The 61,536-nt window shown below is 39.0% G+C and overlaps 3 protein-coding genes and 2 long non-coding RNA genes across 6 annotated transcripts; 2 read left to right on the forward strand and 3 right to left on the reverse strand.

The window, feature by feature from the left end:
- Nucleotides 1–20,099: 20,099 nt before the first annotated feature.
- Nucleotides 20,100–25,924, reverse strand: LOC102080794 (uncharacterized). Its single transcript, XR_269408.2, has 5 exons — nt 25,843–25,924; nt 25,595–25,739; nt 25,141–25,174; nt 24,874–24,989; nt 20,100–24,284 (listed from the first exon to the last, which is right to left on the reverse strand). It is a non-coding gene; the product is annotated as an uncharacterized LOC102080794 (long non-coding RNA).
- A 1,132-nt stretch (nt 25,925–27,056) lies between these two features.
- LOC112847286 (uncharacterized) lies at nt 27,057–30,987 on the forward strand. Its single transcript, XR_003220740.1, has 2 exons — nt 27,057–27,378; nt 30,110–30,987. It is a non-coding gene; the product is annotated as an uncharacterized LOC112847286 (long non-coding RNA).
- Nucleotides 30,988–38,283: 7,296 nt separating this feature from the next.
- lepa (leptin a) lies at nt 38,284–40,224 on the forward strand. 2 transcript variants are annotated; one of them, XM_003440570.5, is made up of 3 exons: nt 38,284–38,374; nt 38,942–39,142; nt 39,238–40,224. In XM_003440570.5, exons 2-3 carry the CDS (start codon nt 38,993–38,995, stop codon nt 39,571–39,573), a joined length of 486 nt encoding a protein of 161 aa, XP_003440618.1. In that variant the 5' UTR covers nt 38,284–38,374; nt 38,942–38,992; the 3' UTR covers nt 39,574–40,224. The 2 variants fall into 2 exon arrangements, with proteins under 2 accessions (XP_003440618.1, NP_001287979.1); NM_001301050.1 differs by lacking the exon at nt 38,284–38,374 and having other exon boundaries at nt 38,993–39,142; nt 39,238–39,573.
- A 280-nt stretch (nt 40,225–40,504) lies between these two features.
- Nucleotides 40,505–49,755, reverse strand: rbm28 (RNA binding motif protein 28). The gene is made up of 20 exons (XM_005470846.4): nt 49,423–49,755; nt 49,136–49,282; nt 48,955–49,055; nt 48,795–48,870; nt 48,591–48,683; nt 48,418–48,489; nt 48,233–48,326; nt 47,876–48,135; nt 47,711–47,777; nt 47,455–47,564; nt 47,281–47,354; nt 46,690–46,825; nt 45,307–45,371; nt 45,016–45,174; nt 44,720–44,869; nt 44,459–44,533; nt 44,221–44,350; nt 43,866–44,004; nt 43,559–43,676; nt 40,505–40,965 (listed from the first exon to the last, which is right to left on the reverse strand). Exons 1-20 carry the CDS (start codon nt 49,538–49,540, stop codon nt 40,831–40,833), a joined length of 2,319 nt encoding a protein of 772 aa, XP_005470903.2. The 5' UTR covers nt 49,541–49,755; the 3' UTR covers nt 40,505–40,830.
- A 2,178-nt stretch (nt 49,756–51,933) lies between these two features.
- On the reverse strand, nt 51,934–60,624 carry si:dkey-5i3.5 (uncharacterized). Its single transcript, XM_003440568.5, has 4 exons — nt 60,279–60,624; nt 56,835–57,131; nt 53,941–54,187; nt 51,934–53,854 (listed from the first exon to the last, which is right to left on the reverse strand). Exons 2-4 carry the CDS (start codon nt 57,069–57,071, stop codon nt 53,493–53,495), a joined length of 846 nt encoding a protein of 281 aa, XP_003440616.1. The 5' UTR covers nt 57,072–57,131; nt 60,279–60,624; the 3' UTR covers nt 51,934–53,492.
- Nucleotides 60,625–61,536: the final 912 nt, after the last annotated feature.

A 61,536-nucleotide genomic window follows, 5' to 3' on the forward strand; every position in this document is an offset into this window, starting at 1 on the left:
AAAGGTTCAGCACTATCTCACCCTTGCCCTTGCTCTGATTAACCACGAGAGGTACGTTTTCTTTTATAACTAAAGTTTTATGTTATGTGAAAGTCCAGTTTAACTGATTTTACAGTTGCATTAAGCTCTTCCTTTTTTGAAGAGCTTCTGATCCTTTGATGGGGGGTATGTCCGAAGAAGACAGTCAACACTAACACCTCCACTGAATGATGAAAGCATTTGTAATTGTTGAGAAGCGTCTTTGAATATGCCTCCAAAAACATTGGCTAGAAAACACAGCTATCTTAAGTTACGCATCAATTTCATTTGTGAAATGGCATCTAGAAGGTTTCCAGTGGTGCCTCCTTTAAGATGCTGACACAACCAAGCTCAGCACCCAGCTTAGACACACAAGTTGCAACTAACCCCCTTCTCTGTAATGCAGTTTTCAAAACTTTGACTTTTTTTGTTAGATGCAACTCTGAACTCAGTTCTGCATTTATCAGCTGTTTTTGAGGTGGTGGTTACGTCTTATTCACACTCATTCATATGTTGCATATTTGCTCTACAGGTTCTGTTATTACATGAATTGATTCATCAGTTGCATGTAAAATTTATACATAATTAACATCTTTGTCGTAATTTTGTTTTGTCTGTTTCACTAACAACTCAATCTCTAACTTATCAAATGCCTTTTTACCTGAACTGAACTAGTCATTAAGTTGACTTTCTCTCTTAGACTGTATCTGAGGAGAGTGGTTTTGCAGGGTATACTTAATAGTCTGATTAGTGCTCATACAGTTCTATAATCAAGCCAGTTTCTCAACATATAATACATATTATTTTTGGTGGTGGTGGCGCTTATAATTATAATTAACATCATATTCAGCACCACCACACTGCCTACAGAAGTTTTAATGGTTTCAGAAAAGTATCTGATGGCACAGACTGACTGTACTCAGTAAATCCAGCACTTAGCATTAACATTTTTTGTTAGCTTGATAATCCAAATTGAGCTTACAGATATCAACAGATTCATTTTAATGAGTCAGTATGTTTGTTCACAAAATAAAAGGTATGAGACAACTCTCATTGTTACACTTACATATAAGTGTAATGCACAGTGCACAATATTGCACATGTATGGCTTCCAAGTAACTACTGACACAGCAAATATAACCTGTCCGTGTCCTTCCCATGTACCAAAATTGTGAGTTCCTGCAGATTCTACATATTCATGTTATACACAATAGCACCAAATAATGCCATCATTGCCTTGCTCATACGATGTAATTATTATTTCTGTGCATGGCAATGAGCTTTTATGACTGACACCTAATGGTTCAGATTTTTATTAATGAATAAATTTGGAAACCAACTGGATTTTTTAGTGGTAATTGAATCAAAGCATAGTTGGAATTCTGCTAGAGACACTAAAGCAGACAGGGCACTGGCAGTTTTTCATTTTATGGAGTGGGAGAATAAGTGTGCTGGCACCAGATTGGGTGCAGTGACAGGCAACCCCCAGAACCAAGCTCAGAGGGGGAGCCCATCTCTCACTGCTGCCCTGTGGGGGGTTGATGTACTTTCTTCTCTTCTCCTGCTTTCTCTCTGTCTCTCAGAGACTTGCTATATTGTTTTCAGAAAAATGTGTTATGCTGTCATTTGACACATGGCATGAGACATCAAAGTAAAAGAGAAGACAAAGGGTGAAAAGAGGTTAGTGAGAGGAAAGACGTTATATCTCTACTATTAACCAGATTGATCCATATGAGCTATAAGAAGAAAAGGTGACAAACAGGGGGGACAAGACAGAAGAGAAGTGTGACAGAAATGTAGAATGAAAAATGATATTGTGAGACAGAAATTGTACAAGGGCATTATAACTTGGATGACGAGGAAAAAAATATACTGACAAATTAGGAATGAGGGCGGAGCGGATTCTGTAGAGAAGAAGAGATGGTGGGTGATTAGTATGCTGGTAAACCACTACATTTCTTGGAGCTCCTTTGCACAGTCATTCACTACTGCTGATTTACTCTCATGTAAACCATCCAGTCTGAGGGTAGGAAACACATAAAACATCCCAATCAAGTCTGAATCGTGAAATAACAAGCTGTTCCTATGAAACTGAACAGAAATGCAAATATGGAAATAGATGTTATGGCTTTTGTATACTTGAGAGAGGTGAGAATAGGATGACCTAGTTAGAAAAGAGTGACAGATAAGGGGAAGGAAAGGAGGGAAAATGGATGACAAACAAAACAAAAAACAAGCAAGCGACTGAGGAACTGATTATGTTTACATGAAACTATTGTCCTGATTATGCATTGCACATGGAAGCTAGATGGGATGCATGTTATACAGATGTTATTTGTTGGCAAAGAAAAACTCCAAATGAAATGAATTGGTGAGGAACATTCAAAATAGCATCAAATCTAGAAATAGCTTAAATCTGGGATGTGCTCAAGTGGTTTTATGATATGGTCCCTGTGTGTTTGGGGTGATTTGTAGCCTAATGATGTTGCTTTTGTAGGTTTCCAAGCTTGTACCTGGATGCATTAAGATGACTGGATAATGTGTTGTTATTATTAGACTTGGACAAAAACCTAGTGCAAGTCAGTTGATTTGAATGAGAAGTTCATGAAAGCTAAATGAGAAACACATATAAACAAAAACAAGGAGGAAAAGAAAGTAAACTTTAAGTTTAAACAAGTCAGATGAAGACAAAGTGTGTCCTTTTGCCTCTGACAGGGTGTAACCGAATTTCTTTTCGTGACAACTCTGTCATCCCTGGCCTGCCTGACACTGACTCTAAAAGACAGCCTAACTCGAGAGACTTGGCTGGATAGCATGCTGTGTTGCATAGAGAAGTGAGCATATGTGATAGTGCTGTGATTTTATTTTTTTACATATTTGTCATTTCATCTATTTCGGCTTGAACACACTGTCTGGAAAAAGCAAGTGTTCCACAGGCTGCGCAGAACTCATACATATAAAAAGTAGGCAATCACATTCAGTTTTAAAGCAGCACTTCAAACACCGCACACAGTATTTCTCTGTTCTATCTTAGGAGATAAGCACTGAAGCTCCTTTGTTTGAGCAATTCTAATGCATGCAAATACCGAGAGCCTTGTGAGCATGGGTTCATCGGGAGAGAAGGAAAAACTATATTTTATTACACACACAAACAAACATGCACAAAAATGCACTTAGATTCACACTACACGTGGGAGGCTTATATTTGAGATGAGAATTGCAATTAGGCAAAGCTTTGTAATATCCTATATTTGGCTGTGCATCTCCCCAGAAAGGTAAGAGCCCACATTGCACTCTGTTTCTCCTGCGTTCCCTGCTGTGCATAGATGAGTGAAGCTGTCTTATGCTAGATACTTTCCCCTTAAGGCTGTTTCTATTTGGGGTGCTGAGGATAATGTTACACACTCCATTATTTTTATAGGCCTTAGGCATCTCCTTCAAATTCATTCACGAATATATTGACTTTCACTTTGCTGCATGATTGAGGCTTGTTTGCCTCACCGCCGGCAGATGACTCTGGACAAGCAGACTGTAAAAGAGTGAGATACGGACCAGCATACTCCAGCATGTACAGAGGTACTTCCTGAGCAATGCAGCTATTAACCTGCTGTGATTCTCCCTTTCCCATTATTATTATCTCGGAATATTTTTGGCATTAGTCACTGTCTGTTTCTTTCTCTCTCACTGTACAGACTTATGTAGATTAAAATGGAGAGAACAACAAGTTTTTTTGTTGTAGCATAGAACCAAAAAGAGTAGAGAGCAAAATATTGTTAACGGTATCCAATTTTATCTCTTAAATATGAGACCAATAATACCCAAAATGTGTCACAGTTCTTCCTAAAATTCAGTTTGCTTTCTAACTCTGGTCTCCTGCAATATTACATCATTTCTCCATCTCTACATGGGTTCTGTGTATGTGAAGATATGTGGGGGCAGAAGGAAGAGTTTCTTTAATGTGAATTGCCACTCAGTTTGTACTTTCCGAGCAGTCCTCCAACCACCTCTAAAATGCCAGAGAGAGACAGATCACCCACATACCCAAAGCAGCCTTCTACATTTTGCTGCCTACATGTATTTGGGTAGCAATGGCAAGGAGAGAAAAAAAACTGACACATCTTCCAGCTCTTTTGAGGAAATCCCAAGCTATTCAGGACAGATGGGAAATGTAAGCCGCCTAGCATGCTCTGTCTGTCCAGGGTTTTCTCTTAACTGCGTGTGCCCAGAATAGTATAAAAAAGAGGCAGATTGGATGTTGATCAAAATTTAACAAACTGCTTTTGATGCAAAAGAAGAGCATCTTAAGCACACTTTCTTTCGGAAGAGACACAATATGAATTAAACTTATTTCGGTTTCTTGTAGATGTCAACCATGGCGTTTCTCATAATCTCTGCAACCCAAATAGACTCAAAAAGGCCAAATAAAAAATGACTCGATGCTTAAGACAGCAAAGGATTTTGCCTGTGTTAGTATATGCTGCATTATTATGTATTCATTAAAGCACATGTTCTTAATTACAGGGATGTTAACAAACATGTTGTATCTGCTAGTGAATGAATTGTCCCTGGACACTCATTTCCTTATGGAGAGGCGAATGCAAATATGTCTGTGCTCGTGCACTGTGACACTGTCATCATTAGTCACATTTATTCATTGTGACACTGAAACCTCTGTTACATCAAGTACTGTGGCCCTTATACCCTTGGGTAATGAGTAATTCTGCTAATGATGAGTGAAATGCACAGATACAGTTAAGTTAATGTGTGTAAGAGTGACGTGTTGAATGCAAACGGAGCAGCTGAGAGGTAAAGGGACCTCTGCTGTCACTAGATGTAGAGTCTGTGTATACATGCATAATATATGGTTCCCATTAGCAAAATCAGCTCAGTTTCCTGCTGCAGACTGTCGTCAACTCATTGATATTGATTCAATGAACAATAACAAACAGAAGCCAATAACTCAAAATTATGGCCTTAGAATAATCCACAGTTAAGGATTTGTCTCTCTGTTAAAGTCTGACTGAATGCCTTGTAAAATGAAGATTATGCATGAGTTCACATCTGCTGCCTTCCTCGGTGTTAAACTATTCCTGCTGCTATATCCTTTTCATCACTTCCACAAGCCAACACTGATCTTCTTGGCCGTCTTCTGTCAGCCAATCAGTCTCTGATCCCCATTGTTGAAGCGCTATTGTTGTTTTGTCATTCTTCCTTCCAGACTGTCTTTTGTGCAGCCCTCATCATCCCCATGTCCACCCTCATCCTGGATGTTCAGGGAGTCGCATTCAAAATCTTCATCAGCCGTCTGCTAACTCTGGTCTGCCACCACCAGCAGCGGCATCTAGACTTCAGGGTCCTAACCTACTTCACAATAATTGCCATAATACTAGTCAAACTCTATACTTAGTTACTCAAACTCAGTGAGTGAGTGATAGTCTTCTTCTTGCAGATGGTTTCTTATTATTTAACTATAGTTCAGTGGATGGTTAGGTGTATTAAGAGAATTCATTAAATAAGAAAATTATTATTTTTGTCTTCTTACTTGTGATTCAACCAAAGATTTATTTTTACTTTTCTGTCTGCTTATTCTTGTTTTCTTCTCTGCACTCCCACTTGTTATCACTGTTATGTAACAGCTGGCATAGCTGATGATGGGAATGCATTAACACTGTGACACAGTTCTGCAGCAAATATGAAAGAGAAATGTATAGTATCAGAGCCAATTCTTATGGCGGGTTAATTTGCTTGATTGACATGATCTCGTTCAACCATCTCTGAAGGCTCCAGCTGCCTGTGATATCCAGGGTTATGTTCTTGAGCAAGACAGCAGATCTCCACCAGCTTTAAGGGTGCTGCTCTCAGGGTGCTTACGGAAAGCAGGCTTTCACTGTAAGCTGTCCCTGTCTTATATGCTTACAAACTCCATTTCATCTTTTTTTTCAGAGGGAAGGTTGAAGGAAAGCTGAATTTACTATTTTTCCAAGACACGGTTGTCATGGGGGACAGGTGTCTTAGGCAGTGGTAACCTAAGCAATACTGTAATATTTGATGCATGTCCAGGAAATTAAAGGAGGATATATACAAGGAGTAGGTGACAAGATTAACAGCATTGCTTTTCACGAGAATCTTGCCAGTAATTTGGAGTAGATGTACTGATGCAGAGCGTTGGTTTCCACCTGATAGTTGACAGATTGATGCACTTTTCTTTGGATATTACATGAAAGTTCATACCAGAAGCCACTGCTCACTCCTTATCCTTTCAGACTGTTTTTTTTCTCCATGTTATGTTTTTGCCAGTGTCCTTGTCACTACCCGCAGAGTATTTAAAATTGCACGGGTAGTCCAGCTCCTCCTTGGTGGTGCATCCATACACACTGTTGCAAAAAGGTTTGCTGTGTCTCCCAGCACAGTCTCAAGAGTATGGAGGAGATAACCAGAAGACTATATGAGGAGAGCTGGACAGAGTCGGAGAAGGGCATCAACCCAACAGCAGGAACACTATCGACTCCTTTTTGCCAGGAGGAAAGGAGGGATACTGCCAAAGCCCTACAAAATGCCCTCCAGCCGGCTACTCATGCACATATTTCTTGACCAAACTGTCACAAACGAACTCCTTGAGGGTGCCATGAGGGCGATATGATGGCCAGTAATCCTTTAGTGTTTTCACACATGAGGTTCATACTCCACACATGTGACAGGCCTGAAAAAGTTTGGAAAAACGTTGCAAACTTCAAGTTGCCTGCAACATCATCCAGCATTACCGAGCTAGCAGCCGATGGTCTGGGGAGGCACGTCCTTACAGGCCTCCAGAACCCTGTCTGCTGTTAGGCAAGGTGATGTAATCCTCAGACCCAGTGTCAGACCTTGGGCTGGTGCAGTAGGCCCTGGGTTTCTCCAGGTGCAGGACAAGGACAGGTCTCATGTGACAAGAGTGTGTAGGCAGTTCCTGGATAATGAAAGAATCAGTGGCAGTGGCAGGCCCTCACTTTCCCCAGACCTGGATCTGATTGAGAACCTTGGGAACATTATGTATGGGTGCATCTAATGCAGTCAAAAAGTGCTGCATACTGTCCACTGATGCACTGATCTTGAATCTGGAGGGAGATTCAGCTACTCTGTAATGCAAGTTTGATCAACCTCTAAGTAAATTTTTAACTTTTTTGCGTGTGATTTTGAATACAGCCTTCAAATAGTTAGTTATGATTTCCACTGACCATCGTTATATCCATTTGTTCTCACTGAAATACACAATGTAAATAGTACAGATTTTCAATCTGAATATTTTGTTGGTGACTATTCAGCATGTCATTTAAGTGTTCCCTTGTTTTTTTAATACTGTAGTTAGATGTGTGTAACTGTAATCTAATACAGCCTGCCTTCATACTGCAGGACCTCTTATTCAGAGCAGTAGTCTCCTGAGAATAACTGGCAAACGGAGCATGAAGGGAAGGCGAGGTCTGGACCAGGGGAAGATAGCATGACTGTATGACAGGATGTGCTTAGTTACACACTCTCTGTTCCTACAGGCCACACAGCCCACCAAGGCCACACATGGGAGAAAAGAGGATGGAAGAGGCTAGAGGAGGTGTGAGTTTGTGTGTGTCTGACGCAAGAAGAGATATATGGTCCCCTTCTTTTGCCTGGAGAGATTCTGGTACGTATCCAAGATGCCAGCAGCAGTGACAGCATCATCAACAAAATGGAGCTGTGGCACGCACACACACGCACACACACATATTGCTGCTAAGCCACTTGAGGAAAACATTCCAAATGTGTTTAGGAAACTGCTCTGCCCCAGGAGAGAAAATCACTTTTTCCCCTTTTGTCACAAACAAACAAACAAACAGCTCCACACTTTCCATCCTCACTCTATAATGTCAAGATTCCCTCTTGGTAGAGCAGCAGGTCCAGCATGAAAAAGTCTAATTTTAGGAGGAAAGTTTTCCTGCCCTCTGTATCTGTGGGCTATTAAGCCAATTACAGCCAAATGAAACTAAGTGGGCCAGGCTTAACAGAGTGTCAGATTGCTCCTGAAGGTCACGCAACACTTTGAATGAGTGGCCTCTGTATATAAATCCCTCAGGACTGATATGTTGCTTCCTGGGATTCTAGATCAGCACACCTGTTTATTTGATGAAGCTATTTCCCTATAAAGGAAGGCTTTAAATGTCTGGACATTTGCCCAGTTTACATTTATGGGCTATCTCTCACTCCCATCTCTCTTTCTCTCTCATCTCTTCTTCATTTCCCAAGTGGGTGATTCAGGACTGTGAGCACTGTGACATTTTTCACTCTTGAAACCACCTGAAAATAACAACCCAGTGTGAATAAGGCCCAAATAAGAAGAAGACCAAAAATGTGGGAACAAGAAGAGACGGTGGTAAGAAATGATGACAGATGAATACAAATCTAATGTTTGTTTGATTCTGCTGCTAATAATACCCACCCAGACTCTAATAAGTTTATTTGCTTTAGGATTTTCAGGATTTTGAAAAATAAAGCACAATCAATTATAAATACATAAAACGCTATGCATCTTGCATGGAGATAAAACAATCAGTAGAATATATTAGAATTCATGCAGGCATAGACTGTGTATGCTATGGAAGGGGCGGTATCGCTGAATAGGCCAAAAGCTTAATGGTGCAAAAGAGATCTCAGGGGTATACTGCCACTCATGTAAACAAAACAATTTCTTCGAGTAAGAGGCATAGAGCTGTTTGAGTTAAGGTACTATTTTTTTTTTTGGTCTTCAGAATAAATGAATGAGTGAATAAATGAATGAATGATACGGAGTCTGAATGAGTATGGAAGGAACTTTGACACCATGAGTGGGAGGAATAGTAAGAGGAGCTGCCGAAGCAGAAAAAGAGACAGTGAACCAGAGATGAGAGCAACATATGCTGATGATGAGGACTCCCCAGGAAGGATTTCAATATTTCATGTGTCCTAGATTCCACCCCGTCCCTCTCACCACCACCCTCCCTCGCTAGCCCCCCCAACTCTGTCACCCCCACCCCCCTAGGGACCAAAAATGGCTGAGGAGCCAGGAATAGAGGGTAAGAGAGAAAGAACAAGTGAGCAATTTAAAAAATGGGAACATCAACACACACTTGATGTGAGTTAGACCATGTACCCTCAGAGGATCAAAGTAATACTGCACCAGGTCATTTGTTCTGTAACACCGATGGGAACGTACTGTATGCGCCACTAAACACTGAGCCGAAATGCAAACACTGTGTGAAGACACTGAAGTCAGGTTTTATTGTCATGGTTGCAGTTTCTGTTACACATTCAAGATATATGCTGTATAATATTTCTGCATTTGACATAACACACGGATCAGGTGCTGCACTTTTTCGATCGTGGCTCAAGAGTTGGGAGTTCGCCTTGTAATCGGAAGGTTGCCGGTTCGAGCCCCGGCTTGGACAGTCTCGGTCGTTGTGTCCTTGGGCAAGACACTTCACCCGTTGCCTACTGGTGGTGGTCAGAGGGCCCGGTGGTGCCAGTGTTCGGCAGCCTCGCCTCTGTCAGTGCGCCCCAGGGTGGCTGTGGCTACAATGTAGCTTGCCATCACCAGTGTGTGAATGTGTGTGTGAATGGGTGGATGACTGGATATGTAAAGCGCTTTGGGGTCCTTAGGGACTGTTAAAGCGCTATATAAATACAGGCCATTTACCATTTCTGTGAATGGGCTGAAAAGGTTGAGTCTACTCGGGTGTCTGTATAGGGAACAGGAATCAACAATTAACCTTGCATAGGGATTGGAAACAAAGTTAAACAGCATTTAACCTTGCATGATTCTGCTCACTGTAAAAAGCAGCCATCTCCTACCTCCTATGAAGGTCCTTAATAAATTATACTTAATGAGTTTAATCCAAGGCTCTAGCCACAGTGTAAGTATTTGGTCTAAATCTTGGATTTATTGTACCTTTTACCATCACTATTTACCCCTTTTCTCAGCTCCATAACTATTTTCCCTACCTGATCAACTGTCAAGCTCTTATTTCCCATCTCATCACTTGACCCTGAATGCACCACAGTGAACATGAAAGAAATATAACAAGTAAACAAGCAGTGCTTCCAGACATGATGACTGTAAATGAATTACTATTTCTGATCTCATTGGCAGTGATAATTATATCAAAAAGCAGTGGCTCATCTCTCCACATATACTTCTATCATCTGACTGGTACTCATTTTCTCACCGCTCTTAAATTACTTTTCTGTTTTTTGAGGATACTGAAAAATATGGACTATCACACTGCCACCCTTTTTTAAGCTCATAATGGCAATAATTGTGAATGAAAGTTCAGTGACATTACAGTATTTGGGTACTGATTTTAACTAACCACAAAGGGGTATATTGTCTAGGGTAGATCAAAAGATTTGAAGGACATTTGGAGTGTATTTTAAATTGATTATGTAATTGATTGCATCTTTTGGTTTGATCATTGTGCAAAAAATGATAAAAAAAAAAAATCCTTAATGAAATCTCATGGAGTGTTGGAGTGACATATATGCAGTGTTGTCAATAGAATAGAATAGAAATTCTCTTGTTGTCTGACTTTGACTTTGTTGTTCAAAGTAGTTTAAACTACACAGAGTTTTTTTTTGTTTTGTTTTTTTTTAAAAAAGGATCAGCATTTCTCCGGAACACAAACCTCATTAGTTTAAAGCAGTATTATTCTCTCTACAGTGCACTGTGTATTATGATTCATTGCTGAAGAGCCACCAGTATTTGGCCACCTATATTTGTCTCTGTCACTTGATCAGACAGCTAATTAGCATGAAAAGTAATGTTTCTGCCACTCTCGCATTATATTTATGCATCTGTCAGCCTGTCTGTCCACACCCTTTTCCGTGTGTGTGTTCCTGTCTCTATTTGTCTGTCTCTGTTTACAATTGTGGCGGTGCATTTGTGTGGGTGTGTGTCTGCAGTCTGCATCATGCTGTTCGACTGCTTTGCTCACAGTGTCTAGTTCAGTAGAGCAGGTGTGCCTGAAGCGTCTGACCCCGCTAATCAGCTCAAACCACAATAACCTTCCGAGTGGCATCTCAATTAATCACATCACATTGGTGGGATGTTGCCTTGCATCTTGACGTTCTGCATTACAAAAACAAGGACATATTAAGATAACTATAATTGCTTCTGCTCTGTGTGACATTAGATGTCAGTTGTTTTCTTGCTAGCTTGAGTCTGTGGACTCATCCCCACCTTATCATGGGCAACAATTGTTTTAAAAATTATTAAAAGTTTATGAGAAACCTTTAGGCTGGCTGTGTTATCTTTAGGGCTGTCCTACATCTCCATGATAATAATTAGACCCAGTAGCACATTTACACATGAGGACAGTCGCACAGTAAGATGCAGCCATTTACATTCAAAGCCTAGCTTTGCTGTAACTGGAATACTGACGGAAAATGTTTTAACTCATGATTGCAAGTGACAAAAAGCATCTCGTCGTCATGTGAACAGCTATCCGCTGTCACTGTTTTTCCAAATGTCAAACACAAATGTCCACACACATTTTTGACTTTACTGTAGATTATGTTTATCACAGAAAGCTTGGCACAAACCACTAAAGAATTATCATTCCCCTCATGTGCCTCTGTCTGCAAAATCTGCAAGTATTACATTGTGCTGTCATCCCTTTATGGGACAGCATAATGATGAAGATAGCATTTAGATTTCCTTTATTATCTCCCAAGTTCAGCTTGCAGACAAGTTAAGGCTTCCCATGCTAACCAGAAAACTGGAAATATCTGTGGGTGCTTTCTCTCTTTCTATTACTGGACAATTATAATATTTATGAGAGAAGCCTCATAGTGGAAAAACACAGTTTTATTCTCTAGCTATTTCTTTTACCCCCTTGTACTGACTTTTTTTTTTTTTAATGAAACACCGCCAAGAAAATCACTCAAGCATTTGTCAGTGTAATTGTACAACACAATGCCATGAATGGATATGAGCCTGCTGTTTCAAACTGCTGACAGGCACAGAATAAAACACCTCACACTGAACAGGGGATTAGTGCAGGGAAATAGAGTGAATTAGAAAGTAGAAAGACAGCCTAAAAGAGATGATGAGCTCGTGTGTGTGCGTGTGTGTATCTCTCTGTGCATGTGTTATTCCTATTATTTCTGTCAAGCCTTTAGAAAAAACAATTTGTTTTAATTGAGCGGAAATAAAATGCTGATTACTCTGACCTATTACACACATCAGGAAAGCATTTAAAAGAATAGAAACTGTTTTGATGGGGCTCATTTGCTGTATGTTTGCTGCTCTGTAACAGGCATTCACTCTGAAGCCTCAACGTACAAGCTTAGTGAAAGTAATTGTGTTCATTTATTTATGTATTTGATTTGGGGTATCATAAAGGCTTTGATAATAATAGTGTTTTATCTGGTGATAGCTGTACGTTGCCTGATGTTTTACACTGCAGATACCTGCTATCTCTACATCAATAACTATCTTGAATTTCTTTGACCATTATAGCACTAGGACCTAAAGAGATTGCTTTGGTGGGTATATATCAATCCATAGTTGCAAGTCTATGGCAGAGGGCAACCTTTTGGAGTTCTCCCCAGAGAATGAGCAAGTCACCTCTATTCGACCGTGACAGGAAGGTTCTGACTGCTGAGTCTACCGGAGCAGCTGGACACCTATGAAAATTTACACGTCTCTTGGGAGATTTCTGAACTGACATCGACTATGAGGAAGGGATGTGCAGATTGATCTGAACCAGAGTAGTGCTGTAATACTGTTATGGCAATGGATTAGCTATAACAAACACCATGTTCAAGAATAGGGTTGTTCAATACTCAAGGGCAAGAAACACAGAGCTGTGAACTGTTCTCCATCTGCTGATGAGTCTGATCAGATGGCCAGGATATGTGGTAAACCCAAAAGTGTAGTGATGATAAACTGGGACGCCTGACTGCCAGCAGACAGACCAAAGCGCTGCAGCTGCAGCTGTGGTGGTCATGGACCCAGGTGTTGGAGCAGTTTAGAAAGGCTATGGATAAAGATTGGTTGGCTCAACAAAGTTATGGCAAACCATCAGATAAGTCAAAAAGGAAAAGGAGGAGGAAGCAAGGAGGAGGTCTGCTGACCTGAATGAAGAATATCATCTGGAAATGAGGAACTGTTGGACCTGACCAACATATAGTCAGCCAAACAGCTGAGATTATATTCCTTCATAAGTAAAAGCTGGGATCCTTCACATTAAATGTAGCCATATGAGGTGGTTCAGCCACCTCATCAGAATGCAGATTGGGTGACTTCCTCTAGTTTGAGGACTTCCGGGCATCCAGGTGAACTTAGAAATGACTAGAGAAGACATATTTCACCTGGCTTGGGAATGCCTTGGGGTTCCTAGGAGGAAATAGAAAACATTGCTGGGAAGAGAGACATTCAGTTTAATTTGGTTTGCCTGCTGCCACCATGGCTGACTCCAGATAAGTGGTAGAAAATTAATGGATAGACAGTAGTACTTAATTTAAAGAAAAACATCTTTACCAGTGCTGAATATTTTTTAACACAAATAATTGGATATACAGTTTTCTCAGTCATCATTACTGTGTGTATTTTTCCTCTCTCCTTGTCTATCAAAGAAGAATTAGCCATTCCCTGGGAAATTATGCATGTTTCATATGACTGTCCACACTGACAGATGTTCTGGCCCCCCAGGGGCATGGGATGCTCAAGAGCCAGAGGCCATTTATGGGAAACCAGAACACAGAGTGACTGTAAATCAGAACTAAAATAGCAGCTTCCCAACAATGCCAGTATTACTGAAACCTCGTCTTTTTAACTCCACACAAATCTTGCACTTATTTTGCATTTTCTTACATATTGTTCCTCTGGTTTCATCTTTTGACAGGCAAAAGAGCAGACTTATTGTGTAATGGGTGTGTTTAGTCTATTTCACTCTACATCCGGAGCCTTATGGGCAAAGACAGAAAATTCAGCTTCCCCTTCTCAGGAGCTTATTGCTCTTGATTCATATTTGCATTGGAAAATGTGAGGGATCACAACACATTAGTAGACAGTGAAATAGGAAAGCATCCTCAGAGAGAGTTTTATATGTGCAGGGTAACTGAATATGTATGTGCAATTTTTATGAAAGCATGCTTCAAAGCCAGACGGGGGATTGAATTTGATCAAGTGAGACTTCTTCCTTTGCTCTGCTTGACAACACTGGGATTGAATAAATTGTAACCTGTACTACATGCTACACATGGCATGTCCATATTCTGTTCTACCCCGACCCAGCAAGCACTTGGTATAAGTTGTGTTGAGCTTTAAGCCAATGTACACTTGAATATTAGCCATTTACTTTGTGTAAATGGATGTGTCGCATTGAATTAAGCACCTTCTTTAATTTCATCCCATTCCCATCAGGGTTCCCAAAGCACACTGCAATTTTCTTTTGATCACTTGTCTGTGACGCTGCACATCAGTGTGTGCACGTGTGTGCGTGCACACTTGCATTTTGCTTGCTATGCATGTGTATGCTTGCATGAATTCCCTCCATCATTATCCCATAAATACAAAAGCACATCACACACAAATCACATGCACCCATCCAAACCTGAGTGAATGATGGATTGCACCAGTGTTTAAAGTCACTGATATAATGCTCCTTTTGACCTCTCTTACCTCTTGTTGTACGAGCACAACCACCACTTATCTCAACCTGCCATCCAGAAAATCTAATTCTGTATCTGTCAACAGCCCCAATCCCACCCACACCCCCAAAGCACACAGATTTATTGCGCTAGATGCATCATAGTTTAATATATACATAAATATTTCAGGGATAGATCCTTGAATGACTTTTGAATCACTCTGTAAATAAATTATCCATTCGCTTTTCTCCTCAAGATCCCAGCCTCTCACCAGACTTTTCTACTTTTCTTGTAAATATGTTCTACTTTGTTTTGTTGCTTGCTTTGAAATAAAATGTTAAAGTCAGTGGCTGTATACATCCTCCCCATAGTTTTAGTGAGGCAAGGGCTGAAGCAGGCACTATGTTCCATTTTTTTAACCTTGAAATCAATCATCCATCCATAAAGAAGTCATCCTTAGCTATACTTTTTATGACATAAGATACATTTTATTAGCCTCGCAAAGCCAGACCACTTGTTTCAATCACTGTGGTCTGGCAACACTCAGTATGCATTCGCTATGCACAGACAACTGACAGAGAGAGAAAGAATCACAATATTGCAAGTTCAGATGTCTGGAAGGATAGCTTTAGCCATATACTGCCTAACAGCAGTTTTTCAAAGTGTGCAAGGTAAACTTTATATGTATTATTGAAAACAAGCCTGGCTTTTTTCTCATTTTAGTCTAAAAAAGCTCATAAGAATAAGGCTGACTTTTCAGCTGCAACAGTAGAGATAATTGTCATTTCCCTTTTCTTTAAACAAGCTTTAAACCCCTGTTGGTACTTTTTGGAATGGGCACTTCCATCATAAATTTTAAACTAGAAAAACACAACAGCTGTTTCACATTATCCAAATTTCAGTCGGGTAGTGTTCAATAAGTTGTTTTTTTTACTTGTTGCTGGTTAAGCTATGTTGGAATTATCCAAATAAAAGAATGATTGCTACAAAGTCAGCCTTAATATTGAAATATATATATATCAAGGTAATAGCAGGCAAAGCAAATAATTGTACCCACCAAAATCACACACACACAAACAAAACCATCTTTGTGCTACCTGCACTCCTTCGTGGCTCTGAAGAATTTTAAAATATTATTAGTGCTATAGTTAAATAAATAGCTGCTATATTGCCACCAATTATTTATTATTTGCTGACAATAACAAGCGGTGGAGGAGTTGTTCAATTCCTTTAGGAAAAGAAACTATAAAACACTATGAAAAGAACTCAGTATACATCAAATTGTATTACTGGAAAATTTTGCATATAGTCTCAAAAGTAAAACTAATTATTCTGTGCAAAAGATGTTCCCCATCAGCATTAATTTGATTAACATTATTACTGCATATCTTTAAGGTTGAGCTACATTCTATTAAATGTCCAGCATAATAGCCTATAAATCATATGTCTGGCTATCCTGTGAGCACCATGTATCTCTGAAAAAAAGTATTTTAACTAAATGAAAGAATCGGCTGAATTAAAAAGCTTGAGCAGTGTGTGACATGATTGACTGTCAATATTCACACGTGAGGATTAAAGATATTCTAAGGTGGAGTGTTGCCAAAACAAGTGGTTAAACTTATTCACCAAGTGATTTCACTGTTAACAGGAGATGGACATGCCCATAAAATAGAAACCGCTACAGTTTCCTATGAAACAAACAGCGTTTAGCAATAATGGCAGTTATGTAAAGGATGGATGCAAACAGGTGAGTACTGTCTGAGGTGAAAAGAGAGAGGTCGCTTTAATTTGGTACTTTTAATTTACTTTTATTTAGATTTGACCAATCAATCGCTGCTTTGTCAAATCTTACCTTTACTGAGTGGTGTGAATGTTTCTTACAGACAAAAAACAGCCTAATCTCCACACATAGATCATGACAGCAAATGTCAAACTACATGTGTGTCCCAAATTGCATTTGCAGTGGAAATTAAAATGCCTGGGTGAATTAATAATTTATTTTAAGAACTTGGACATCCATTCTGCATTTGACATTTGACACATCCTTCTTTAATCACAGCTCTTATCTCCAGCTTGGCAAAAGTAGGAATCATGTTAATTATATTTGATGAAGATGCTATCCCTTTGGAGTGTTCTCAGTAATCCTTCACAGATAAGACTCTTGCTGTCTTCTATAAAGGGGTGCCATCTTGAATCCCAAGGCTCTAAGCACAAGTTAGACTGCTGATGACAGAGACTGGGTTTTCATGGGATTTTAAGGGGGAAGCTGGTAAGCCACTTACATCCCACAAGTCTGAACATGAGGAGGGCTGCCAATTGCTCACCATTTAGATTTCCAAGAGCTGATTGCTGAGCTTCTGTGAAGTGTTGTGTCACAGATTTTAGTTTAAAAGTGCTATACACAAACTCGAGAGAAACACACACACACACATACACACACAAACAAATACAAACCATCTGGCAAACTGCCACAAACCATGTAATTGCACGGTTGTGTGACTTCTGCATCATGCAAACCAGCAGGATGCTTTTGTTTTTCTTTTTAGAGTTTTTGAACTGTTGCAGAGGTTACAAAAGGTTTTCTACAAGTAACTGTTTGTAGTAATGAAGCCTACTTAACAGCTGTCAGTATAGTTATAAGTTACTTCATTTGAGGGTTGCAGAAGACAGAAAAGGTAGTTTCATAATCACAAGCATAATATCTGAGTTCAGTGTATTTGTATCACACATTAGGGACAGATTAATAATAGTTAACTTCCTTTTTTTTCACTTTGAGGGTCATAGTATCTGCTGGTTCGTTATCACCCTATCATGGGTCACCGGGAAGCTACGAGGTAAAGTTTCTCCCACAATAAAGCCTCTAGGATGTAAGGTAAATCAGCCAAGGTTAATAGTCATAGGTGGTAATGAGAAAACATGCTAGACAATGTGTGTGAGTAAATGTATGTATGTCGCAGTTGATCAAGCCCCTGTAGTAAGCCACAGGACAATGAGATGCCCTCAGAATACTCAAGTCATTAATCAACAGCTTATTATTGAACTGCACTGGGACATTTACACACTCAGATGTAAATGTGTACACATGGGTATTCAAGCCAACCATGCACACAGTTTTCATAAAAAAACAGAGACATCGGTGAAGCCGCAGTATCTGTAGGGGTATAGAGACACAGAAGGAAGTAAAAAAGAAAAACAAAAAAGAGAAAGTTATACTTACACTTTATGTGCCCGTTAATCGTCACTAAACCTGACAATTATTTTCCATTGACCGTTTGATTTGCCATTCAGTGAATTTTGAGCTGCACCTCAGCAGGCCATTTAATGTTGCCTCATGAATCTATTTATGACAATGTTAAACCAGAAACGCAATGAGTTTCACTCTTGAAACAGTCACCTCTTCAGCTTTAGGTAATTAACATGCTGCATAATTATCATTTAATATTTATCATTTAAATGTCAACTGTCAGGGCTGCAGGTGTTTTTGGATTACATGGGCTCGGTTGGTGCATATGCATTTTAGTGTGTGCATGTGTGGCCAAAATACATCATTATGCACCACCTGTTGGGGCAAGAGGTAGCAATGTGTGGCCTGTCACTCATCACTGGGCCATTTGGCTGATGAGAATGGATGGGAAATGGAAATGTCTTGACAGTCAGTCATTCCATGATAAACGCTTGAAGAATTACTCAGTATGTGAATGATTTTACTGAACAGCCTCTATTCACCCCATTACATGAAGACAATACCTTTTCCAGGGTTTTTTTTCCCTTTTCCCTTTTCAAGGGCAAAATCATATTTATCCTTTAAGCATAGTTTCAAGAAACAGTGTTCTTCATGCCTACTCTGTCCTGCCTCAATGCATTCCTAACCCCGTTTCCAATTTTTCAAGCAAAACATTACCATCAATCAACCGCACACACATCTGTCCCCACTATCTCAGAAAGGTGTCACAAAAAGCTTTTGCCTGTTAGTGTGGGATGGAATCTCTTTGTTCCGTACAAGACAAAGATTTATAACAATTCACAGTCCGTCAGCACCAACTCCTCCTCCCCATCCACATACTTTATGCACCATCACCATCTGTGTCAGTCTGAAATGAAGAGAGTTGACTCGCCACTGATCTGTTGTGTCCAGTCTAAATCTGCGTCCAGCATGTTGGCCTCACTGAGCGTCTGTGGACATATGTGTGTGTGGGGGTGTGTGTGCAAGCTTTCATGTGTGTCAGTTCTGCGGCAGTGCCAGCACACGCCATGCATCATGAAGGAATGGAGGGCTGTATCTCTGCTGCCTCACACAGGACAAAGGATGCAACTGCAGGCTGCAGTTTCACGTCGTCCACCACATCTAAAACGTGGAGTAAATCTTGCACAAGCAGTTCTCCAGTGTCCTTCCCCCGTCCCTCAGGAAAGCTGATAACAGTGCTAGGGCTCCAGCTGTGTCTTCACTTATGTGTCCCATAAACACACAGAAGTGCCCATGCATACACACGCGTGCGCGCACACACACACTCACACGTCCCTTTAATTCCCTGCTGAGAAGGTGGAGAATGAGTGGATATCACTGACATTTTCTCTCCAGGCAGTCCCAGTCCGGTCACTGCTGTAATGCGCATATGGATAGAAAAGGGGGTAAGTAAAAAAAATGACAGCTGGGACAGCAATGTTAAGTACTTAAACTTAAAAGCATAACTCTTGCATCATACACTCAGCTCAGTAACTGGAATAAATCATTAACCACTGATGCAAGATAATATGATACCAGAAAAAAAAACATAAATCAACATCTAAAGAAGTACTATGGTAAGCTGTGTCTTATCATCAGGCCTTTAATTCTACTTCCCATGCAACTAAGAGTTAGTGAGATCAGGCGAGTTTGCATTGGACCCGGCTAAATTCATATTCACCAGCTGTGCAGAAACATTTTGGGATTCTGAATCCATTTTTAATCAATTTAGCAATTCTATTAAAGAAATCCCCATTGCTGTGATGAAGTGCTGTGAATAAACTACTCTGACTGACCATTATTCCAGTGCAATATCTGCTAAGGTCCATGCTGTAGCTCAGTAGCACTTCAAATTCAGTGCATGATCAAAGGCATCCGCAAGATAATTTACTATAAATTATAAATTTGTGCTATGATTATAAGCACATTAATGCAGATTGGATCAATAAAACAAGCATGTTGTGCCCATTAATTGCTCCTACATTATCTTTGGGCCAACTCTGCTATGACACACATTATGACACATCACATCAGTCTGTCATGAAATCACCCACTCTTCTCTGGGTGCAACAAACTGTTCTGTGTAGCTTGGCTTATAAGCCACTATAACTACATGATCAGAAATATTTGAGAAATGTTTAATTTAGTGTGTGATCTCACCTTAAGCCCAAACCAGGTAAATTAACGTTAGGATGATGAGAGTGTCCTTGAATATGTTCTTTCCCATAAAAAGATCTGAGATCCAAAAAGATATGAACACTTCTGGTGTAAATAATGTAGCGAGTAGAGTCGTTCAGCATACTGAACTGCTGGAGAAGCCCTATTTCTTAGCTGGAAAAATGAAATAGTTCAAGGCAGTTGGTCTTTTTGACTAGTTATAGAAGGAAGCTTGAGTAAAAAAAAAAATTTAAAAGAATCCTGACATAAGGCATACACACAAAACTGAGCAGCAAAAATTCTTCATCTTCACAGAAAATGACCAGCCCGAAAAAGCTGATCTTAGATCATTATAGTGTACTTACATAGCTGGTAAACAATGCAGCTAAGATGAATTCAGACCTATCATAGTGTAATCCTTCTGGATTACACACCCACTTACCACAAATCCTATATGTCTTGTCTTTTCAGAGTAGCGGATTCACCTCCAGTATTTTCCTCCCTGTGCACCAGGAGCTCTTTGTTGGTTCCTGATGATCCCCAGTGACATGATCTAGTCCATATCTCAGCACACAAATTACAGATTTTTATTTTTTGTTTTTGGTGGCGTTTGCGTGCATTTCATTCTGTCTTTAAACGTGATTGTTCGAAAAGTGTTTAATGAATTCTGATAAAACTTTGCAGACGTGTAGATGTGTGTTAACAGTCCATTATCCATCAGTGTCTTCAAGATCAACTTAATAATTTATTGGTTGTAATTTGACCAGAAAAAATGAAAACATAGCAACTATGATTCTAACAAATGTGGTGTGTATTGTCAAGAAGTAGAAAGTACTCTATAAAGGTTTAAAATATCAATTCACGTTTGACCTCTGACCTCTCCTTCAAGGCCAATACATTGACTGGTCCTATATATGGCTATTAAAAACTACATTTTTTATTGCAATTGCTTATATGTAAAACATATAGGCATATAGAGAATGATACATGGTGATTCTAAATATCACATTATTTTTTACCTTTGACCTCTTCTTCAAGGTCAAATAAGGTCAAACTTTTATAAAATGGCTTTTATCTCTAAAACTACGCTTGAAATTGTACTACCTTCGTTTATATTGGCATCATTTAGGAAATAAATATAATGTTACATCTGATCTCTGACTTTTAAATTTCACATCCGCCTTACATAAGTTGATGTGTTATATCTTTAAAGAAAGTCTTGTCAACAGAAAGAGAATGAAGGCCTACTTAGTTAGAAATATACTGTATTATAATATTATCTAATAAGCTCAAGTTATTCATGTCCAGTTATTTACAAATAAATACCTATTATCCATCACTCACCCTATGTAAGATCAGTCACGCTTTCCTTATCTGGTTATACTGCACTACAAACTTCTTAAAATACTTTAAAGAAGAACAAAGATGACAAAATGTATATATGTATATACAAAATAATATATCCTTAAAAATAAATACTGCCCACAGAGTCCAACCCACGGATCTATTACACTCTTTGCCAGAATGCTGGGCTGGAAAGTAAGTGTAGTTTTCTTGTCGTTATTTCTTGTTTGCCTGGCCGTCTTTCGTTCTCCTTGTTTGGATCCTGTTTTTGACCTTAAACATCTACTTGAACATTACACATCTTATTGCTTTGTAAACAATAGTATAGCCTTATAAAAATGGATTGGGCTCTTTTCTACCGCTCCAGGCATTCTTTGTTTTCCATTTATTTCATACAGTATGAACAACAGCTGAAGCTTTCTTGAGTCGAATCCATTATGCTTGAAGGCTGTTTTTGTTTTTGTTTTTTGTTTTTTTTGTCAAAGTTACACTGTAATAGTGCTGCAAGATAATGACCCGCTGCTTATAATTAATAACTGCAGCACTGAGTGAGTTCATGACAAAAACACAAAAATCATACAAGCAACGGGGAAAATATACGTAAAAAATATATTTAAAGTGCTGTCCATGCAACAATAAAATAGTTCTTCAAATTATTTTACAGGAAACTCCACAGCCTATTTGTTGAGATATTGATCAAATTTCAATTTCTAGAGTTTAACAGCAGGGAAATAAATTATGCACTCCGCCAAACATAGTATTGTTACAAATACCAAAGCATGGACAAAATCAGTACAAATATTTGATCTCCACATATAGTTTCTGGGGAGCAATACTGCTGACAGTCATATAGAGCTTTCCTTCTATTAATATGTGCAGGCATATTCTCAGTAGATTTACAGCAAAACAAACAAACAGTGTTGATAGAATATCAATCTCCTTTTTCCTTCTCCAGTGACTGTCCTTTGGGTATTCTAGCCGAGTTTGCTGTTTTGTTTGTTCACTTTTGTTTTTTAGGCCAGCATTTCATCATTTCATCATCCATCATGCTACAAGGCAGGATATAAAATCATTCCATCCACTGTGTGACAAAGAGCTTCATTCTTTTGCCTCTGAATGATGCAACTTTATCAATATTTACCAAACAGTGGGACGCTGAGTGCTTATACAAGCGATGATCTATGATATTTCTATAATATTGCTGAGAAGTGAATTATGCTTCCTCAGTGGGTCCTGTTTTTCTCCCCTGCTCAGTAGGTAGGCAATGCAGATACTTCAGACAGCACCCTGATGCTAAAGACAAACCCTGACTGGGTCTTTCTCTCGTATACTTTGTCTCTAGTAATTACTGGAGTGATCGTGCTGGATGTCCACATTCTACACCACTGAATAGCTTTTCTACTAATTCATTCACTGAACATGCAGCTCATTTAGACTACTCTTGCTTTTATTAATTGGACTTGGAGTTGATATGGATTCTACTGAGCGGATCTGTTCGCAACTACTTTGTCAATCTAGCCTTTAAGTGCCTAAAGAAAGAGTAATTGAGCTGTTGATTTTCCTTATCATATTCAGAATTGGTAAAAGGCTAAGACTAACAGATGGTAGCCGTATTAGCTGTATGCTCTATGCAACTGTACTTACAATTAGTTGATGTTTAAGCTAAAATCCTAATTGTGCAAAGACGGTGAGGTTGCAAATATTCTGCTGTTAAGCCAGAGTCACATTAAAGAAGAAAGATAAAGGTGTTGTGCTGCGCATTACTCATTAGCTCTTTGTGGTGCTCTTCAGTACAGGACTCTTTGAACCCCCAATGTCCTTGGTGCACCGCTGACATCCGCACATTAGCACTGAAGCAACACACACAGAAATAGAAGAGGCAAACAAAGGACATTTTTCAGCCAAAAATACTGAATAACCCTTTTAGACTGACAGTATTTATCATTTTAGCATGCTAAGCTGAATCCAACTTAAACTGAAGAATTTTGACTGTGGGTCAAGGTGAATGATCAACAGGTAAGTTTAATCAGTTTACTAAATGTCCAGATATTTCACTAGATAGCACTTTTAACCTCCTCAAGGTGCTACAGAGCAAGGTCAAGGGATAACCACTATATGCAGCACATGCAATTTTGAGTTGTAAAAATATTTTAACCACACTCGTCGTCATAGAAATCCACTGGCCCGTATTGTTAGTGGGGCTAAAAAGACATACATGCTCATGTAAATCCACATGCCCAGCTTTTCTGTTGACATTAACAGGGCAGTTTGAGTATTACAGCAGCTTATTTGCTGTTTATTGGCCTGACTATGAATAACAAGGAGTATAAGGGCATCATTGTCTCAGTAGTTAGTAGTTATAGGATCTGCTGATATTCCCTTCCAAGAAGATATAAAGGGACAACAATCATTTGGATTAACCCTGAAATAGGTTCACTCACATATCTATTAACAGTCACAGAAATATTTAAAATGCAGTAACTATGCATCAAGCCAAGTGAATTAAATATTGTGCATGCGAGGTATGTGCAGTAAAATGCGTATATAAATATTTTGCTCCCCTTGGTAAAGCTTGTAGCAGTTTAAGCCAGACAATTATGCTCACCATGCCAGTTGATAGCTGACCAAATGAAACACGTGTCAGCAAGGTGGTTAAATTAGTCTTCCAAATTTTTTTTCTTGCAGCTTCTCCTGCAGTTTCTGGCCGCACTCTTGTTAATCTATCCACCGACCCAGCTTCCTCTCCTTTAATCAATATTGTAGGATCATAGGGCTCTGCAGAGCTGTGTGCTGAATTTATGCATATGTTGGAGTATCTTATGTGTAAGTCTTCTGGAAGCTCTTCTATATATGCGGCAGGGTGTTTGACAGTGTTCCCCTATGAATCCTCAGCATGCTGCCTGCTATCCTGTAGGGAGCAACACAGTGAGTCAAACAGGTACCACCAAAGGCAAATGTAAAGCCACTTATGCACGGCTGTCCCTAAGTGAACATACATCTGGGAATGTACCTTTGAATTTCAAACCAGATACGCTCCTATGTGGCTCGGTGTGTATTTGTGTCTGTCTACTGCGTGTACACAATGCAGGCTCAGCAGATTCCAGCCTTCACAGACTATTGGCTTGTACAACAGTATTACTCTCCTCTTTAATATCTTCAGTTAATGTGAGTCTCAGGCTAATTGAAAATGAACAAGTCTATGCCTCCCTGCAGCGCTTTTATAAGATGTTAAAGAGACACACACCCTTTCCGATGCAGGACAAACATCAGATGGCTTTGACTGTATGCAAGAAATAGCTTGCTCTTGGTGAATAAATCAATAAATTCTTTAGAGCAGAGGCACTCCACCAGGTGAAGCTGTGGTACCATTATTTCTTGCCAAGAGGGAACAGCTGATAAATCAGGAATATGTGGAGATAAAAACCACATATAAAGCCAGTGCAGAGCGTGTGTCTCCAGTGGCAGTGATTTACAGCAAGCTGAGCTAAACTGCTTACCGTCAGGAGCTGTAATGGATGCCAGCGTCTGCTCTTAATTTCTCTGGCTGGGGATAGATATTGCTGCTGTTATTTTCTCCCAGGGCAATTTCACTGATGTCTCCCAAGGTACCCTACTGTGTTATATTTAAGCCATATGGGAGCAAAATGGTGCAATTAAAAATGTGCAGAAAACCTCTGAAATTGATCGCTAAGATAGTAAAGTTTTGGTTTCAATAAGCACAGAAATATATATGTAAGTATTAATACATTAAAGAAAATACCTACTGTTTCCCCTTTCTGTGGATGTCACGATGAGTCCCTAGAGCCAGGATAAGAAGAGACGAGCATTAGCGAGAGATGAGCTGGAAAATTTAAACAGTGGGGAAAAAATGGGTCTCGTTAATGATCAAAGTTGTAATTAGTGTGTTGGGGTAAATCAGTGTGGGCATCTATGTGAAAAGTGAGGAGGAAAAAAAACGTCCCTCCGTGTTTCACTGTCTTCACACGCAAATATTACTGTCAGCGGTTGCAAACAAATATTAAAAAATGTCTATATTTAGTGTTGGTGCTGCAGTTTTCTGCCATCCCGATAGCTAAGATATGATAATCTGAAAAGCTGATGAATTTCAGAGCCGCAGTGATCATGCATATTCATGAAAAGTTATTTACAACTTGCAGGGGTTCTTGCATTTGGCAGTTCATCATGTGAAAGGCTTACATAAGCCAAATTATACCATACCATATAGATGCTCTGCAACAGGTTGGCCTTCAGATAGTGATCCCTCCTGCCATCTGCTGTTTATTGAGCCAATTGCAGCTTCTTAAATATCACTTTCAAACCGTTCAGTTATCTTTCCACTGTTTCCATTGTGTACAGATCGTTGCTTGCAAAAAGATACACATCATTCATTTTCTCTATAGAAAAGGATATATATGACATATGTAAATGGATTTTAAAATTGTAATTTCATCCAGAAATTTACTCACTATTTAATTTTTCTTCCACTGGACGAGCTGGAAAGTAATCAAGGACGATCGTGTCTCCACCCCACCATTTGCAGCACACGAAATCCTAGTGTAGTACCAAACTACACCAGCAGGTTTACAAGTGAGAAGGCCCTCTCTACCTGTGCTTCTAGGATGATGCAACCATGGTTTCTATTTAATGCAGGTCTGTTAAATAACCAGTAGATGGCATCAGTAGTTTAAGATTAACACTTGTGGGCTCAGTGTAGCCGGTCAATTCTGCACGACTACTCCAAATTATGCTTTTCTTTTTAGCAAAAACACTGATGCAGTGGCGCAAATATGCAGTCGGTTGATTAGAATGTCAGCATTAATATAAATGAAAGCTGATCGCTGTAGCAGGCGTATTATTTGCTTGTCCCTTAGGAAGCGAGGAGGAAATACTATGAGCGGCCTACTTCACGTAAAACTGCTAAAGTGAAAAACAAAAACAATGAGGGAAAAGATCTGGTCCGCCTGCAGCAGCTGTACCAGAACAGATAGATATGTCATTAAAGACACTTTTCATATAAAAGTGCAACAAAGAAACAGCAGAAATCTCTCTCTAATGTAGTTTTGTGTCGTACATCACCTCTGCTCTATCAGCGAGGCTTAAAGGGACAAACAAGAAAATTCCAGTAGCCAGCTGGCATACTTCTAGCTCACTGAGACCGAGACGGACACTGTTAAAATGGCCTCGGAAGGAAATTATTATTTCATTCTGTAAATGTTCTTACTTCATTACAATGAATAAATGAATGGACGAATGAATGAAACGCCAGAGCTTTTTTTCTATTCCAGAATGAATGAACGGCTATAGATGCCACCTCAGAGTGACACACCGGTCCACTGTGGCCGACTTCCGGGCCTTTTTGGTGGCTGTTAACTAGGTTTAGGGTCTTGCCTCCCCTCCCACACAACACTGCTGGCTGACCGCTCTTTTGCTATTTTTATCCCCGTGGTGCTGTTTCTGTTTCCCAGCCAGCCAGCAGAGAGGAGAGCAGAGGTGCGGGCGTCTCTCATCACACCCACTTCTCTCTCTCTCTCTCTCTCTCTCTCTCTCTCACCCTCTCTTTCTCTCTCTCTCTTTCCAAAAATAGCCGTGAGTCGTGATCAGCTCGTCCTTGAGAGAGAGAGAGAGAGAGAGAGAGAGGACTGTATTATTGCTTAGAATCAGAGGAGGGGTTATGGATTGATACAAATAGTCACCCCCGCCAAGCCAACCCCAGCGCAGGCTGAATTAATGTGTTGCTATTTTTGGGAGCCCCGTGTTTCCAGGGGAGACCTAATGACGCAATGACGTCAATGCGGGTCAATCGCAGACTGGAGGAATTGAGTGGCTTCCATTTGGGGCTTTTGCAGTATTTCCTACAGAAAGGATGGAAACGAGTAGAAAATGGAAGTATATTTCCTCCAAAAATGCATCGAAAATAGAGGTGAATCAAAATACAGAAGTGAAAATGATCACAGTGGCATCACGTCGCCCCAACCCTTCGAGCATCAGCGATAGTAAGGGAGGTGTGTATATATGGATGCTTTTTTTTCCTCCTCATCCACAGCGCATCTGTGGGATGATACCTGCCAGTGACTAGCGTTGAGGAATAACATTTCTGAGAACATTTCTGTGTGTTTGATGTGCACATTGCCGGCTGTTTGTTTTTCGTATGATCTTTGTATGTATGTGTACGTATTGTGTTGTTTTTCCCTGCGTAACGCTATGTGCTTTCTCTCGCTCTGCCATAATTACAGCTACATGTAAATTATACTGTTTTATTAGCATTTTTTGTTACGTTTTTTTGTTTTTAATGTTCTCCCAAGGGCTTTAGCTACACAATCCCGACCTATTCCAAGCGCTCGCATCTAGACGCACCGAGGTAACGAGCACCTTCTCCATCTCATTAAATAACACAGTTATTTGTCTTTTTGCTCTTGGCTTTCGTTTGATTTTGTTCGTGTACCGCATTTTATATCGAAATTGTTGGTCGCGATTTGCATGGCGGTAAAATGAATATCAGCTATTGTGGCTCAAGATTGTGCGCGTCATGGTTGCTTGCAGCTCGGCGACCTGCCGACGCGCGCGCAGCCAAACGTTGGTGATGAGTGGTGATTTCGTTTTTCCAAAACTTTGAGTTCGCCTGTGGATCATCATTTGTAGTGAAAGTTTAAAGCATGCATAGTGTAGGTTCTCTCTCTCTCTCTCTCTCTCTCTCCCTGTGTGTGTGTGTGTGTGTGTGTGTGTGTGTGTGTGTGTGTGTGTGTGTGTGTGTTTCCCTCTCAAAGATCGAGAACACATTATTAGACGATAGTAATTTTTCAGTGGGTAGGCTTCTGGACAGGTGACGTGTGTGTAGGCAGGATGAATTTACAGTGCAACCCCTTGCTACAATAAAAAGCCCAAGAGATTGATGTTGCATGCAGCAGTAAGATGGTTGCTTAAACAGACACACACACTTTTAGACAGACAGGCACACACACACATTTGACTTGCACACATGCACAATGTCGTGAGTGGAGGAGAGGTGGGGGTGGGGTAGGTTAGGGCGTTTACCGGCAGGGCTGGTGTGAGGCTTTCAGAACCATGGACAGCTCACGTGAAGCTCATCCAGTGTGGTCTGCCTTCTTCCGTCCGCACTGCCTGCAGCATCACTTCCAATAGAGCCTCATAAATACGCACCAGATGACTTTGCTTTTCATTGTTGAAAGTGTGTTATCATTAATAATAAATATATTTAACCCACAGGCCCTACACATGATCATATTTCATATTTTCTTTCCTCTGGAGATTTGCTAAATTGGCACCTGTGCCAAATGCTTTGAGGTGTAGTGGGAAACTTATTGAAAATGTTTATTAGCGTCACATGTCAGAATATTTGTGATCATGTACCGTTTCACCTTTATGCCTGCTTGCTTTCTGCAGCAAGTGTGTGTACACGTTTTAACGTCACTTCACTTGAAATCCAGATTCTTCTCTGGCCTTGTGCCTCATTGTAAATTAATGCACATTTCATTAAAAAATGTACCCATATTCTCATCTTTTTCTCTTTTTTCTTCCATTTTTGAATCCACAAACAGTGCGTCATCCTCTACTTCTCGTAGAAATCATGAATGGCTTTCACGCACTCTGGGACTTTTCAGTGTTATTCACATGTGCACTAGTTTTACTGAATTGCCTCTTTTCACAGGAAAATGTGTTAATTTCAAATGCTCTCTTAATTTACATTTTGCCAGTTGATAATGCAACAGACTGTCAGCCACTGGCTCTGTGTAAATGTAAGGTGTGGTGAATGTAAACCACAACAAGGGATCAAGTAGGTTGTGTAGAAATGAGTGTTCCATAAGTCTTGCAACTAAATATTTTTTCATGCATTGGTGGACATTTTAAAAGGAATAGCATTTGTTTGCTGAAAGGCTTGACAATATGATACATTTTTCAATGTTTAAATGTTTGGGTGTGGAATATTGTCCTTTACAATCTATGCTCATAGAGTGCATATCTACACCAGTACAATTTTATGTACATTAACATCTCTCTCTAGTCTTGCATATTTGACATGTTATGCTTTTCAAACTCAAAATCAGCCAATAACTCAACTCAAAGCACAAAACTGATATTTTTCACGTGTGATGTGTTTACTAGAGACCGACAACAATATCACTGTGTTCCATCCTGCTATTTTAAGGACATTAAAATCAATTTATAAGCAAACGCAAAAGATAGGAAACAGAATAATGAGCACTTATAGTGCAAACATTTGCATGACGTCAGAGTGTGCAACCTGCTGCTGACTTGATAATATTAAGCAATGACTTTAAGAAGAGATTTTTAGTTGTGTAAACTGTAAAAAAAAAAAAGAAATAGGCCTCTATATCTTAATAGTCCCTTGTTTTTCTCCATATCTACGGTTCTGTAAAAAGTAATGTGAAAATATACATGTACCGTCAAGTGTAGGGAATTCAGTTCACACTGAAGACTAATGCCCTTGCATATTTCATTTAAAGCTTTACTTACTGTTTATTTATACACACTAGATTATGAAAGGCAGAAAAACAATTTGGTACTTATCACTATTCTTGATTGAAGCCGTACAATAAAGTATAAAGTTAATAATCTCTTTGAGAAATTTGTGATTCAATAAGAGACTTGAGGGAGGAACAAAACGTAAACTCTAAACAAATAATGATTTTGTGTATGTTTTGTTTTATCAGTAATTTGCATTCAGTCTCACTTATTTGTAACTGTGTGTTTCAGATACTGGACCAACTGTGTATGACGGTGACCACGATTTCAGCTGAGCGCTGTTGTTCTTTTCAGGTCTTTTTGCGGTCTGGGCTTGCTGTCATGTGTCTATCCAGGAAGCCCTTACCCCAAAAAGCATCTGCAAGGGATCCTTACATCAAAGACAATTTGCACACAATTCTCATTTGACAATGACTCAGTTTGTAATGTAAGTGTATACAACTGTTAAAATAATGTTTAACTTGTAGTGCATGTTTAAGTAGTCATTTAGCAATAAAGTAATTATGGTGCATAATTTAAACCGTGTTAATTGTAAAAGAAATAAAAAAAAAACACTGAGCATGAATCTAGTGGTTCACATATTGGTCTTCATTAAACCACAGTAGGACTGCTTTTTCTATGAATGGAATTGCCAAATTAAACTTTAAAATATAAATTACTCCCAGATTATTTAGAGTGATTGAGAACAAAAGCTTTCTATGTCCCGGGCAGAGGCATTACTACAGCTTTAAATTTGTCTGTTGCATTTTATACTTTCTCCAGAAGGTGGCAGCATTGCTCAGGCATTTTGATTAGAAATCTCACTAAACGCCATACAGAGGTGTTCGATTATGCAATCCTTTAAATTTAACTTCTTTTAATAAAAAATAGTGCGCCACTATATCAGTCAACAGCTATAACTACACTATGAGCTACTTGTAATATTTATGTATTCGAACATATGTTTGGTAGGACTGTACTGTACTGTACACTTAGAAGTTTGTCCAGAAAGTGAGACACTGCTGTCTCTCGTAATACTGTTTTGTTTATTCTACAATTTGCGTCAGTGTAGAAAGTGAATAATGTACTCCTTTGTAAACCCCCAGCATAATAAAACACTTATGCTGAAATTTGTCACTTCCTATATATTACTCATTTCTGCACCAATAATCAGTCTGTTGTTTGGTAACGTGCAAAACAGGATAAGGGCTCAACTAAAAAACAGGTGCTGAACCAGATGTTTTGTTAGTTCAGTGGAACAGTGATGAAGTTTTCTTTCTAGTGAAGTAAAGAAACACAAACAATTCCTTGTGTGCTGAAAAATCTTGCTTTATAGTTTCTTTGATAGAATGTTTGATTTCTATAAAATGTTTGATTTATTCACAGACTCTCTTAAAAATCAAAACCAGTAACATCAGTCTTTTTAACATCTCTTTCTTATATCACAAAAACAGGTTGGAAAAAAAATAAAGTGATGATGTACTTTATTTTTTTCCACCATGGTTTTCTTAGTACAGATGTGGTAAGATATTGCCATACACTCATCACTTGCATAAACATCATCATAATTTGGGGGTTTTAATGATTTAAACTGTTGTTGTTCCAGGGTGGAATGATTGTACATCATACATTTTTAATAACTTTTTAAAAACACAAGAACTGGGTGCACAAGTTTGACTTTATTTTGGATTTTCTCTAATTCACACAGGGTTAAAGATATAAATACAGGTAAACGTCCCTTAGCTGCACCTCAGTCTCACACATTTGCCAGTCATTGACAAGCTCATGGCATAATTCAATCTGGATATTTGACCACTCTTTTTGTCAGAATTGATAGAGTTTTACATTTAAATAGGTTGGTTCCTGGCTTTTAAGCATAGTCCAAAGACTTTCTATATGGTTGGGGTTGGAGCTTTGGGATGGTCATTCCAGAAGCTTAATGTTAGCCTGCTTTATCCATTACAAAACACACTCACCTTTAATTCAAACATACCTCCTGTCATTGTGGCCAAATAGCTAAATTTTTGTCTCATCTAACCCTAAAACCTTTCTACAGAAGCCATTTGCTTATCTATATCCATTTCAGTCAAGTTTGAAGGTGCTGAATTTAGAGCAGGCGCTTCTTTCTTGGTCAGTATCCTCTCAGTCCAGGGAAATGTAAAACTGGTTTCACTCTGGGCAGGGAAGTATGTATTCCAGCAGTTTCCAGTTTATGGCAATCTTTGGCCTTGGTGGTTCCTGAGTTGCCCCTGAACATCCTAAAAAAATTCTTTCAGGTGAAGGTGACCGATCTGAATAACTTAGATACAATGTAATGGAATCTGCACGTGTTTAGAAATTACAGAATATAGAATAACAGACATTCCCAACAAGAGTAAACCTGCAGTTTTGACTGAGTTAATCGGGTTTTCCATTGTTCCAAGTGTTTATCAGTCCAATGAATGCTGCCAGGATAAAAAGGGTGCCTCTTTTTATGCTGGCAAACAGAAACTATCAGCTGTGGTCAGTCATGATCACTAATGAGAAGTTAACAAGACATTGACAGACATTGCAGAACCTTCAGCACCACATATTAAAAGATTTAAGTGAGTGTATGTATATACTCAAGCCTGTGTGTATACTTTCATGTTTGTTGAGAGAAAATCCACAATAAATTTAAGTTATTAAAGATGTATGGAGTGCAATCATTTCACTGTGGGGGAAAAAACAGTTCAATGAATCATTAAAAGCCCATAATTACCTTGACGTTCAAGCCCATGATGACTGTATCTGAACTTCTGTCCACAACTGTTTGTTGTTTTATGTCCCGATATGATGAAATTACAGTCAATGTAGATAAGTCCACAAAATAATTGCCAAATAAGTGCATGGAAGCATTTCAAGAAGATTGGAGGAAATGTGGTTTAAGGCACACATGCTGTGAATTGAGAAGCGGTTTGGAAAATTCCAGCTCCAAAACAATGAGAATAAACATTTCTGTAAAGTAAGAGACATTTAGAAATAAACTGAACTTTACAGAACAGGTAAAGGAACTTTTGTCCCAAATAGTAGTTGTATTTTTACATGTCTTAAAACATCTTTGAAAGACTTCAATTAACAAAAGGTGAACACAGTTTTACTATGGCATTCTCAGGATCAGCATCAAACCAGGCCTCATATTTTTAAAATAAAGTTAGCTAAAGTCAATCTGTTGACGTCGGCGGCAGAAACCAGAAATTTCCATTTCCATCTGCCACTTCATGGAACACCTATTAAACTGGTTGTACTGAAAATATCTAATCAACCAATCACCTGGCAGGAATCCAAAGCATTTTTTTTTCATGCAGACAAAGTCAAGAAAACTTCCAGGACATCAAGCCAAGCATCAGAATGGGGGCAAAAAGGCATGGCATGGTTGTTGGTACCTGATGGGCTGGAGTATTTCAGAAACCGCCGATCTACTAGGATGTTCCTATACAACTATCTCTTTACTGAGAATGGTCTGATTAAGGGAAAATGTGCAATATACGAAACATAAAATATAAAAATGTTGATGCCAGAAGTCAGAGGACAATTCACTAGATTGCTTTGAGCTGATAGGAAGGCAGCAGTAAGTCAAATGACCACTTGTTACAACCAAAGTCCGCAGAAGAACATTTTGGAAAGTATAATACATCAAACCTTGAAGTAGATATGTTACAGCAGCAGAGGACCACACCTGATGCCACTTCTTTTAGCCAAAAAAGGAAAGTGAGGATACAAGGTTGTCACACAAGGTTATCAAAATTCAACAACAGAAACCGTCTGATGAGTTTCTATTTCTGCTGCTACACAATAAGACCCAAATTTGTTGTAAATACACTGAAAGGATGGATCCATCCTGCCTTGCATCAACAGTTCAGGTTGGTGGTGGAGGTGTAACAGTGTGGGGGGATATTTTTTGCCACACTTTGTGCCCTTAGTACCATTTGAGGATCATTAAATGTCCCAGCCTACCTGTGTATTGTTGCTGATCATGTCCATTTGTTTCCTGCAGCATGACACACCATGTCACAAAGCTAAAACCATCTCAGACTGGTTTCTTAAACATGACAGTGAGTTCACTGCATCCAAATGGCCTCTAAAGTTACAAGCCCCCTATCCAATAGAGCACTAGATGTGGTGGAGTGGAAGATTCTCATCATGGACGTGCAGTCAACAAATCTACACTAACTGTGTGATGTCATTGTGTTTTTTTTAATATTCCGGGAGAAATCTGGCAGCTGCTTCTTGAGAGGTCTGAGCTGTAGATAAGTCATGTTCAAAAGGACACGCCATTTTCCCTTGTTTTGAATCCTCATGTTGTGACTATCTGAATAGCGGTAATCTGTATCTCATTTGTCTGTGAAGAAGACCAAATTCTGGCAATGGATGAAGAGTTCTGTAACACGGATATCCACAAGAAAAACTCTCAGAGGGATTGCAGGATTCTTTTCTTTGTTTTTTTTTAATGAACCCTAAACCGCTTGAAAGGTTTTTCCTTTTCAACCATGTATGTGTAAAAGAAAAATGTGACAAAAATGTATTGTTTGCCTTTCTTGATTTTGATCTTTTTTAAACTGGGCAAACATTGAATCAATAATTTTGAGGACTAATGTATACGCGACATTGCCATGCCTTTATTTTAAGTGCAGAGAAACATTTGCAATAGGAGACACTTGTTGATGTATAGCTCCACATCACATAAAATCATTAAAAACATATGCACATGGTACTTCCTACCAGTACTGGCCAACAAGAGATCCATTCTTAACATGGTTTCAGTGTTAAACAATGAAATGTGTTTTTCTAACAGCTGTTTGGCACTTTGGTCAGTTTTTGTTGTTTTGAAATGTTTATTATAAATAGGCTTCATAAAAAATGAAACAAATTATATAAATGGCGAGTGTTCCACTTTTAGTGAATCAAATTTTGAATGAAGTAATCTCCTTAAAATTTACTGTATAATCAGGTCTCAAAGATCATGCAATGTAAACACCACATTCTACTTTATTCTACCTTTTGTTTATACAGTTTGAACTGCAAATAAAAAGAGGACGTGTGTTCTTTTAACTTTTGCCTATTGTGAAATTCACACTGTAAGACAAGTTGTCTAAGATGAGGCCAATAATGTGGCAGTGGATGGATGAACACACAGATGGATGGATGGATGGATGGATGGATGGAGCATGTTGTAACTATGGGAACAGAAGAAACCTTTTTTCTTAGATTGTGTATGTTTTAGTTTTAATCAACTTGCATTTCCAGTAGAGAGGTTCAGGCAGCTGCTTTTTTTCTCTTTGGACAGGAAGGCTTGAGCAATACCACAACATGTGGTTTTAATTGTGAATCGAACAACACTGTAGTCTGGATCAATGTGTGAGTACTCAAAACGTCAGTGATCAGAGCAGTGATATTACTGCACTGTCAAAGTATGTATGAAATGTACTCAGCTCTAGTTCTTCTTGTTGCGTTCCAGTGAAAATTTATGTATGTTTTTATACAAACTTATTAACTAAGACCTTAGTGTGTGTCTCTGTGGTTTGCAGCACGGGCTGATTGTAGGTGTAAGACCTTTAGACCTGTATATGAGAATGAATTATTTGTAGCAAAGTATCCCATAGCACAAGAAGATGCTACAAAATAATGTGACACATTTAGCATTCCTTTAGATTTTCCTTTAGAAATAGATTTGAGTAAACAATCAGATCACAAAGCAACTAGATTAATTAAAGTTTGAGTGTGTAATGATAAATACATTTGTACTCTACAGAAAACAGGACAAAACAGGACTAAAACTCAGTTGCAGTAACTTGACTGAAACTTTAACACTGCACACACTACACTACACATGTTTTATATAACAAGCACAAAAAGATAAAGCCTCTTGATAATAGGCTGATGGGAAAGAGCATCAGTTACCGACAAACCCTAAAATCTTTTTGGGCATTGCATAACCTGTCACCACTTATAGTCTGCCTGAATTCACTCAAGTATTTTAATCCCTGAACTCCATTAATCCTTTACAATATGTCACTTCTAATTTTATTTGCAGTGCTGGAAGTAGTGTAAAACAGCACTTGGTGCTATACTTCCCAAACTTGTTATTCTCTTGAAGATCTTGCTCGCTTTGCCTCTGTTTCTGCAGAAATCTGTGATGTTTTGAAGTTATGAAACAAAATAAATGCTGATTCAGATCTTTTCAAACAAGTTTGATGGTCTTAGCATTGCTCAAACACTTGGGGGTAAAAACAGCCCATTGTTCTGAATGGCAGCACATGCAGGATCAATGAATTTGAATTCCCGTCATTCCTATGAGTCATCCAGGCGATTTGCTGCTGAGAGGAATTCCTGGTTTTCATCTAGCATCTGGAGAAGTAATTTGACACTGTGCTCAGACAGAGCTACTTGGACAGGTCAGTAGTTTGCTTTCCCTAACCTTAAATGTATATGTTACCTGCAGTATTACTACACATGTACATGTGTAAAAGGCGGGCACTCACTTTCTCTGAAGACTGTGACTCATATTCTCCCATAAGTGATGCGATACAGAGGCATCATGAATTATTAATGAAGGCTTGCGGCGTCCCTCTGTCATAGCTCAGGAGGCAACTTCTTGTCCCACAGACGACAACACCCAACTGCGTCTGTTTTTTGGGGGGGGGGTTTATACAGTCACAAAAGCTCAAATATGCATCTTTGCTATTTGGAAATAATACATGCGCAAACTTTGGGCTAAATAAACAAAGATATATATACAAACACCTCCAGAAGAGGAAAATTTCTTTGAGTCATCCTTTTTAGGAGAATTTGTTTGCAATTGAGAAAAACCATAACCACTCTGAGTAACAAGACTGATATAAAGATAACAGTGCGAAAGACGCAGTTGTTTCCAAACTTGCAATTTATTTTGTTTCCTGTATACAGAGAGTTCACATACTGGCAGACAAAACTCATAATTTAAAAGCTTTAATTCACAACAGATGTTAGAGAAACTTTTTACTTACCAAGCAGAAACCTGCTCTGTAACTGTTACCACTTGGCAATTAGATAGTTCATCTCATTCCTTCTAGTCTTTCATGAATAATACGCTGTTCCCGTTGAAAAGGCAGGACAATGTCACACATTTGTTGTCTTTCCCAGAAATACGTCCTTTTCCCCCTTTTTTCCATCATTTTTCACTTTCTTTTACATATCTGTTTATTTGACCCCAAATTTGGCATTGATTTTAATCTCTTTATGAGACCTCATGAGCATAAGATGGTTTTACTGTAAGTTACCTTGAGAGAAAAGCACAATTACCATCATGCCCCTGTGTTTTTCCCTGTGGATCAAACACACAATGGTTCTTGGACTCTCTGACCCTTTTTCTTTTTTTCTTTTTTCAGTTTTGTTTCAGAGAAACGAAACATACTCTGCATACCATCTCCGCTCCTTAACATCTGTTTCCAAAAATAACTCTTTTTAGGGGAAAGGGACCTTTAAAACATTTTTCCAAGAAGAGCACTGACTTTGAGAAACACGGACATAACTGTGTTTGAAGGTGACATCTAAAGTGCTGAGAAAAGGAGATGCTGATAATTAGGTTGCCGCCCACATGTACTCGTATATTTCACATTAAACAGAAACTTTTGTGGAAATCTGGCACCAAAAATAATGTAACTGTAAATTGTAATGTGATGGATGAAAGTGTAATTGCTAAAAGCTGCTACAGACCATCAGTCACACTAAATACATTCCAGCATAATTGCTACCTGGAATATTCTGCGATCGCCGCACTGCTTTAGTGGCTTTAAAGATTATAATGTTCACATAAACATGAACCAAGGTGCATTGAACAGCTTATTCAAGTTGCAGTGTTTGGTTTCATTTATTATTTTGGATCTTACTTCTTAATCACACAGTGATCTGGTTAGTAATTTCTGAAGTTATCAAACAAGTTCACAGTGAAAATCCACTCTGTTATCTCACTTTTCCATTTAAAACGTATGATTTTATTATTTTCAAGGTCACATTCTTGCTTATTGGTAAATTCAAAAGTGGAATTTCTCATATGATGCAATGTCATAAAATCACACTGTGTCAGTGCAGGATATGACATATGCAGTGAGTCAAGCAGTAAAAAGTTTCTTTGCACCATGGGCACTGCGATACCTTAAAGTCTGCATATATGTATGTGTCTACACATGTTCGACAAAAAAATGACGAATGTCTCCAAGAGGTAAGAAAGTAATAAAATTACTTCATTATTGCTCAAAGCAACTCATAGACTTATCTCTAAATGATGAATGTGTCATAGGAAAAGTGTCCGAAATGTATTGTGCATTCAACTTCTCCCTGTCTGATGCAGTACCACCAGCAGATTTGGGGGCATGATAAGGAGAGAGGTAACTGAGGGGGCGGATGAGGGGGGAATGGGGGGTCGGAGAGAGAGGTGAGTAAGAGATGAGTCAACAGCTCTGCAATATAAGATGTCCTGATGGAGCCTAACAGTGGCATACTCGCAGACACCAAACCGAGGTAAGGTCAACTCTCTGCTCCTCTTTGCACAGCTCAGTCACCTTAATCTCACAGGGGCTAACGTCTTTGTTTCTCTGTCTGTGTCAACTATCAGACTTGTGGTTTCTCTATTCATGAGTGCAGCTTTCTGACAATATTAATTTTAAAATGTGTAGTGAAGGATGTCAGCGACGAAAGTTTTTATAGAGAAATCCTTGCTTATTAGTTACATGTGTTTTAACTGAAGTTAAAGTTTAAAGGGTGTAAAGGAAACTTGTACTTTCTTTTACTGTTCTCAGAGAATTTTGGTAACATTTTGGAAAACTGGAGAGACTAATTGTAGGAGCCAAAATCAGTGATCTTTGTACCTGTTATACAGCCAGAAATTCACAGGTGTCTCTATCACAAATATTTGCACCAAACAGGTTGAGTAAATTACTGGCAGGAAGCATGTGTCCAAACATCTGTAATGCGATTAGATATAGATATGAACTCATCCAGCTTTTTTTAGTGAGATTTTATAGTGGAATTGAAAGAAAGAAAAAGATCCTCTATATCTAATCGTTTAATTCTCCATTCCTCTCCCAGGAACACCATCTTCTTTCTTTGTTCTTTACAACAGTGGAAATACACAACGCTATGGACTACGGTCTGGTGCTCCTATTTTCTCTGTTTCAAGCTTTAAGCATGGGCACAGCAGCTCCTTTGCCAGTGGAAGTAGTGACGATGAAATCAAAAGTGAAGTGGATGGCTGAACAGCTGGTGGTTAGGCTGGACAAAGACGTACAGGTAGCTTTCATAGTTCTGTGTGCAAAGACAGAATTTTCAGTGTTTGAAAGAGTCGATGTGTTATTAACCCTAATGTGTTCGCCTCCCAATTAAAGGTCCCAGTTAACTGGACTCTCAACCCACCTGCTGATGATTTGGATGGAACTTCCTCCATAGAGACGGTCTTGAACGGTTACAACAGCCTGATCCCGGACACCTTTAAAGGGGTCTCCCAGATCAAGTACGACATCTCTTCACTGACAGGCTACATTCATCTGTGGAGGCAGGGGCACTGCAGCGAACAGCGACCAAAGCCTGAAGTACCAGGGCCACTGCAAGAGCTACAGAGCCACAAAGAATTCATTCAAACCGTGGGCATCGAGGCTCTCATGAGAGTGAAGGAGTTTCTAAATCTGCTGCTGAAGAACCTGGATCAGCTGGAGACTTGCTGAAGGATGTACATCAGGACCAGTATTTCCAAGCTATTGCCCTGATTGTTGGACAACATTTGTAAAGTCTCCCTCAGCGATGCCTGACTTAACATTCTGAGTTGTCCACGTTGAAAACTTGATCATGTTTTGAACTGAAATTATTATTGAACAGGCACTTATTTATATACACTGTGTATTTATTTATATATGGTATTTAGAAGATATGTATTTTGTAAAATAATGTTTTTTTACCACAGCAGCACAAATGTTTCAGGAGAAATTTTAAATGACACAAAAGTAAATCAGCTGTTTACAAGGTTTGTACTATGACACTGCTGTTGTGTCAACAAAGAGCTCTGAGTGAAGAATGTGTTTCCCATTAAGCCAGTCATCAAGCTGACTCAGCAGTGTAGCATTAAAACTAGAGGATATGTCATGATGAACGGCGATGTCATCTTTGGAAATTCCTGACAACCATCCTGAAACTTGCCAAGAAAGCCACATGATGTTTGCATGAGAGCTGGAAGAATTAGGGAGGATAAACTTTACTTCAGTGCAATATCACATCTTCCAAAAATGTCTATTTATATCCACGGATGACACGTTATTTTGCTGTGCAACTGGTACTATTTTTGTTGCAATAAAATATCAATACATTTTTTAACAAACTGATTTTTGGTGTTGTGTGAAGTTCTCTCACTTTTGTCTAGTGGATTTAAGATGAAATCAGAATAATCAGAATGAAGTGAAAAAGGCACGTAGAGCAGGTTAATGTATAATTTCATTGTGGGTGTTCATCGCTTGCTACACTTGTACAGTCAGGGGACATGAGTGGGAAGTGTTTTCCCAGAGCTATCGGCTTATGATTAACTGCTGATAAAAACTAACATGAGAAAAGCGAGTGTAAGGAAAACTATCGTAAGACATTAATAAATCTTTAAACACGACAAATGTGAGTCGCAACAAAATACAACGCTTTATTTTCTCCTTAAAATCCATGTACATGTACAAAACTGTATCCTTACATAGTTAGGTTTATTTCGCTGGTTAAAAGAGTAAACAAACAGAATGAATGAGGTTCAGCATGTGGGCATCAAGCTGTACAGGTTACTTTCAGTTTGACACAAAACCAATTTCTAGGAAAATCTGTTGTACTCTCAAACGTCAGACAGAATGCCAAATATAGAGTTCCTGTTTTTTCGGAACTTAACCTGACACACACACACAGACACACACACAGACACACACACACACACACACACACACACACACACACAGTTAACTATTGAACCATTTACTTCTTTTGATGCTGGTGTCACTGTTGCCCATCAGTTTCTTCTTGTACTGCTCCACCAGGCTCTCAAAGCGGTCTCCATGCTTTTGCTTGAACTGCTTCTTATCAATTTTAACCTTCTGAAAAGACACAAAACAAAATGTCATGTGGTGTTGCAGGACAATAAAACAAGCAACTTATTATTCTATAAACAAAACAAAACAGTTTAGGAGTACTGCTGACAGACCGTATGGGTAATGTGACTGCAGTGTACTAACTAACACTTACTAACACTTATCTAGTATGACTACTCCAAGTCAGGGATGTCAAACATAACACCCGGGGATGTAATCAGCCAAGCAAAGACTCCAATCTGCCCCACTAGACGTCTTTAGAAAATGTGAAGGAGGACATACATTTTGGATCTTTAACTGTAATATTATCCTACTGATTAAGATCTCCACCACAGCCATTCATATACACCAAAGAAAATTTGTTTGTTTTTTTCAATTATGTACAACAGAAATTTATTTTACACATACACTGTACGAATGAACAGAATCTTTATGCTTTATAATTACAGAAAACTCTGGGTATTCAGCTGTCAAGACCTTTTCTGTAATTTTCCAAAATAATATTAGATAAAAATAAATATAAAAATACTGCAATGCAAGCTGTTATCAGACTGTACTGACAAAAATAATTACATGAAACAGTAAGCTTCTATCAACATTAACAAACACAAAGATGAAGGTAGAGGAAAAGTTTGATTTCTTGCAAATACCGATCGTTAACACTTTGTCACCTAGATTATTTTAAATTTTGATGTTTTAATCTTTCTTCTAACTGACAGTGATATTAGCTCCCTGACATTCAGAGAGAGAGACAGAATATCAACCAAAAATCCACCAAAAAAAGACAATGAATCAAGTGAATCAAGTATTAGATCTCCAAGCAAAACATGAATTAGTACTTGGTGGAGAAACCCTTGTTCGTAAGGAAAGCCATAAGACATTTCTTGTCAGTTTCCAAGTTTATACACATTTTAGAAGGCATCTTAGCCCACTCCTCTTTACAGAAACTCTCTAAACCCTTCAGATTTCCTGGCTGCCGCTTGCCAAATCAAAACTTAAATTCCCTCCACACATTTTCTATTAGACTGACATCTGGTCACAGCACTCGCTCCCAAGACTTCTCTGAATCATTTTATATCACTGAAAAACTTCAGATGAGCCTGTACATGAGCCTTCCTGAGCAAGGGAATGTTGTGTGCACTGCAAGTTTTCTAGGCATTATGTGCGTTACCAGTTGCTTTGTACACATAGTTGAGATGAGGAGATTGTAACTGACTGACTGGTTGTAATCTGGCTGGGTTAATGCGAGTTGCACTCAATGACATGCAAAGTAATTTATAACATTTATGCAGTGCGTTTCAGTTTTATTGCAATTTTTGTGCAATATCTCTAAAATTAGAAACATCCTATCTCCGAGTGAAATGAAAAATGTGGCAGGAATACTGTAATTCATTATCAGAATGTCCTAAAAATTTCCCAGATAAGCCTTCAGCCGATCCATGCTGCATTCGGACAGGGACGAGAAAAAGAGAACATACTTCTCCCATACTGGCTTCTCTTCATTGGCTCCCTGTTAAATTCACTTTATCAATCACATTTAAAGTCCTTCTTCTCACATACAAGGTCTTGAATAATAAGGACCTTATAGTGCCGCACCATCTCAATAGGGCACTTTGCTTGCTGGAGGTTCCAAGAGTATTTAAAAGTAAAATGGGAAGCAGCTCCCAGTTTGGATTCAGGAGACAGACACGCTCTCTACTCTTAAATTAGGCTTAAAACTTTCCTTTTTGATAAAGCATATAGTTAAGGCAGGATCAGATGACACTGAATCATCCCTTAGTTACAGTGCAACAAGCCAAGGCTGTTCGGGTGCTTCCCACGATGCACTGAGCATCACAACTTCATACACCTCTTTCCACTCTCCATTAGCCCTTTTCCACTAGTACCTACTCCACTCTGTTCAACTCAGTTTTTATGGCAGCAGTACCTGGTATCAGGTACTTTTTTGGTACCTGCTCAGCCTGTGTTCAAAGCAGAGTCCATCTGAAAATTTGACCTCAACAGACCGCATGCCACCGATTGGCCAGTCAATGGCATCACTTGATGACTAATTAGAGTGACTCCTTCACAAAAATCAAAACTGTAATTTTTCAAATACAGTAACCAGAGAAAGAGCTACACAAAACCAACACCATTAGCCCGAGTCTGACAAAAGGGCATAGACGGAGCAGCAGGTACATCATCCCCTTAACATCCTCCATTGTTGTGTTGTTTGTGTCATTTGTGTCGTATACACGTGACGTCATGTGGCTTTCAGACACATTGCTATAACGTCCACACTGTCCTTAAAATGTAAAATGTCTTATTTTTTCTTTTTTTGTCAAGACAGTTTACAAACTTTCCCCTCACATCAGCTCTACTAAATACACTGCAAGAAACACCTTTTGAGTTAAGCATCTTCTCAACTACCTTCAATTTTCTTCAGGTTTAAGAACTTCTTTTAAGTGTAAAAAGTGCTGTAAAAATGGCCTAAATACCTACGGCTTTGGTGTTTTAAAATTAAGAATGACTACAATCCGTAGGTGTTCTTTACTCTACGATGTTTTGTGACCATTACTCAAGATTACAAATAAGCACATGTAACACCAAATTTGCAAACCTGGTTTCTGGGCTGTGTGGGCTTCTCAATCTGTCGCTTTGGTCGCTCCTTCCTGGTCGATCCAGGCTTGGCTTTCTTAGGCGGGGGGGCTTTCTGCTGCTTTCTCTTGTCACGTGATCTGCAAAGGATGAAAGTTCCCATTATGGAGTGACAGTCAGTATGTCTGTCTAGTTTTTAATTTGTGAAATTGGGCACATACACCTAAAATATTTGTGTTATAGTGTTTGTTTTCAATATCTATATGCAGAAGTACAAAGTGACCGGTGAGGAAAAGACAGGCAACTACTTAAAGTAGTAAAAACAACACCTGATCTTTGGTCCCTGATGGGAAGGCAAAGGCAGCACTTTCTTTCGTTTCTTCCCATTCTGCAAATCTACGTGTTCAACCTCAGGTGTGGTCTGGAAGCCTGAAAAGTGTAGGTCTTGTTTCTGGCCTTCAGGAATACCTGATAAATATAGAAAAATGCACAGATGGGACATTTAAAGAATAAAATAAAAAGTAAACTTGACAGTATTAAATATAAGAAAGCACATTTATGTATCAGAGCAGCCGTTTTCAATCACGCACCAAAAGCTGTGATACTCGTGACATGCCCCTCTAATAAACCATCATAACCAATTATCAAATATACTAAATGATAACAAAAATCATCTTTTCTTACTTTTTTCCTCTGCCGTTTTCTTCAGTGAGGATTGTGCTTTATTCCCACCTTTCCCTGGTCCTTTTCCATCTCCAGCTGTTTGGGACTTGGGTTTCACTCCTCCTTTGTTGGCCTGATTTTTTAAAAACTCCTGCAAAAATAAACACATGCTTACTTCCTATTAAAAAGATCTGTTCTTGTTTTTAAAATCCAAAGATACTTTAAGCTGCAACTAACACACAGATCAGTACAAACGTACCTTGCTTTTCTGTTGACGCATTTCTTTTATTTTGAGTTTTCTTAAATCCTCCAGGGAGAACTCAACAATAGGTCTCTGCAAAATGACACAAAATACACTTATGCCTGACTAATCCAAGACTGCTTGTGGGCCAGGAAAAGAAATAAGAAAACAGAATTTGGTGCATAAAACCAAAAAAATTAACCACAATGCAAAGCGGAAAAGAGGCTAAAATAGTGCCGCTTCTCAAAAACTCTGCCACTGATTTCTGCACTTCTGTACCTTTTGTGAGCCAAAGATGTTAGGGTTGTTGTTAAGGTAGCGAAGCGTGGCGAGAGCATGTTCATGATCCTGGAACTGAACAAAGCCATAGCCTAACGATTGTCCCATCACTTGACCCTTCTCGGGCTTCTTGTCGTAGATGACTCGGCACTAAAAAGGGAAACAGTTGGTTTCACACACAAACAGCGTGAGAAAAAAAATTACCACAACACCCCCTGCTGGGCACAGAACATTTTTTTCCTCACAAAACTGTGACAAAATAACAATCTACGTCAAGCCCAATGGTGTAGTCTCACCTCTGTGATGCGAACTCCCTTTACTCCTTTCACAGCTTGAAGGCAGAGTGATTTGAGTTTTTTGCTGTCCACTGACTTCGGCAGGTTGTGCACACACAGGCGAGTCTTTGACACAAACACATTTATGTCCCGAAGCTTGGCCCTCTTTATTTCTTCAAACTAAGAAAGAAAAAAAGGCAACAGCAAATAATGACTCAAAATGGAAGCAATTAGAAAGACCAAGTGAAAGATTGATTATTATACAACAGAAATCATCCTGCGAGTGGAACTGTTTATGAAAAACGTACTTACTCTGGTTCTTTTGACCATGTCTGTCTCAGGTACACCCTCAGCAGCTTTGGTTCCTGGACGAATCACTGAAAGTTGAGGTGAAAGACAATAACATTCAAAAGCAATTTAGCTACATGGAGCCAGTGCAAATTCCTTTCATGCCCTCTAAAGCCTCCTTTGGGCTGTCCCACAGGAAAGATAACAAGCTAAAGAAAACACTGTGATGATGTCTTTCGCTGTAGCTTCAAAACAATAGTTCGACAACACAGTTCGTCAACCAAGGATATCCATCTATCCATTCTCTTTTTGCTTATCCAGGGGTGGAGCCTCCCAGCTACCATAAGGCGAGAGGCGGGGTGCATGGTACAGGTCGCCACACCTCTTGTTTTCTTGTAACTTTGTGTGCTGCACCACAACTGTCGCAGCTGGGTTGAAGACATGACTGTATAATTGTGCCAATTTTTACCTCCACTTTAATGATCCTGTACACAAGCTCAGAGACATACTGACACACAGAGGGAGATGCTGCAACTGTTTGAAAACTTCAGAGTTTGTGGAAAGAACCCTTGACAAAGTCTTGGCTTCCTGTTTTGACTTATAACTGAGTGGCGACACCCATCGTTTAGGAGAACACTGCAGCGGCTTTTTGCACCTTAACTGCAGGTATAAATGACTGCATCTAAGTGATGACAGCGCGGCAGTAAGCAAACCGACCACTGCGAAGGGTTTATGGGCACTTTAACACAGCAAGACAGACGACCATTCACACTCAATCACCAGTTAACCTCACCACCTTTTAGTGCATGTCTTTGGCCCCGGCCAGAGACTGATTTTGAATCCAGGTCCGTCTTGCTGTGAGACAACAGTGCTAACCACCGTGTTGTACTAAGCACCAAAAACAACCTGGACCAAAATTCAAACCTGCTGCTAAAACCTACACTTTAGGTGCATCAGAAATGTGGTTTCAGTGATTTTTAAATGAGGCATGGTTGTTAGAGCCAGATGGGCTAGTCTGTATGTTTCAGAAACTGCTGCTCTAGCACCTTTGGGATGTGGTGGAACAGGAGATTCCCATCATGGATGTGAAACTGACAAATCTGCATAACGGCGTGATGCTATCATGTCAATATGAAACAAAATCTCTGAGAAATGTTTCCAGCACTTTGTTGAATCTGTGCCATGAAGAATTAAAGCAGTTCCGAAGGCAAAAGGAGGTCTGACCTGGTACTAGCAAGGTGTAACTAATGAAGTGGCCACATAACATATATATATTCACCAACCAACAGGAATTGTGTCTTTGAGTTTTCATGCATAAGATGATGGAAGTGAAGTCACAGACTTCAATAATGTTCAAAATTAAAGGATTGCTTACTGAAGCTGCACATAAGATAAATGTTTACTCACATCCCTCTCTGGCCAGGTACAGGTTCCTCGTGCCTGTTTCGACCTTCTTTTTATCGACTTTCAGCTTCACGGCATCTTCTCTGCTCACTGCTGCAACAATCATCAGCTTTCTGCCATGTATACGGATACCACTATCCTGCATCAAACATACAAATGTTTTCAAGGCTTGTCTACAACAAGGGTTATTACACAAAAAAGAGACTCAAGTGATGCTATAAAAGGGTGAATACACGAGACAATTTGTAATAATAGTGTTCAAACATCAGTTGGACAAGTGACAGATTAGTAAAAATATTTTGCTTCAAGTTAATAACATTTAAATTACCCTCCATGTAGCTTGACAAAAAATAATTAGAAAAATTATTTATTAGTAGTTATTATCAGTTAATATATTGAATAAAAATACATAGATATACACTGACCACTCAGAGCTATCAATGTGTTGTTTAAATTCTGCCCATGCTGTTTCCACATTCCAATTTAAAACATCAACATTAAAAGGCCAAATCCCCAAGAAGTGGGTCCATCTAAACAGCGTGTGATTGCACAATAATTCAAATATCATGTACATTACACTTGATTACATATTACCTCTGCCTCATCCTGTGCTGCAGCTATGCATTTATCTGCAGCCTCTTTAGTCTTAAACTGAGCAAAGGCACAACCTGCCAACAATAACACAGAAGAGTAAGTGAACTGGTTCTCTCCAAACAACTAATAGACACAAGTGTCTTTCTTAAGGACTTTCAAGGACTGTCAACCGACCTTTTGAATGTTCTGTATCTGGGTGGAGAACAATCTTTATGTAATTAAGTTCTCCAAACTGAAGGAGAACTTCCTCTAAGTCTTCTTCCTCCGTGTCAAATGACAGGTTCCTAAATCAGTTTAGATGTAGGTGTTAAGAAAAAAGAAACAGGTCTCAAAGAGAGTTTGAGGATGTAAGAATAACAAGAAAACAAATGAGCCACAGTAAAATAAACCAAAGCTGGCTCAGGACCGAGTAGGAGGAATAATCACTGACCTGATGAAAACCGTTCTGCCCTCTTTCACATCTGAAGGAAGCTGTTTTTTCGAGGTCTTTTTCTGAGCTACGGATAACAGCCAAATACAGAATGTATGAAAACAACTTTAAAGGAAAGGAAATATTAAATATGTTATATTAAATATTTATTTATACTATCCATACCTAATTTATCTTCTTCATCCTCTTCATCATCCTCTTCATCCATACTGCCATCATCATGATCTGAATCAAGGCTATCTCCATCATCATCATCATCATCATCCTCCTCCTCCTCCTCCTCCTCTTCCCTATCATCATCATCCTCCTGTTCCTCCTCATCTTTTTCATCATCAGAATCACTCACTTCACTGCTTTGTTCACTCCCATCTTCATTACCTGATTCAAATTCCTCCGTATGCTTCACAGCTGATTTTGAACTGACACTGTGGACAGATGTGGAGCAAAAATAACCAGTGTAGTCAATCACCTTTTAACACTCATGGCAATATAAACAGAGGAATGCATGTTTGAGGTTCATACTTTTTCTTCTCAGGTGGAGCTTTCTTCTTTTTTTCATCCTCATCATCAGTGTCGCTGTCAGTGTTAGCATTTGCTTCTTCTGGATTTGTACTGGCTATGAAGCAAAAAAAAAAAAATTGTTAATGACAACAAGCTTTATATCTTGTGGAACTGGAGCACACAAAGTATTTTTGTCATTTAACTACCTGAATTTGAGGACTGCTGTGTAGTAACAAACTTGTCCTTTGGTACAGCCCAGTCAATTGCTACTGGTCGGCCTGGAGATTAAATGCCAACATTTGAAAAAAAGGAAATGTCACAGTAACAAGTCATAATGAGCTTTTTTTAAGCACACAACTCAGCGGTCTCACTCACTGACCTTTTATCTCCTTCAGGTTCATAGCATTAAGCGCTTTTGACGCCTCCGGCACCTTTTTAAAAAGGACAAATGCAAATCCACGCATCTTCCCGTCTATGAAAAAGCATAAAAATCAACCTCATAACATATCAATCCACCCCAAAGTCTGGCAATACTTCAACATGCTCACTTATGTATACTGTGTTAAGAAACATATGTATTTACCAGGTTTGAGGGGGATTTTGACCTCAACAACTGTCCCGAACTTTGCAAATACTTCTTTCAAATGATCCTCTGTGCACTGTAACACACGGTGTGTATTAGCAAAGGTTTGTGTCAGTGTGCGCTGAGCTGTTACATTTAGTAATCATGAAACATACTGTACCTTAAAGCTGAGATTCCTTATAATGAGTCTTGCTTTCAGTAGCTTTTTCTTGGAGCCTTTCTGCTGATTCTCCTTTGGAGCAGTGCCTGCCTCTGTAGGTGCTAAATGAAATAAGTGCAAGGTTACCATGGAGACACAGACTCTCCTGATTGCCAGTTTTGGAACATGTCTTCATACGAACCTTTCTTGTTTTTGTCTTTGATTTTACTCTTGGCCACTGTCAGGGACAGCTTCTGCCCGTCGTATTCTTTAATTTCTTTTAAGGCTCGTTGTGCATCTTCCTCCATGGAATATGTGACAAAACCAAACCCCCGACATTTTTCAGTCTCTGGTTAAAAAATAAATAGAGACCACAGATATCTGTTATGTACATAAATATGTTTATGTTTGCAGGTTTAATTTAATTCTACTTTCGTACGACTTTTTCAATTACTATTCTGTATGGTTCTTTCGAATAAACGACAGTACCTTTATCTCTGACCACGAAGCATTTCTTTACCGGACCAATTTCTGAGAATATTTCTTCGAGTCGCTCATTAGAAGCTGAATCTGGTAGAGAACCAACAAATATGGTGTGCGCCGCCATGGCTAACTGCTAACTTTACGGCGTGTACACCAACTCAAAAAGTGAAATGCAGTTTAATACCAATCCACCACAGGAAGCTAATGTCTAATTTCTCGATAACACGCTTATCAGTGGCATGAATACACGCCACAGAACTGTTTAGCTTGGACGTCGTTAGCCACGGGATTAAGTCGCATGTTTACTTGTGGAAGTAGCCATCTTTGAAAAAGAACGGAAGTGTATTCGTTAGATATTCGCATTCACGTGCGCCACCTATCGTCCTGGAGGTTTCAATGTAGGAATAATATGTAAATTTAAATAAGCTGATATAAAAGTAAAATTCAGCTTCTTTTTGTGAAGTACCGTTTCTGTCTGATGTTTGTTTTCACCATTACTGAGTTTCTTGCATATACTTACTATTTACTTTAACTTCCCACAATAGCTGTTTTATTGAGGTGGTGCTTCCTGCAGAAAGCCCAAAGGGAGCGTATGATGATCCCTTAATTAATTACTTCAAGAAACAAGAAGCTATTGCGGTTACCAACCATGACAGCACAAATCCAAAACAACTGATTAAGTGATATGTTGTTGATTTTCTGTATTCCCCGTTAACCACAAGAGGCCCTTCAATAGTTTACCTATATTCTTCTGTAAATTTCAGTATTGTTTTGTTTTTATGTGATGCTTATATTACACTGGATTAATCATTTCTAGGGTCTTGTGCTGATAGTAAAGCATAACTGTAATGATAATACTGGGAGTGAGCTACATGGCTTCTGCCACCAGGTGGTGTCTTCAGTAGCTCAAATCACTTTCTAAGTACAAACTAAAAATTTACAGTAACGAAAACAGTGTAGTTTTAAGGCATTGGGCCACCTCAGTTCTCAAAGCCTGTAACTCTGCTAAAAGGATTGAATACCATTCTTCCAAAAGATATTCCTTTCTTTAGTGTCACAGTTTTAAAATCACCTTGGGCTATGACATCGTTGGAGAAGTAAGATAAGATAACCTTTATTAGTCCCACACATGGGAAATTTGTTTTGTCACAGCAAGAAGTGGACAGTGCAAAATGTTATGAAGCAAAAGTACAGCACCTACCTTACAGAAACGGATTGCATCAACCCATATCTGGAGAAAACATCACAATGACTGAATGTGCTAATTGCATTGGTCAAAGGTTCATTTCTTTACCTGCTTATCACCTGTCTCAATAGTAGAATAGCTTGAAGTCTAAATGCGGTCATCAGTTCTGAGGTTAGGTGGTTAAATGTTAAGCATAATTACCTCCTAATATAAATACATACTTTTCATTTACCCCCAGTTAGTTAAAAACTATGTTGTACACATAGTTTTAAAGAACAACTTTTGTATGTGTATCTTTTGTTAGGCAAGAGTACAGTGCTTTACAGCAAGAATAATATTGCATTTCACCGCATTGGTGCTTTAACTCCTAACCCTTCGTAATCAACTTTGACAAAAAAGGAAAAATTAAAAATTACTTGCACCGGTTCAAGTTAAGAGAAACACATCTTTATTACACAGAAGTATAACATGTTACGCTTAAACATCTTCAACTTACAAGTCAGTCATATGAAAAGTGTTAACAGAAATGACTGAATAAGATTTCTTTTCCCAATTTTAGCAGGTCACATCCTTCAAGAATATTGAGAATACAAACACCTTAGAGATAACTGTATAGTTTAACACGCACACACTTAGGCTACGTTCACACTGCAGGTCTTAATGCTCAATTCCGATTTTTTGATCAAATCCGATTTTTTTGTCTGCTTGTTCACACTACACATAAAATGCGACATCAAACGCTCTACAGTGTGAACGCTCAAAGCGGCCCGCATGCGCAAAAGAAGATGTCACACACAACTCGCTCTGTTTAGACCCAGAGCAAACAATATTGTTTGACTGATTGGCCTTAATATAAAGACTTCGGACCTTATGTTTCCAAATTTTTGCTTTAAGTTATTTTGTTATTTACATAATAATGCAAATAACCTAATAATGATCCTTTTTGCTGTTTTAGAGGAGCGGTGCTTCAAAGGATAGTTGCAGATTTCTGTCAGAATCTGCAGAAAATACAGTAAAAATAAAATGTTCACATTTCTCCAATGTGGTCTTCCCAACAGTTTCACCGGATGGCAAGAAACCGTTCGCGATGTCCTATCGGGCGCTTCTCCGGCGCTGATAATTGGCGTCTGTCTTGTGTCAGTGACGTAAAAGACGGATTTAATGCGACTTGACCGTTCACACAGCAGTCGCTTTCTAAAACATCGGATACGTATCGGATTCAGTACCACATACGAAAGTGACCCAGATCGGATTTGAAAATATCGGATTTGTGCCGTTCACACTGTCATACCAAGATCGGATACGGGTCGCATAGGGGCGAAAAAATCGGATTTGATGCGCTTTCGCCTGCAGTGTGAACGTAGCCATAGACACCGACCTAAATTAATCAAATATATACTTTCATGAAAACGTGCTGTTGTAATCACCTTAGTTCTTGTTAGACTTGGTGGTAGTAACAAGTGAGGTGCTTTTTAAGGCACTTTCAAGGCTTTGTGTAAAAATGTGTAAAAAACAAAACTTCAGCAGCAGCAGTGTCAAGTAGTATTGCATTTTCTTCTGAGTGCACACAGCATGCTGTGCTTATCAGCAGGAAATTGAAAATCAGACCAGCAGTTTAACCCTGAAGCTCAATCACATGCATCAACTGTTTTTTTAAAGCACGGAACAAGTTTCTTTACTTGTAAATTACTGCAGGAAAAGTAAATGTCCAGTTTTAATTTCAAAATCATTCAAGGGTTTTTACATCCTGAGATGAGAACATAATCAACCACCAGGAAATGTCATAGCCACTTAAAAAATCCCTTAACTGTGAGGGAAAAGGTAAAGTAGATTTCAGGTGGTTTGTGTGAGTTTTCCCTGAACATATCTTGACTGATAAAAAATTACCTTGGTGCTTGTGAAACATGAGTTAATTAGGCTTTACACATTTAAAATTTAGTAGTGTTTCACCTAAAACTATGCTAATTTCTACTCTTTTGTCTGACAAAATCTGAAAAATATGCAACAAGTGATTGTATTTAAGAAGCTGAAACCAGAGATTTGTCATTTGACTTTGAACTCTAGTTGTATCCATTAATGCAAGCACCAAAAGACATGACTCCAAACATTAGACACTAAAACATCAAGCACACATCTTGACCTGTCGTGTTTCATAAATAGAAGCACTTGGAGCTTGCATGCTTGTGGCCATTGCTGTTCACATCGTTCTTTGGACTGTTTACATTTTGTCTCAAATATTTAAAAGAAAAAAGCAAAAGGCAAAGTTCACATTTGATTTGGAAACTGTATTTTTGAGGGTCAAAGAACAGTTAGGAACTTCAATGTATAACCCTCCATTTCCAAAGACATTGAGATGTTGTGCAAAATGGAATGATGTATACTGTTTTTGAAGATATATAGTTAACTGAAAATGTCAGTAGTGACCAGTAGATTAACAATTCTGACAAACCATTATGTTGTAGTAAAATGAAGATGCCAAATTATGCTGGTTCCAGCATTTCAAATGAGAAATTTAAGTTTGGAATATTTCCTGCACTTGTCTTCCCCTCCATGATTTAGTTTAAGTTAGTAGACAGTTGCTTGCCTAAAAGAAAAGTGTCAGACTTTATATTTGTTTGTTTGCTTTGGCGTACATGAACATTGTGATCCAAAGTGCATTTTATTCTTTATATGCTTTGCTTTAGTGTTTATGAAACTGTATGAAGTAAACCCTGAGTACATGTGATCGTCATTCTGAATAAAACTGAACTGTTACTGTACCTTCATAACACACACCAATTAGTGTAAAAATTCAAGATGTACTATTACAGCCCAGCCAAAGCTTAAAACATTTGAGGTTAATGTACAGTGAAGTCAAGTTCCTCTTGCATTACATTGTTGGGATTTTACCTCATAACTTCGCCTTTAACGGGGTAAAACCAAGGGAACTGAGGAATATGCGAAGTGTGGACAGATATTCCTCTGGGTGTCTCTTAAGGTGGCCCGCGTGAATGGAATTGTCCCACTTCTTTTCTGTGACATCCATTCCACGCCCTCGCCAGTAACCGGCCAAGTCCGCCAAAGTTTGTGGGTCACACAGTGGATCATTGTTACAGTAGAACATCAGCACAGGAGCGGTGATGGGCGTATTCCAAAACACATCCAAGGATATGTCAAAGTAGTCCACGGTGTGGCTTTTAAACTTGTCAAAGTAAAACATGGCTGTTTGCTTTACCAACCACTCACATTTTGGAAATACAGTTTTTCCCAAACCTGAGAAGAAAGAAGGAAAATAATTATCAATTTTGCAAGAAAAGGAAAACAAGAATTAGATAAAGTGTGAGTTAATGGTAACTCACCTATAGCCATGTGCTCAAGGGATCCTGCCACCATGCTATCATAAATCTGCCCTGTGATCCTTTCTGTGAATGCCTGATATTTATCTGTATCTTTCGACACATGCACAAGGAGCTGAGAGAAGGTATATCCACCGATTGAAAATGCATGAACAAGCAGGGGGCGGGACACGAAGCGCTCGCTCTCCAGCAACTCCAGTAATGTCTTTCCATGTTCCAGACCCCAGCGGGGCCAAAGGAACCCTTGCACCTTTGAAAAAAAGGAGAAATTCAATCAGCCTTTCAGAAAATCATTAAAAAACATACACACACACTAAACTTTGAGTTTAAAACTGAGTGAATTCATTTTTCAAAGTAAGATCAATGCGCAACATTACAGTGCTCCCACGATGTCCTGGTGGGGTCCCCTCTACTTTTGTTTTTTTACGAGTTAAGTTTCCATTGCAATCTTAGTTAAATACAAACTTTCTTCACATTTATCTAATGCAGTTTCATTCTTATAGTGCTACTTCACAGATATAGACCTTAAAACACTTTACAGTTTAAAGAAAAGGAGCCTATAATTTGACAAACTAAACGGTGATATTATGGCAACAGTTGTGGACGAAGAACTTCCTTTTAACAAGAAGAAACTTCCAACAGAGCCAAGATCAGCGTGGGGCAGTAATCTGATCACAAAAAGGGGGGACAAAGGGAGAGAGTAGGGAAAAGGAAACGATGTACAACAGTTTCATATAAATGCATCGTGAACAGAAAAGTGGGTATTATATCATGGGAAGTCCCCAACAGCTGAGCCTACAGCAGCATAATTTTTGGATGATTCAGGGTCATCTGATCCACCCCAACTATAAGCTTTACCAAAAGGAAATTTTTAAGTCTAATCTTCAAAGTACAGGTTGTCTCTCTCAACATGGAACTGGTTCCACCGGACAGGGGCTCGATAACTTTTTAAGGCTCTGCTTTTGGTAATTCTGGGAACCACAAGCTTGCACTCAGAGCACATACTTCTAGAAAGACTATTATTCATTAGCCGCCCTGTGATGCATTTTAGTGTTAAGTGCAAGAATGAAACATTGTCATTCAGGTTCTCATTCCCGTCTCTTGCCCCACTGATTGCTAATATCGTACACTCCTCTCTTATATCTGGTTCTGTTCCTTCTTCTCTTAAAACCGCAGTAATAACTTCAATACTGAAAAAGAATGGTTCAGATCCCTCCAATCTAAATAATTTCAGGCCAATTTCAAATCTCCCTTTCCTAGCAAAAATTCTTGAAAAGATAGTGGCTGCACAGGTTCATCATCATCTCATTGGAAATAACTTGTACGAACAGTTTCAGTCCGGCTTCCGTTCATGTCACAGTACAGAAACAGCCCTAGTAAAAATCACCAATGATCTTTTGCTTGCAGCTGATTCTGGACTTATATCCATCCTCATTCTCCTTGACCTTACAGCAGCTTTTGACACTATGTCCCACCGCATCCTCCTTCACAGATTAGCATCTATTGGCATCAATAGTACAGTACTCGCCTGGTTTACTTCTTATCTCTCTGGCCGTTCACAGTTTGTTCAATTACTCCCTCACAGATCAGTATCTACTCCAGTTAATTTCGGTGTACCCCAAGGCTCTGTCCTGGGTCCTTTACTTTTTATCATCTATCTCCTACCTCTAGGTAATATTTTTAGGAAGCATAACATCCAGTTTCACTGCTACGCAGATGACACCCAGCTCTACCTATCCTCCAAACCCACAGCTACTCTCCCACCCACATCCATTTCTGACTGTTTAAGTGAAATCAAGGTCTGGTTTACTCACAACTTTCTTAAACTTAATGGCAATAAAACAGAATTCATTTTAATAGGCACCAGATCAAAACTGACTACAGTTCCAACCAGTCTTTCGTTATCCATTGATAACTCCTGTTGTCACACCCTCCCCTCAGGTTAAGAGTCTTGGTGTCATCCTCGATAGCACTCTGTCCTTCACAGCACATATAAATAATATCACTCGGTCTTCCTACTTTCATCTCCGTAATATTAACCGTCTTCGTCCCTCACTCACACCACACAGTACCACCATACTTGTCAATGCTCTTGTCACATCTCGTCTGGATTACTGTAATTCTCTTCTCTATGGTTTACCTCATAAATCCCTACATAAACTGCAGTTGGTTCAAAATACAGCTGCTCGTATTATTTCCAGAACTAGATCCACTGGACATATAACACCTGTTTTTAAACAGCTCCATTGGCTTCCAATTCACCTCCGTGTCAATTTCAAGATCCTGCTTCTCACTTTCAAAGCGCTTCATAACCTCGCCCCTCCATATCTATCCGATCTTCTCCATACATACTCACCCCTTCGTACACTCCGCTCTTCTTCAGCTTCCCTTCTGTCAGTTCCACCTGCTCGCCTGACTACCATGGGACTCAGAGCCTTTAGTTGTTCTGCCCCGAGACTTTGGAATGCACCTCTACTTGCTCTACGGGCCACACACTTGTCTCACCACTTTTAAATCACTACTCAAAACTCATCTGTTTAGAATTGCATACACTTGATCTGTCTTAGGCCATTTTTACCTTGCTCAGTTTTTATATTTGCTTTTATACTTTTATGACTGTTTATGTCTAAATTTTATCTTACCGTGTTTGCTATATATACATTTTTCTTATGTTTTTATGGTATTGTTTACGTGTTACTGTAAGGTGACCTTGAGGGTCTGAAAGGCGCCTATAAATAAAATGTATTATTATTATTCATCAGTAGGGGTCAAAGAGCATGTTATCTTTGATACAACAGATACTGTTTTAGCTGACTCAGAAGAGCAGCTCTACAGTTAGTGTGAGAAACTGATTAACTTTAACATATGCTCCAACTCCTCAGTCCCTGAATTCTTACCTCGCTCTCAAATACTAGCACGTCAAATCCTGTGTTGAAGTAGATGTCACAGTACTTAGCCAGCGCATGGGGACGTGAACCCAACCACGGTAACATCAGCAACAGAGGTTTGTGACGTTCTGAGGTCTGGTTCCGGCATCCAGGGACTGCAAATGTTCCTTCATTCATGAAGAACGTGGCATTCTTACTAAGGCGGTGGGCAGTAACGCCTCTGCTAAGAGCTATATTTGCAAACATGTCAGCAATTGTAGGGCTTTCGTTTAAGAGAGAGAAGAGTATTCAAAAACCCAAGGCTACCTGGATAAAAGAGAAAGACACAGGTATGAAATTGGCATAATAAAAAACAGAGAACCAGGCAGGTAGACACAGAAACCACAAAATAGGGAAAAACAAACAAATACAAAGATCAAGAAAAACTAAGGAGAATGACAGAAATCAAAGCAATCATTATAGCGATCGTGGCTCAAGAGTTGGGAGTTCGCCTTGTAATCGGAAGGTTGCCGGTTCGAGCCCCGGCTTGGACAGTCTCGGTCGTTGTGTCCTTGCCAAGACACTTCACCCGTTGCCTACTGGTGGTGGTCAGAGGGCCCGGTGGCGCCAGTGTCCGGCAGCCTCGCCTCTGTCAGTACGCCCCAGGGTGGCTGTGGCTACAACGTAGCTTGCCATCACCAGTGTGTGAATGTGTGTGTGAATGGGTGGATGACTGGATGTGTAAAGCGCTTTGGGGTCCTTAGGGACTAGTAAAGCGCTATATAAATACAGGCCATTTACCATTTACCATAACCACCAGCTTAAAGTTTTTCCCTGACTAAGAGTGGGTATCTGGGGTGTTTTGCCGGTATTGTATGCAAGCAGGACTGGCATATGTCAATGTTACAATGACATACTCTGTGTCTGCGAAGGTTCTCAATCATCCAGGTCATTGTAGTCTAAGGAGCTTGGAAAGAAAAGCGCCTGGACTTCTTTAAATTGCTTGAAGAAGTTTCACCTCTGATCCAAGAAGCTTCTTCAGTTCTAAAGTCAAATGGTGGGGAGCCCCAGATTTAAGCCCTATGGGAGTGTCCCCCCAGGGGGGCATGGACCCCCTAATGATCCTCTATCTGATCACATGAGCCAAGGTTTCGGGTGAACTCGCTGTGAAACCCAGCCCCACCCTATCATGTGATTTAGTGAGGTCAAGAAGACAGATGGTTTGAAAGAGGAGTGAAAGAAGCCATCTATGTCCACTGTGAACGATCATCTTTGAACAGAGGCGGTGGCTTATGACACCAACCGTCTGCCATCTATAATCCAGTTTTGAGATCCTTGCCCAGACGCCTTAACGCCCACTTACATCCTGGGCCTGTTGACCCCAGGAAATCACATGATAATATGGGGCTAGGTTTCACAATGAGTTCACCTGAAACCTTGGCAGGACTTTCTTCCAGACACTCTAAACCCACCGGCACAATGTACATTTCAAATTCCTTTAATTTTAAATATGTTTATATTGTCAATTCTGTAAAATAGTCAGATTGTCTATTCTTATTTAATTCACTTAATGTACAGAATTCACCTGCTTGCTGCTACTACTGCACATTCACCTAATGTATATACTATATATATAATGTTCTTCCTCTACCCCCCCCCATTTTTGCACATGTCGAGGAGCGTGTCAGGCTACATTAATTTCACTGTGTGTTATACTTGTATAACTATGCATGTGACAAATAAAGAACCTTGAACCTTGACATAGAGCTATGCATATTCTTTCTTATTATCTGGAAATGTGGGATGTGAATACTCAGAGCCTATAGATAGGCCATTGTATCTACAATACAATAATAATGTAATTATAATGTTTGTGTGTGTGTGTGTGTGTGTGTGTGTGTGTGTGTGTGTGTGTGTGTAAAACTGTACAACTCTCCATAATTTAGCAAAGGTGTTTCCCAATTGCTTAACTTACTTATGCTATAAGTCTATAGAAACTATGTCTATAGAAAGGACACAACCTCTCTGGAGGCACGTACACACACACCATTAGCTTACAAGATTTTTCCCTGCTAAAAGTAGGTGATTTGAGGTTTGCCTGTAAAGTGTTTAGGCAGGATTGCTACTTTGCCACATATCTAAACATATTTCTGTAATTTCTTGATATACTTTGGGAGACACCTACAATACTTCTACACAGAAAAAAACTTTGTAATAAGTAATAAAATGGCGGCGACAGTGCCCTATGTCACGACATATTTTTGTACAAGTATGTTTATAGGAAGGTCACAACCTCTCTGAAAGAGCATATACACACAGCCACACACCATTAGCTGACATGTTTTTTACTTTCCAAAATTGGAGTACTTGAGGTTTGCCTGTACTCTGTTTAGGAAAAATTAGAATATGTTAACTTTATATTAAATCTATATTAATATTGAATCTATATTAATATATTATATTAAATTTATATTAAATCTATACATATTTCTGCAATTTCTTGATATATCACCAACAATCCTTCTATGCAGAAAAAAACAGCATAAAAATTTTATTTTTCTGCATTATATAGAATAAGTATAACTCCATATCAGACTTTAAAGGATCACTTGTATTTCATCAACAATGTAATAATGTTACTTATAATGTTATAAATCATATTGAATATGTTGGCACAAATTGTACAACTCTCCATAACTTATGAAAGCTGCTTTCCTGTTGCTTATGATTATTTCTTTCACTGAATCATGCTAAAGTTGTATACAAGTCAGGGATGTTATATAGGACTGTTTTTAGCCTATAGTAAGACCAAGCAAGGAAAATGGCGGAGACAGGAACCCTATTTCACAATGTACTTTTGTACAAGTATTACTGTTGGAAGGACACAAACTGAGGGGGCACGCCTTTAATCATGCATGCACATACATACTAAGTACAACACTTGTGTAGAAAAACAATGCCCTACAACAAAATAAAGATTTTGTTAAAATTTTCCTATCATTAATTGTTGCTGTTTTATTCTTGATGCATTAACCTTATGGTTAGCGATGGCTACTGATTATTCTGCTCAAAGTCGCACAGCGAAAACAAACATATGCATGGATGCTTGCTTTTTGTTGTTCTTCAGCTGCAAACTAAACTTACTGGCAGCTTATGCAGTTTACCAGTTTAAGCCATTTCTCCTTGTAATTTTCCTTTTTATTTTTCTCAGAAAAAAGAGTATCCCTCCTTTCTCCCGCTCACTGCTGCTACAAGAGCCGTTAAAGTTAAGCTAATCAAGCAAAGCTAACTGTATAGAGCCCAAATGTCCCCAACCCCCACCAAAACCCACCCACTCATTTAGCGTACAATAGTCTAGTTTTTTTTTTTTTTAAATCCCCTTAAACATATGGGGTTAGCCTTTCTTTCACAGCCAGCTGAAACAAACAACAAACAAACAAATGCAATGCTAATTTAAGACAAAAATGAACTTACCATCAAAGCATGGAAAGCTTTAGCGAGTTAAACCTAGTAGCTATTTTCTGTGGCGGAGTTACAAAAGTGCATCCAATTTACTTGTAGTAATATGTAGTAGGTAAGAACAGGCTGTTCCTAAACACCTAGCTTGCAGCAAAAGAGAAAAAAGAATAAAAAAGTTAATATTAAACTACGTGGACATCTCCCAAGTGAGCCAGACGTGAAGATGCACTTGGTCCCGGTGTGGTATGACTTTCTTTCTTTAAGTCCTCCTCTTAACTCCTCCTCCTTCTTCTTCGTACTCCTGATTTTCTGTAACTACATATTTTCCGCCACCTACCGTGCAGTCTGAAAATATCTGGACTGTCACCCACTGTATAATTTCTTCATTGCAGGTTCTCTGTGCCTGTCTGAGCAATGTATTTAAAATATAACAACCCTATAGTAACTAAACTGCAAATTTACAGATTTAATTTGAGTGGTTAAAGACAAATAGCAAATAGCATACAGATGCTATTTAGCCTGGCACTACAGCCCCAGAAGAGCCCAGGATAGTTTTTTAAATTGATTTTGATTATATAGTGAAAACCCTGAAAAAAGTATGGTTAATTTGTTTGTGGTTGTTTTTTCTTAGACAACTGCTGAAAAAAAATTATTTTGTCAGACCTAAATCATTAAAAAAAATTCATTATTTGACAAAGATAACCAGAGTAAATTCAAAGATTAGTTTTTTAAAATAAAGATTTAATTTATTAAGGGAAAAATATCTATCCAAACCAACCTGGCTTTTTGTGAAAAAGTAACTGGTGGGAAATAATCGGGAAATCTTTAGCAGCAAGAACTGCGATCAAATTTTTGTGATAACCTCCAATCAATTTTTCACCTAATCTTCTTTGCAGAATTGTTCAAAGTGTTTCAGGGTTCCGGGTTTCAGGATTTTTTGGTAGAAAACAAATTTCATGGTTCCATGAATTACAGCAAGTCATCAAGTTCTTAAAGCAACAAAGCAGCCCCAGACCATCACACTACGGTCACCATGTTTGACTGTTCATACAACATAATTTTTTAAGCAATTCTGTGTTACTTTTAACTTTTTATATGGAACAGGACCCAGACCTTCCGAAAAGTTTGACGCTTTTATCTAGTCACAGCATACTTTCATCAAGATGTTTTATGGCCAGTGTGAGACAAGCCTTTGTGTTCTTTGTGGTCAGCAATGATTTTCACCTTCAAAGTCTTCCATGGATGCCATTTTTGCCCAATCTCTTTCTAATGA

The sequence above is a fragment of the Oreochromis niloticus genome, linkage group LG7 (assembly GCF_001858045.2).
Source record: "Oreochromis niloticus isolate F11D_XX linkage group LG7, O_niloticus_UMD_NMBU, whole genome shotgun sequence".
NCBI classification, from domain to species: Eukaryota; Metazoa; Chordata; class Actinopteri; order Cichliformes; family Cichlidae; genus Oreochromis; species Oreochromis niloticus.

Excerpts from the sequence above, each read along its gene's own strand:
- lepa (XM_003440570.5), top strand. The coding sequence starts at position 38,993 with ATGGACTACGGTCTGGTGCTCCTATTTTCTCTGTTTCAAGCTTTAAGC. Across the intron at positions 39,143-39,237 it reads GGCTGGACAAAGACGTACAG|GTCCCAGTTAACTGGACTCT; the intron begins GTAGCTTTCATA and ends TCCCAATTAAAG.
- rbm28 (XM_005470846.4), bottom strand. The coding sequence starts at position 49,540 with ATGGCGGCGCACACCATATTTGTTGGTTCTCTACCAGATTCAGCTTCT. Across the intron at positions 47,778-47,875 it reads GGATGAAGAAGATAAATTAG|CTCAGAAAAAGACCTCGAAA; the intron begins GTATGGATAGTA and ends TGTTATCCGTAG. Across the intron at positions 44,534-44,719 it reads ACATCTTTGGCTCACAAAAG|AGACCTATTGTTGAGTTCTC; the intron begins GTACAGAAGTGC and ends GTCATTTTGCAG.
- si:dkey-5i3.5 (XM_003440568.5), bottom strand. The coding sequence starts at position 57,071 with ATGTTTGCAAATATAGCTCTTAGCAGAGGCGTTACTGCCCACCGCCTT. Across the intron at positions 54,188-56,834 it reads TGCTAGTATTTGAGAGCGAG|GTGCAAGGGTTCCTTTGGCC; the intron begins GTAAGAATTCAG and ends TTTTTTTCAAAG. Across the intron at positions 53,855-53,940 it reads CCTTGAGCACATGGCTATAG|GTTTGGGAAAAACTGTATTT; the intron begins GTGAGTTACCAT and ends CTTTCTTCTCAG.